Source organism: Monodelphis domestica, chromosome 1 (assembly GCF_027887165.1).
Source record: "Monodelphis domestica isolate mMonDom1 chromosome 1, mMonDom1.pri, whole genome shotgun sequence".
Lineage (NCBI taxonomy): Eukaryota > Metazoa > Chordata > Mammalia > Didelphimorphia > Didelphidae > Monodelphis > Monodelphis domestica.
Window position 1 is genome coordinate 353,133,088 of NC_077227.1, and position 72,089 is coordinate 353,205,176.

Consider the following 72,089-nt stretch of genomic DNA (forward strand, 5'->3'; position numbering starts at 1 on the left):
CTAGTTTTAATTGTGTGGAGAGTTTTTTGTAGTTGTGTTCATATAGTTCCTGTGTTGTTCTCGGCAGATAGATTCCTAAGTATTTTTTATTGTCTCGGGTGACTTTAAATGGAATTTCTCTTTCTAATTCTTGCCGTTGAACTGGGTTGGAGATATATAGAAATGCTGATGACTTATGTGGGTTTATTTTGTATCCTGCAACTTTGCTAAAGTTGTTGATTACTTCGATTAGCTTTTTGGTTGATTCCCTGGGATTCTTTAAGTAAATCATCATATCATCTGCAAAGAGTGACAGCTTGGTCTCTTCATTGCCAATTTTAAAACCTTCAATTTCTTTTTCTTCTGTAATTGCTACTGCTATTGTTTCTAGTACAATATTAAATAATAAAGGTGATAATGGGCATCCTTTTTTGACTCCTGATCTTATTGGGAAGGCTTTGAGTTTTTCCCCATTGCAGATGATGTTTGCTGATGGTTTTAGGTATATACTGTTTATTATTTTTAGGAAAGGCCCTTCTATTCCTATACTTTCTAGTGTTTTCAATAGGTATGGGTGTTGTATTTTGTCAAAGGCTTTTTCTGCATCTATTGAAATAATCATGTGATTTTTGTCGGTTTGCTTGTTTATATGGTCAATTATGTGGATGGTTTTCCTAATATTGAACCATCCTTGCATTCCTGGAATGAATCCTACCTGATCGTAGTGGATAACCCTTGTGATGACTTGCTGGAGTCTTTTGGTTAGTATTCTATTTAAGATTTTTTGCATCTATATTCATTAGGGAGATTGGCTTATAGTTTTCTTTCTCTGTTTTTAACCTGCCTGGTTTTGGGATCAGTACCATGTTTGTAAACATGGTACTGTAAAAATGTTTGTAAAAAGAATTTGGTAGAACCCCTTCTTGGCTTATTCTGTCAAATAGTTTGTATAGTATTGGTGTTAGCTGTTCTTTGAATGTTTGATAGAATTCATTTGTGAATCCGTCTGGATCTGGGGATTTTTTCTTAGGGAGTTCTTTGATGGCTTGTTCAATTTCTTTTTCTGATATTGGGTTGTTTAGGTAATTTATTTCTTCTTCTTTTAGTCTAGGCAATTTATATTTTTGTAAGTATTCATCCATATCACTTAGATTGCCATATTTTTTGCCATATAATTGGGCATAGTAGTTTTTAATGATTGCCTTTATTTCCTCTTCATTAGATGTGAGGTCTCCCTTTTCATCTTGGATACTGTCAATTTGGTTTTTTTCTTTCCTTTTTTTAATTAGACTGACTAGTACTTTGTCAATTTTATTTTTTTTTCAATGTACCAGCTTCTACTCTTATTTATTAAATCAATAGTTCTTTGACTTTCAATTTTATTAATTTCTCCTTTGATTTTTAGGATCTCTAATTTAGTCTTCATCTGAGGATTTTTAATTTGTTCACTTTCTAGTTTTTTAATTTGTATGCCCAATTCATTGACCTCTGCCCTTCTTAATTTGTCAATATATGAACTCAAGGATATAAATTTCCCCCTGAGTACTGCTTTGGCTCCATCCCATAGGTTTTGAAAGGATGTCTCACCATTGTCATTTTCTTCAATGAAGTTATTAATTGTTTCTACGATTTGTTCTTTAACTAGCTGGTTTTGGAGAATCATATTGTTTAATTTCCAATTAATTTTTGATTTATCTATCCATGTACCCTTACTAATTATTATTTTTATTGCACTGTGGTCTGAGAAGGTTGCATTTATTATTTCCACCCTTTTGCACTTGTTTGCAATGATTTTGTGCCCTAGTACATGGTCAATTTTTGTGAATGTACCATGTACTACTGAAAAGAAGGTGTATTCCTTCTTGTCCCTATTTATTTTTCTCCATATGTCTACTAACTCTAATTTTTCTAAGATTTCATTTGTTTCTCTTACCTGTTTCTTATTTATTTTTTGATTTGATTTATCTAGTTCAGATAGGGGAAGGTTCAGATCTCCCACTAGTATAGTTTTTCTATCTATTTCATCCTTGAGCTCCTCTTGTTTCTCCTTTAAAAATTTGGATGCTCTGTCATTTGGTGCATACATATTGAGTACAGATATTTCCTCATTGTCTATACTGCCTTTTATCAGGATGTAATTACCTTCCCTATCTCTTTTAACTAGATTTATTTTTACTTTGGCTTTGTCCGATATCATGATTGCTACTCCTGCCTTCTTTTTATTATTTGATGCCCAATAGGTTTGGCTCCATCCTCTTACTTTCACCCTATGCGTATCTATCTTCCTCATGTGTGTTTCTTACAGACAGCATATGGTAGGGTTTTGGATTCTAATCAACTCTGCTATTCACTTGCGTTTTATGGGTGAGTTCATTCCATTCACATTCAGAGTTGTGATTACTAGCTGCGTATTTCCCAGCATTTTGATTTCTACTCCTGGCCCTGCCTTTTCTTCTTTCACTATTTCCTTCTATACCAATGTTTGTTTATAGTCAGCCCCCCCCTCATTCCCTCCCTTATTTTACTTCCCTTTCTATCCCCTCCCTTCTTATTCCCTCCCTTATTTTCCCCTGTAGTCTTTTTAAAATTTCCCCCCACCCTCTCCCTTCCTTGTACTGCTTCCCTCCCCACCAGTCCATTTTTTACCCTTCTACTCCCCTATAGGGTGCAAATCTATTCTCTTCCCCAATGGCTTGGGTTGTTCTTCCCTCTTTGGGTCAGTTTCAAAGTATGTAAGAGTTGAGTATTTCCTGTCTCCAATCTCTTTACCCTTCCAGTGTATCGATGTTCTCCCCCCTCCTGCCATGAGCTTCTTTGTGACATATAAATTTACCCCCATTTGTTTCTTTTCCCATTTCTTTTAGTCATAACCTCTTTTTCCTTTCTTAGCTCTAGTAATGTATATATATATATACATACACCTGTATATGTATTTATGTATGCATATATCTATATACCTATTTATGTCTTGTCCTTTCATCCTATACAGTTTGTCACTGTTCCCTCTGGGTGTAATTCTTCTAGCTGCTCAGGTGATAGCAACAGTTTTTAAGAGTTACCAATGACCTCTTTTCTTATAGGGATACATATCATTTTAACTTATTGAGTCTCTTATAAAATTTTTGTTGTTGTTTTGTTTGTTTTCCCCCCTCTTTTTAAATTACCTTTTGATGATTCTCTTAAGTTCTGTGGTTGGACATCAAATTTTCTGTTCAGGTCTGGTCTTTTATTCATGAATGCTTGGAACTCTTCTGTTGTGTTGAATGACCATACTTTCCCCTGTAAGAATATAGTCAGTTTTGATGGGTATGTTATTCTTGGTTGTAGACCTAGTTCCCTTGCTTTCTGGAATATCGTATTCCATGCCTTTTGGTCCTTCAGTGTGGATGCAGCCAGATCCTGTGTTAACCTCACCATGTTTCCATGGTATCTGAATGGCTTCTTCTTGGCAGCTCGTAATATCTTTTCTTTCATCTGATTTGTTTTTGAATTTGGTTATAACATTTCTTGGTGTTGTCAGTTGGGGATTAAATACAGGGGGTGATCTGTGGATTCTTTCAATCTCCATTTTCCCCTCTTGTTCTAGGCTCTTGGGACAGTTTTCCTGGATAATTTCCTCTAGTATTATGTCCAGGCTTTTTCTTTTGTCGTGGTCTTCTGGTAGTCCAATTATTCTTAAATTGTCTCTTCTTGAACGATTTTCTAAATTGTCTGTTTTGTGAATGAGATGCTTCACATTTTCCTCAATTTTTTCATTCTTTTTGTTTTGTTTTATAGTGTCCTGCTGCCTGGTGAGGTCACTTGATTCTAGTTGTTGTATTCTGGTTCTTAAAGATTGGATTTCATCTCTGGCTTTTTGGTCGTCTTTTTCCTTCTGGTCTGATTTTCTTTGAAGATCGTCTTTCATCCTCTTTACCTCATCTTTCATCTCCTTTGCCTCATCTTTTGTCTCCTTTGCCTCATTTTCCAGCTGGTTGATTTTGGCTTTCAAGACACTATTTTCTTGTTTTAGTCCAAGTGCCTCTGTTTCCAGATGACTTATCTTAATTTTTAAGTTCTTTTCCCAATTGTCTTCAGCCTCTTTTAGTTGTGTTTTGAGTTCTTCCACAGCCTGTATCCAATTCGCTGGGATTTCTGGTTTATTGTTTGCTGATCTCTCCCCCTCTGTTCCATTTGCTGAGTAGTAGCTGTCTATTGTAGTTTCTTTCTTCTTTTTCTGTTGTTTGCTCAAATTCACCCCTTCTTTCCTCCCCGTATTTGTCTGTGCTCTTGTTCCTCTCATTTTCTTTGTTTTTTTGGGGGGACTTCTATCAGTCTCCCCTCTTGGAGCTTTAACAGAAGATCTCTTGGTGTAGTCTTGGGGGATAGTTGTTGGGGGTTTGAGCTTTCCTGTCCTCTGGAGGCTTTTGATTGGCTTAAAGTGCAGCAGTCAATGAGGATGAGTGGGGAGCCTGGGCTTCCCTAGGTTCTGGAGACTTTTGATGGGATTAGATTCAGCTGGTCCTTTCAGAAGACTCTGCTCTCTAAAGGGGGAGGGGTAGTGGCCTCCCTGGGCTCTGAGGGATCTTGATGGGATTAGGTTCAACTGGTTTGGACTGAATGAGCCCTAAAGCAAAAAACCTCCTCCTCCACAATCTGTGTTGAATGCCTGGAGACTGGCTCCGGTTGTTTTCAAGGTAAGCCCTTCACTAGCCCTGAGGTTTTTGTTCTTTCAGAAGCTCTGAGGGCTCCTGATGGGATTAGGTTCAGGTGGTGTGGGCCGAATGATCCCCGAGCCAAAAAAAGGAAGAAAAAAAAAAGCAGCAACCTACTCTTCCACAGTCTGTGTTGAATGCCTGGAGACTGGTCTGGGTTACTTTCAAGGTGAGCTCTTCAGAACAACCCCTTTGCTGACCCTAAGGTTTCTCTCTTTTCAGTAGCTCTGAGGGCTCCTGCTGGGATTGGGTTCAGCTGGTGCCCTAAATCTGGGACCTCCCTTGAAACTCAGTTGAAAGGACCCAGCCAGGGGGCTACAGGATTCTCCCTTCTCTCTATGTTTTCCTGCCATCTGTGTTGGGCGTCCTGGAGACTGGCTCAGATTGCTTTCAAGGTGAGTCCTTCAAAATAGCCAGTCCTGGGGCCCTTTTGCGGGCCCTGAGGTTCCCGCTGCTGCCGTGGGCTCAGCACTCTGGGTTGGGCGGGATGGGTCCTGGGACCTTCCTTCTGCCTGCCCCTTAGATCCAAGTGATCCAGGGTTTTGGCTTTTGGGGGGCTGTACCTTTTGATCCAGGCCTGGGAGGAGGGTTCCCTGGGTCTGTCCTGTTGTTCAGCTTGAATTTCGGTGTCCTAGGAGCACTCAGTTTGCGATCGGTAAGGAAGGGTTTCTGAGGTCTGAACTTTCGCAGCTTCTAAGCCTCCATCTTGACCAGAAGTCATGCTAATGCTGTCCTTTACCAGGACAAGGTCAAAATGGATATATGATTTAAATTTAAAGAGTGATATTATAAGTAAATTCGGAGGCCTTAGAGTAATTTACCTGTCAGCTCTATGGAGAAGGGAAGAATTTATGACTGAACAAGAGATAGAGAACATTTTAAGATGTAAAGTGAATAATTTTGATTATATTAAATTTAAAAATTTTGTACAAAAATCAATGCAACCAAAATTAGAAGGGAAACAAAAATCTAGAAAAAAATTATATCAAATTTCTCTGATAAAGGTTACATTTCTCAAATATATAAGGCACTAAGTCAAATTTATAAGAATCTAAGTCAATCATGTGACAATCCTTGACCAATTTTTGAAGTGAATTAAATAAAATAGTAATAGACCTTCAGTTTAGAAAATTGATAGAGCAAAACATTTTGGCATTTAGCATAGTGATTTAGCCAATAGTCACATATAACTGGGCATATATGAGATATTGTATGGATAGTCAGTATGGATACGAAGGACCGCTAAACCATCTTATGTTTCCATGCTGGGAGGGGAATGCCAGTTACACACCTATCTGACACAGATACAGGATAGGCTGGAAGAACTGAGAAGACTAGGACTACTAGTGCAAAGGGTCCCACTAGATTTCTCACTACATAACATCAGACCAGGGAACAAAGTATATGTGAAAAATTTTACCAAAGAAAAACCCACAGAGCCCAGGTGGATTGGCCCATAATATGTAGCTCTCACCACTCCTACATCAATCAAAGTAATAGGAAAAGATTCTTGGTTTCACGCATCTCACGTTAAACATCACTATGCCCATGATAACATGCTAATAGACAACTTACTGGAAGCCCAAGAATCCATTCAAACACAGATGCCCCCAAAACAACCCTTGACAAATAAACATAGAGCCCACGAATCCAACAAAATCACACAGGAAGAAATAGAGATACTGAGCAGAGGCAGTGAAACTGAAATGTTATAATGCCCAAGACTGTATAAATTTGGGTTAGTTAGATCAGGGAGGATGAGTGTAGCCTGTGAAACACAGGAGAAGTGGTTCCTTGTGGGACCTGGGAGTTTATTTGGGTGGACTTAGAACCCCTTAGAATTAGTAAACATATATACGAATTTCAATCTCAAGCCTAGACTAAAATATCATTAACCTCTACAATCAACCACATAGGAATAGAATAATTGCCTTACAATCACACATTAAGAAAGATACCTACATTGATTACAAAAAAAAACCTCACTAGCACACATGAAGATGGCACAAACATCCTATATAAAGTTTCACTCACATGTATCAGCATATTCACTCTTACATACATGCACACATTAATCTTACACACACACGCATGATCCTGTAGTTTCTGATACCTGAGATTGTCTTTCAAGGTGAGATGACAGACAAGTATGTATCCTGTAAAGGTGAAGACATCCGGACCTGTGACAAACTTCAAGCAGCATCAAAGGATGGAAGATACCTTGACAACTAGAAAGAACTTTGAATCAAAGACATTATGGGGAATGAACTTCAGGAAAATGGGTCACGTAAAATTAATCACCAATCACATTAACTTCACATTTAGGGAAGTACATTCACAAGCACATTGGAATAAATATGCATCCACCATGACATATCTAGAACACAAACAAATTTCATACTGACATTAGGGGTTGTGCTATAAATAAGGACAACCCATAAATTGTATATCTGTAAATAAATCGCTACTATCAGAGGATATATAAATATGTATATAATAACATGTGGCATATGTAAATGTGTACAAATAACAGACATGTATATATGTAACATAATAAAAATCTAATCCACTAATATAGATAGAAAGGAGAGAGTTAAAATACTAACCATTAATAGACAGGGACAGAATATTTTAGGGTGGCAAAGGGAATGTTGTAACTAGAAAGGTAACATAGGGACAGAAAAAAATCAGATTTCATTTAGATACAAATTAATATATACACATATAATTGTTATGAGTTGTTATATTGGAATTACATAATGAATAGGATGTTTCAATTTTACTTAAGAGTTAAATTATATATTGATTACAATAGGAATGACCTTTGTATTAAGAAATTGTTATATTGTAAAAATTTTGTTGGCACATAATCCTGACCCTCTTCCTACAACTCAGTCTTAGCATAAGATAGAAACTTAGATTAACAAATAGATTAGGATAAGATTTATTATTTTGGGAGGGGGGAGGTTAGATGGGAATAATAAGCAACATAGATAGAATAGACATAGAAGGTAAGTAACTGGTGTGGGACAGGGTGGCACACAGGTACAACAGGAAATGAAGGATTTGTGACTGAGGCTGGCACATAAGAAAAAGTGCCAGGCTAAAGAGTGTGTGAAATTGATCACCTTGATGGGGGAGGGGCTCCAAGGGATTGGAATCTTGAGGAGAAGACTCTGGCTGGTAGAGGAGTTACTCTCAGTCTTGAGAAGCTGAAGGGAGAGGGTGAAAAAAAGACTTTCTCCAGGGATACCAACTTTTCTTGCTGGTGACTGGAAATCCTTCCCCCCAACATTTCCCAATTGAAGGGACTCTCTGAAGAGAAACCTGAGCAGACTTTACCTCAGCTCCTGTTGCCCAGGGGTTAGTCAAAGTGACTTTCTATCAGTGGGCTCAGGCTGCCAAGGCCTAAGTTCCCCCCAAACTCGAGGAGGGAGGAAAAGGGTTTTAGTTAGAGACAGGGATCCCCTTTCCTCACATTCCTTTCCCATTCTTCTCTGTCCATTATTCCCTTTGTATTACCTGATTGAGTTGACATTAAAAGTTATCTGTTCCCCAAGCTGAGTGTGAATGAACAGATCAAGGAGAGACCCTTTGGTCTTGAGTAGTGGAGGGGGGACAAGAGGGACAAGAGTGAATTGGGGAGAGTAGCTTTAGCTAAGAAGGGAAGGCAGAAGGGGGAAAATCTTCAAACCCCCTCTCATCTCTCTGAGCCAACCCTAAGCATCAGCTATCTCCCTTGTACCCCACTTTGAACAAAGGGGTCTCCACTCTTTCCTCTCCACTCTTTTCCCTCTCAATACTGAAAGTCGTAACCCCTCGAATACAAATTAACCTTCCTTATAATAAAATCAACAATTGAAAAATGGTCAAAAGATATGAATAGGCACTTTTCAGATAAGGAAATCAAGAAGTAATAATATGAAAAATGTTGTAAATCCCTCTTGATTAGAGAAATGCAAATTAAAACAACTCTGAGGTACCACCTCATACATCTCTTATTGGCCAAGAGAGAAAAGTGATAAATATTTGAGGGGATGTGACAGAATAAGTAAACTAATGCATTACTGGTGGACTTGTAAACCTATTCAATCCTTCTGGAGGGAAATTTGGAATTATGTCCCAAGGGCTATAAAAGGATGTATATCTTTTGATCCAGTAATACTACTATTGGGTCTGTATCTCAAAGAGATGGGAAAGGATCCATTTGTACAAAAAATATTTATAACTTCTTTTTTTTTTTGTCACCACAAAAGAAACTGGAAATAAAGGGATGTCCCTCAATTGGGGAATGGCTGAACAAATTGTGTTCAATTTGTTGAAGAGCTATAAAGACCTATATGAATTGATATAGAATGAAATAAGCAGAACCAGGAGATCATTATTCATGGTAATTGCAATATTGTGGAATGATCAAATGTGATAGACTTTGCTATGTATTAGAGGGTTGGTTTGGCTAATGGAGAAAGAGTTGATGATAAATGCTCAGAAAGTAGAAAGAGGGTGATATGGATTCTCCCCTTCAGTCTTCCTCAAATATGTTTCCCCACTAACCCTGCCTTTACTCCTCTCTAATAACTGATTTTAATGGGTGAACCTCTTCCCTTGTGGAAAGAGAGAGAAATCAGCTCTTTCCCTCTTCCACTATGACAAAGAAGCCAATTAAGGATAACTGACAACTTTATTCTAACAAATTGTGGTTATGGGAAGATAAGAAAAATGTCTTCAGGTTGGGGTCTATAGGAAAGAGGGGAAAGAAAATCCCTATCTGTCTAAAATATCTTTTCCCCTCCCTCCAAAGCTGATATACTCAGGCTTGCCAACCTGGTCTCTGAGAGATTCAGGATTTTGTGAATCCTAGTATTTATCACAGCAGAGCCAATGTCCAGACTCAGGGTATCTTAGGAGCTGTGTGAGATCTTGTTAGCTGTTTCTTATTCTTCTCAGGTTCTGCCACAATTCTTTGTATCTTTGAGGGAAAATGTGGTTAAATTCAATGAGGGATTTTGTATGACTCAGGATACAGTCTCTGATCAGACCTGCACCTTTGCTGTCTCAAGATAGAGAGATCAACTGCCTCCCACATGGAATCTCTCTTCCCTCAAGATTCCAAGCCTCCTCAACCATCCCCTACTGTGGATGTAAACCTTTACATGTCTTCAAGGCTCTGACATTCAAAGTCTCTGGATCATTCCTCTATCACAACTACTAACAGCAATACAATGAAACAAAACACATTTTTTTTGGAGGGGACTTAATTTGAGGACTTTTTTTTTGGAGGACTTATGAAAAAGAATGCTATCACCCTGCAGAGAAAGAACTGCTGGAGTAGAAATCCTTTGCCCAATCAATACCATGACTAGATCTGAATCAAACAAAGATAAAAAACAAAAAGGAAAAGAAGGATTTTAGGTACAAAAATATTTTAAACAGCTTTTTTGGGGGGATGGCAAAGAATTAGAAAGTGAGTAGCTACCCATCATTTGGGGAATGGCTCAGTTTTGGTATATGGGTAAAATGGAATACTATTGTGCTATAAGAAATGATGAATAGGAAGATTTAAGGAAAACTTGGAAAGACTTACATGAACTGATACAGAATATAGTAAACAGAACCAGGGAAACATTGTACACAGTAACAGCAATATTTTATGATGAACAACTGTGAATAACTTAGCTATCCTCAGCATTACAATGATCCAAGAAAATCCCAAGTTTCATGAAAAATGCCATCTGCTTCCAGAGCAAGAACTGATGGAGTCTGATTTCAGGCCAAAGCATACTATATATTTCTTTCTTTCTCTATTTTTTCCATTTGAGTTTTCTTCCACAAAATGATTGTTATGGAAAAAATGTTTTATGTAATAGCACATGTAAAAGCAATATCATATTGCCTACTCTCTCAGTGAGGGGGAAGAGGGAAGAAAGGGAGAGAATTTTGGACTAAAAATAAAAAATTAAAATTGTCTTTATATATAATTCAGGAAAGTGAAATACTACCAAACGAAAAATAATATCCCAAACAATTTTTTGACATTCGTTAAAAATTTTTTGAGTTCCAAGTTTCCTCCCACCTACCTATCCTCCTCCCTCCTTGAGAAGGCAAACAATTTGATATCAGTTGTAAAATCATGAAAAGCAAATTTCCATATCAGCCATGTTGCAAAAGAAAATAGACAAAAAATGAGAGAAATGAAGTAAAAAATGCTTCAATCTGCATTAAGAGTACATCAGTCCTCTTTTTGCAGGTGGATAGCATTTTAAATCATGGATCCTTTCAATTGTCTTGGATCATTGTCTTGATCAGATTAGGTAAGTCTTTCACAGCTAATCCTCCTGATAATATTGCTGTTATAGCAAACAATGTTCTCTTGGTTCTGCTCCCTTCCCTTTGCATCAATTCTTGTCAGGTTTTTCTGAAACTATCCCTCTTGTAATTTCTAATAGCACATAATTTACATTGATAATATAGTAATCCATCACAATCATATTCCACAACTTGCTCAGCCATTCCCCTATTTGATGGGCATCCTTCCAATTTCCAATTTAAAAAATTGCCATAAATATTTGGTACATATAGGTCCTTTTCCTTTTCCTTTGATTTCTTTGAGATACAGACTTAGTAGTAGTATTTCTGGGTCAAGGGGTATGCAAAGTTTTATTGCTCCTTAGGTATAGTTTCAAATTGTCCTTTGGAATGAATGATCAGTTTGCACACCCAGCAATAGTGCAACAATGTACCTATTTTTTCACATCCTCTCTATCATTTGTCTTCTTCCTTTTCTGTCATGTTAGGCAGTCTGAGAGGTATATATGAGCTGGTATCTCTTTCTCTTTCTTCCTGCTGTTGGTAATATATAATATAGAAATGTTGATTTACTTTGGTTTATTTTGTTTACTACAATTTTGTTAAAGTTGTTAATTGTTTCATCCAGTTTTTTATTTGATTTTCTAAGGTTCTCTAAGCATATCATCATATCATCTGCAGAGGATGATAGTTTTGTTTCCTCATCATCTATTTTTATTCTGTCAATTTCTTTTCCTTATGAATATCTTTGCTTCATGCTTCAGAAGACTTCTAGTTTAGTTCCATTATAGATAATATTTGCTTACCATTTTAGATAGATACTGCTTATTGTTTTAAGTAATGCTCCATTTATTCCTATCTTTTGTAGTATTTTTGATAGGAATACATTTTATATTTCACCGAAAGCTTTTTTATGTTTAATGATTTAATCATATGATTAAAATATTGATGTGGTCAGTTATACAAACAATTTTCCTAATATTGAATTATTCCTGAATTCCTGGTCTAGATCACACTAGTCATAGAATATGAGCTTTGTGATATATTTTTGTATCCTCCTTGCTCAGAGGTAAGTCTGTGTAAGCTATGGATCTTCTTTCCCCCTTGACATTGGCTCAGAGCAGTGGCCATTGGTGATTGGCACAATACTGTTGTCCATTGTTGCTTTATCCAGTTTGTGTGGGTATGTCTATTATCTTACTGCAGATACTTTTTGTTCATTTCCTTTAACATTTTGCTGTACATAGTTCAATTTGTTTGCTTCTCTGTTTATCTAACTTTATATGCCTATTAATCTATCCATCATATTTTTATCCATTTCTCTTTTATCTTTTTCAATTATCCATCTATCATTTATCTCTCACATTTCTCCATTTCCTTTTCTCTATCACCTATATATCCATTTATCTAACTCTTATCTCTCACTCATCTATCCATATATTTCTCACTTGTCTCTTATTTATATCTCATTCATCTATGTATCTGTCTCTCTATCTAATCTATCTATCTATCTCTATGTATGTATGTGTCTATACATCTATCTATCATCTTTCTGTACATCTATTTGGTATGCTGGCTAGCTTGGTATAGCTGGAAATTTTTGTGTGCCTTACTTTATTGGTAATCCCTTATTTGTTATTATTTTACACATAGGTGAGGAAGGCATTTCGAGCAGGATGTTGGCATAGAGTTAGGAATGGGAAGAGTCTCCTTTGCCAACTTATTCTAGTCTTTAATAACTCCTACAGTTAAGAAGTTGTTTCTTTTAAATGGCCCAAATTCCTCTTGCTGTTGTCTTGGCAACTCTTGTTTGATAGCATCATAGGATTTAGAGTTGGGAAATACCTTTGAGTGATGAGTGTTCACTCCAGTTCCCTCGTTTTTCTTTATTGTAGAGGAAAAAACCAGAAGCCTCAGAGATGACAAGTGACTTGCTCTGGGTTACAAAGAAAGAAAGTTCAGGGATTTGAACTTAGTTCCTCTGATTCCAAATCTAGTCTTCTTCACACCATAGACTATATTATATTCTTTTCAGAGTCATAATAGTATTGACGAATTTTTCTTGTCACTTAGCTATATTTAACTATTTCAGGCTCCCTTATGAATGAATGAATGAATTAAAATTAATCTAGAAGTTGGCAGTAGAATTATGAACTACCTGTTTTCTGGGTGCTAATGACTAAAGCATCTTTTTAAAAGCATCTGACAAATTTTTAATACAGGATTCTTTGAAATTGTTTCAATATGAATATTGCCATGGAGATGGAATACTTTCTAAAAGACTATAAACTATGTAAAGTAATAATTGACAGCATATATCAAGGAGCAATAAAAGGCCCTGTTCTTATTTATCATCTTTATTAATAATGCAGGGGGGGGTGCCAGTAACGAAAAGGGCAATATAAAATTGAGAGTTGAGAGATATTACTCTAATGCAGTAAGATCTTATTAATTCAGTCTCTGCTACAATAGAATTTATGATAGATATAGAACGTAGAATGTTGGAGATGGAAAGGAAACTACAAAGAGCTACCTAATTTATTCTGATAGTTATCATTTAGCAGTTTTCAATATCTTGGAATGTAGATAAATAATCCACATTTCTATAAACCAGTAAATAAATAAATACTACAAATAAAATAAAAATTTAAATAATCTTTAAATTTGATAGATAAAAATGAGCAAACAAAACAATGGATAACAACAACAACAACAACAACAACAAAACAACAACTGAGTCCCACGGAGGTGAAGGGATTTATCTAAGATCGCAGAGCAAATTAGTGGCAGATTTGATCCAAGAACTTAAATATTCTGACTTTTGATACAGTGCTCTATTTCTTAGCAGGCAGAGATTGGGCTAAAACCTACTTCTGAATTGTCATGAAATTAGGGTTAACTATACAAATAAAAATGTAAGCAACATCATGTAGACTATATTTAAATTACTTTAAGAAATAAATTGTAGCTATATATCCTACAGTATTCACTTACTTTAAATATTTGGAAAACTAATTATGGATTCAGTGAAACAAATTTTGTTGGAAGTAATTTACTATGGTCAATAGATGCAGCTAGGTTGCTTAGTGGTTAGAGCGCTGGGTCTGGAATCTGGAAGACCTGATTCAAATCTAGCCTCAGACACTTTCTAGCAGTGTGACCCTGGGCACGTCTCTTAACCTTGCTTTAATCCACTGGAGAAGGAAATGGGAAACTATTTCAGTATCTAAGAAAACTTCATGGACTATATTGATGTCCTATTGTCATAAAAAGTTGGACAGGCCTAAACAAACAGCTCTAAAACACTCATTTACTTAAAAATATTTAAATGGCTAATTAAAGATTCAGTCCAACAAACTTGTTTTATTTTTTGACAACTACTATGGGCAACGTGTTGCGCTAGGCTGGTAAGTGGAATAAAAAATATACCAAATGCAGTTCCTGCTCTCAAGAATATTATACTCTAGCATGTTGTATAACAATAACAACAGCCAGTATTTATCTAGTATGTTAAGGTTTGCTGAGGAGTGAATATCATTTTATGTCATTTGATCCGACAGCAACTCTCTGAAGTAAATGCCATTATTATTCTTTTTTTTTTAAATATATTTTATTTGATCATTTCCAAGCATTATTCGTTAAAGATCATTTTCTTTTCCTCCCCCCCACCCCCCATAGCCGACGCGTAAGTCCACTGGGCATTAGATGTTTTCTTGATTTGAACCCATTGCTTTGTTGATAGTATTTGCATTAGAGTGTTCATTTAGAGTCTATCCTCTGTCATGTCCCCTCAACCTCTGTATTCAGGCAGTTGCTTTTTCTCGGTGTTTCCACTCCCATAGTTTATCCTTTGCTTATGAATGGTGTTTTTTTCTCCTGGATCCCTGCAAGTTGTTCAGGGACATTACACCGCCACTAATGGAGAAGTCCATTACGTTCGATTATACCACAGTGTATCAGTCTCTATGTACAATGTTCTCCTGGTTCTGCTCCTCTCGCTCTGCATCACTTCCTGGAGGTTGTTCCAGTCTCCATGGAACTTCTCCACTTTATTATTCCTTTTAGCACAATAGTACTCCATCACCAACATATACCACAGTTTGTTCAGCCATTCCCCAATTGATGGGCATCCCCTCGTTTTCTAGTTTTGGGCCACCACAAAGAGCGCAGCTATGAATATTTTTGTACAAGTCTTTGTGTCCATTATCTCTTTGGGGTACAGACCCAGCAGTGCTATGGCTGGGTCAAAGGGTAGATATTCTTTTGTCGCCCTTTGGGCATAGTTCCAAATTGCCCTCCAGAATGGTTGGATCAATTCACAACTCCACCAGCAATGAATTAATGTCCCTACTTTGCCACATCCCCTCCAGCATTCATTACTTTCCCCTGCTGTAATGTTAGCCAATCTGCTAGGTGTGAGGTGATACCTCAGAGTTGTTTTGATTTGCATCTCTCTGATTATAAGAGATGTAGAGCACTTCCTCATGTGCTTGTTAATAGTTTTGATTTCTTTATCTGAGAACTGCCTATCCATTTCCCTTGCCCATTTATCAATTGGAGAATGGCTTGATTTTTTGTACAATTGATTTAGCTCTTTATAAATATGAATAATTAAACCTTTGTCAGAGGTTTCTATGAAGATTTTTTCCCAATTTGTTGTTTCTCTTCTGATTTTAGTTATATTGGTTTTGTTTGTACAAAAGCTTTTTAGTTTGATGTAGTCAAAATTATTTATTTTACATTTTGTGATTCTTTCTATATCTTGCTTGGTTTTAAAGCCTTTCCCCTCCCAAAGGTCTGACATGTATACTATTCTGTGTTTACCCAATTTACTTATGGTTTCCTTCTTTATGTTTAAGTCACTCACCCATTTTGAATTTATCTTGGTGTAGGGTGTGAGGTGTTGATCTATTCCTAGTCTCTCCCACACTGTCTTCCAATTTTCCCAGCAGTTTTTATCGAATAGTGGATTTTTGTCCCAAAAGCTGGGATCTTTGGGTTTATCGTATACTGTCTTGCTGAGGTCGCTTTCCCCCAGTCTATTCCACTGATCTTCCTTTCTGTTTCTTAGCCAGTATCAAATTGTTTTGATGACTGCTGCTTTGTAATATAGTTTTAGGTCAGGGACTGCAAGGCCCCCATCGTATGTGTTTTTTTTCATTATTTCCCTGGATATCCTTGATCTTTTGTTCTTCCAAATGAACTTTGTTATGGTTTTTTCTAAATCAGTGAAGAAGTATTTTGGTAGTTCAATGGATATGGCACTAAATAGATAAATAAGTTTGGGTAGGATGGTCATTTTTATTATATTGGCTCATCCTATCCATGAGCAGTTAATGTTTTTCCATTTGTTCAGGTCTAGTTTTAGTTGTGTGGCGAGTGTTTTGTAGTTGTGTTCATATAGTTCCTGTGTTTGTCTTGGGAGATAGATTCCTAGGTATTTTATTTTGTCTAAGGTGATTTTGAATGGGATTTCTCTTTCTAGTTCTTGCTGCTGAGCTGTGTTGGAGATATATAGAAAAGCTGATGATTTATGTGGGTTTATTTTGTATCCTGCAACTTTGCTAAAGTTGTTGATTATTTCAATTAGCTTTTTGGTTGAATCTCTAGGATTCTTTAAGTAGACCATCATGTCATCTGCAAAGAGTGATAACTTGGTCTCCTCCTTGCCTATTTTGATGCCTTCAATTCCTTTATCTTCTCTAATTGCTACTGCTAGTGTTTCTAGTACAATGTCAAATAGTAGAGGTGATAATGGGCATCCTTGTTTCACTCCTGATCTTATTGGGAATGCATCTAGTTTATCCCCATTGCAGATGATATTAGCTGTTGGTTTTAGATATATACTGTTTATTATTTTTAGGAATGACCCTTCTATTCCTATGCTTTCTAGTGTTTTTAATAGGAATGGGTGTTGTATTTTATCAAAGGCTTTTTCTGCATCTATTGAGATAATCATGTGGTTCTTGCTAGTTTGCTTGTTGATGTAGTCAATTATGTGGATGGTTTTCCTAATGTTAAACCAGCCCTGCATCCCTGGTATGAATCCTACTTGGTCATGGTGAATGATCCTTCTGATCACTTGCTGGAGTCTTTTTGCTAGTATCCTATTTAAGATTTTTGCATCTATATTCATTAGGGAGATTGGCCTATAGTTTTCTTTCTCTGTTTTTGACCTGCCTGGTTTTGGAATCAGTACCATGTTTGTGTCGTAAAAGGAGTTTGGTAGAACTCCCTCTTTGCTTATTATGTCAAATAGTTTGTATAGTATTGGGATTAACTGTTCTCTGAATGTTTGATAGAATTCACAGGTGAATCCATCAGGCCCTGGGGATTTTTTCTTAGGAAGTTCTTTGATGGCTTGATGGATTTCAATTTCTGATATGGGATTATTTAAGAATTCTATTTCCTCTTCTGTTAGTCTAGGCAGTTTGTATTTTTGTATATATTCATCCATTTCTCCTAAATTGTTGTATTTATTACCATATAATTGGGCAAAGTAATTTCTAATGATTGCCTTAATTTCCTCCTCATTGGAGGTGCTGTCCCCCTTTTCATCTTTAATGCTGTGAATTTGCTTTTCTTCCTTCCTTTTTTTTAATTAGATTGACCAGTACTTTGTCTATTTTGTTTGTTTTTTCAAAGTACCAGCTTCTTGTCTTATTTATTAAATCAATAGTTCTATCACTTTCGATTTTATTAATTTCTCCCTTAATTTTTAGGATTTCTAATTTGGTTTTCTGCTGGGGGTTTTTAATTTGATCGCTTTCGAGTTTTTTCAATTGCATTTCCAATTGATTGATCTCTGCTCTCACTTGTTTGTTAATATAAGCTTTCAGGGATATGAATTTGCCTCTGATTACCGCTTTGGCTGCATCCCAAAAGGTTTGAAAGGATGTTTCGCCATTGTCATTTTCCTTAATGAAATTATTAATTGTTTCTATGATTTCTTCTTTGACTAAACGGTTTTGGAGTATCATATTGTTTAATTTCCAATTGGTTTTAGATTTGGTTTTCCATGTACCATTACTAATCATTATTTTTATTGCCTTGTGATCTGAGAAGGCTGCATTCATTATTTCTGCTTTTTTGCATTTGTGTGCTATGTTTCTGTGACCTAATGTATGGTCAATTTTTGTGAATGTGCCATGTGGTGCTGATAAGAAGGTGTATTCCTTTTTATCCCTATTTATTTTTCTCCATATGTCTATTAATTCTAATTTTTCTAAGATTTCATTCACTTCTTTTACCTCTTTCTTATTTATTTTTTGATTTGATTTATCTAAATTTGATAATGGTTGGTTTAAGTCTCCCACTAGTATGGTTTTATTGTCTATTTCTTCCTTCAATTCGCCTAGTTTCTCCATTAGAAATTTGGGTGCTATATTATTTGGTGCATACATGTTGATTAATGATATTTCCTCGTTGTCTAGAGTCCCTTTTAACAAAATATAATTACCTTCCCTATCCCTTTTGATCAGGTCTATTTTTGCATTGGCTTTATCAGATATCATGATTACCACTCCTGCCTTCTTTCTATCAGTTGAGGCCCAGAAGGTCTTACTCCATCCTTTAATTCTGACCTTGTGGGTGTCAACCCACCTCATGTGTGTTTCTTGAAGACAACATATGGTAGGGTTTTGGATTCTAATCCATTCTGCTATTCGTCTATGTTTTATGGGTGAGTTCATCCCATTCACGTTCAAAGTTATGATTGTCATTTGTGGACTCCCTGGCATTTTGATTGCCTTCCCTAATTCTAACCTTTTCTTCTTCGGCTCTACCTTTTAGTCCAGTGATTTACTTTGAATCAGTGCCCCTTGTCCCCTCCCTTGATGTTTCCCTTTTTAGTCCCTCCCTTTTTCTTCCCTCCCCCTCCCCCCTCTCTTTCCCTCCCTTTTTGTTCTCCCTCTCCCCCTCCCCCCCTTGGTTTTCCCTTCTCCTTACCCTTGTTGGGTAAGATAGAATTCAAGATCCCAATGGATCTGGATGTTTTTCCCTCTCAGAGTTGATTTCCCTGAGATTGAGGTTTAAGTAAACGCCCCCCCTCCATCTCTTCCTCTCCTTCTTATAGGAGTTTTCTTCCCCTCCCCTTCCCATGTGAATCTTTGTGTGAGAACCATTATTCTGTTTGGTCTTTCTTTACCCCCTATTTATACATTACATTTTCCCCACATGTTAGTATACATAGATTGATATAAATGTAGTCCTTATAGAAGAGAGTTTGAGTAAAAGAACAAGATAACATTTTTCCCCTTTCCTTAATATTTACCTTTTCAGGTATTCCTTGCTCTTTGATTTTCGGTATCAAACTTTCCACAGAGCTCTGGTCTTTTCTTTGCAAAAAGTTGGAAGTCTTCTATTTTGTTGAATGCCCATACTTTCCCTTGGAAGTATATAGTCAGTTTTGCTGGGTAGCTGATTCTTGGTTGGAGACCCAGCTCTCTTGCCTTTCTGAAGATCATGTTCCATGCCTTACGATCATTCAGAGTAGAACTTGCAAGGTCTTGTGTGACCCTGATTGGCATTCCTTTATATCTAAATTGTCTTTTTCTGGCTTCCTGTAGGATTTTTTCTTTTGTTTGATAGCTTTGGAATTTGGCAATTACATTCCCGGGAGTTGTCTTTTGGGGGTTTAGTGTAGAAGGTGTTCTGTGAGCTCTGTCAGTGGCTGTATTGCTCCCTTGTTCTAGAATCTCTGGGCAATTTTCTTTGATTATATCTTGTATCACCATGTCCAGTTTGGTGTTTATTTCTGGCTTTTCTGGGAGTCCAATTATTCTTAAATTTTCTCTTCTCCCTCTATTTTCCAGATCTATCACCTTGTCGGTGAGATATTTTATGTTCTCTTCTAATTTCTTGGTGTTTTGGCTTTGCTTTATTAGTTCTTGCTTTAAAGCCTGGTTTTCTTTTACAGTTTGGTCAAACTGGTTTTGTAGATGCATGAATTTCTTTTGCATTATTTCCCACTTTTCCTCCCAGAGGGCTTCCATCTTTTTGGTCATTTCTGATTCAAATTCTTCATGGGTTTGTGGAGAGTTTCTATTTCCTTTGGAAGATTTTGGAGAATTTTCTTGTATATCTTCTTCTATCTGCTCTGTATTTTGTATTTTGGCTCCATAGAATGTGTCCAAAGTCGCCCCTTTCTTCTTATTTTTCTTGGTATTTTGGGGCTTCTGTGCTTCTGTGGAGTTTGTCATCTCTGAATGTGGAGGATTAGCTTTTCTTATCTCTGTCTGGTGATCAGAGGCTTTAGTCCTGGGCAGATGTTGGTTCTATGAGCTTTCCCTGGGTTAAACTGAATATGCCTCACTGGAACTGGAATGGAAGGGTCGGACCACGAGGCCACACTCTCCCCTGGCTCGCTTTCCGAAAGTTGCCTTCAGAATCGCTGGCAGTGAGGCTGTTTCGTCGGCCTGCGGGGGGATGGGCTGCAGCTTCCCCAAGCTCTGAGGGTTGGGACTTTCACTGAGACTTGGATAGCAGGATCCAGCCCGTGAGGCTGTCTTGCCCGCCCTGAGGGTTGCTGTTGTTTCGACCAGCTCTCTGCAGCGGAAGCCCCAGGCAGTAACTTTCACCGGGACTCGGGTAGAAGGCCCTGGGGGTTGTTGTTCCGAGGACCCTGCTCTCTGAGCCCGGCCGGGCTGCGGCTTCCGGGAGCCTTGGACTCTGCGCTCCTACCCCTGAGGTCCTAGTGATCTCGGGTTCTGGCTTTTGAGGGGAGCCATACCTTTTGAACCGGGTCCAGGTCCAGGAGGAGGGTTCCCAGGGTCTGTGCTGTTGATTGTTTTGAATTTCGGCGCCTTAGGAGCTTATAGTTTGAGATCGGTCGGGAAGGATTTTCCGGAGATCTGAGCTTTAGCTTTCTCTAAGCCACCATCTTAACCGGAAGTCTCGCCATTATTATTCTTATGATTCCCCTTTTTCATATGAGGAAATTGAGGCCAAGAGAGGTAAAGTGATTATTTTCCCAGGCTCATTTAGCTCCTATATATGTTTCTGAGACAGAATCTTAACTCAAGTCTTCTTGACTCAAACTCTAGAACTCTATGTACCACCTAGCTCTATCAATAAGAATGATATCTATTGATTATTCTTATTTCTATATTAAAACAGGTCTCCTAAAGAACTATACTGGTTACTTTGTTAAAGAAATTCAATTTACTGAATTCATTTGAAAACAATATAACTATACATACATATTTAATGTTTTTTATTTAGACTTCTCACTAAATCAAACAGATCTTTTCTATTAGTAGGTCAAATTTATGAACTTGTACAATATGTGCATATATTTGAACAAGAAAGATCCAATTTAAGAAGTAATATTTATTCAGTCAGAGGCCAATCATTTATTAAATATCTACTATGTTTAGGGCACTATGCTAGGCACAGCTAAATAAAACATAGTCTCTGCCTTCAAGAAGTTTCTTATCAAGTAGAAGAAATAAAGAAATTTTAAAAACTAAATTAATCAAATTTAATCCAACAAATATTTATTAAATACTTCTATATGGAAAATATTATGATGGGCACTAAAGAGGACACAAAGATGAAGCAAGGCAAGCTCTTGCCCTGTAGAAGTTAACATTTTATATGCACTTATCTGTGTAGTAAAGTAGATCACCTAAGAAAACATGCTGGGCAATGCTTTGGCTATGATATATGAGCAGAGATTTTTTTCATTTCATTGGCTGACTTAAACATCTTCATCTAGCTTGGAAGGAAGGCTCTTGTATATTATATCTACATTGACAACAACAACAACAATAGCCAGGAACAGTAGCCAGGATTCATACATTCAGTGCTTTAAGATTTGCAAAGTACTTTACATATGTTATCTCATTTGATCTCCACAATAGATTTAGAGAAACACAATAATTTTATAGAACAATTTCTATAAGTAAACATGAGTACAAGGTGGACACAGACATGATAGATTTTCTGCACCTCTGAAAGCAGATATCAATGTACAACATTAAAGATAACATTTCCCCTGAAGGATAATTTCCAAACCAGAATTAACAGGATCTCTCTGTGCCAATGATCTTATATTGAGTGGCTGTTCTTTTCAATGAGCCAAATAACTCTGATTTTCTGTGACCTATAATTATCACATAGTATGACAAAGCATTTATTTTACAAATAGGACATTTAATTTACAGAGAGATGATACATGCTTCTGCATACTTACTATCTGAGATGCATGCATGTGAGATTGATACAAGTGAAAGTTCATATTTCAAAAAGGACACAAGATGAATTGAGCCAATGAAGATCTAAGTATCAACAATAACAACAACTACAACAGCAACAGCAACACATACTATCATAGGACTTTGATTCTTTGGCACCCATGCATTTTCTCAAATGGTGCTGGCCAAGCCTTGTGAGGCAGGTAGGCAAGTAAAATCCTCATTTTTGCAAATGAAACAACAGAGGCATTGAACTTGTCCAGAGCCATGAAACTGGAAAGTGTTCCTGCAATTGACTTTGCATTTAATAGAGCTCAAGCAACCATACATGGAATCCTTTTAAACTTCCTGTTCTATGATCATATAATCTACTATAGAATCATAGAATCTGAGAATTGGAATCAGCCTTGGAGATCATCAATCCATAGCTGAACAATAAATTCTTCTATAACTTCTCCAGCAAATGGTTCTCCAGCTTTCATGTAAAGCTCTCCAATGAAGGAGATCTCACTACCTCACTACCTTTCTGCTTTGAAAGAACTCTAACTTTTCAGACCTTTTTCTTCCTATAGATCAAAATTTGCCTTCCTTGCTGTTGAATAAGCAGAAAAAGTCCAACATATCATTTAAACAATAGATCTTCAAATAATGTGAAAAGAGTTAGCATCACCTTTCTCTGCCCCAATCTTTTTCTTCTTCAGGCTACCACTTCTAATTCCTTCAATCAATCCTCTTCTGATGTGATTTTCAGTTCACTTACTATCTTGGACACCCTTCTCAAGATCTTCCAGCATCCTTCCTAAAATATGGTGCCCAGAACTGAATATGATACTCCAGATTGGATCTGACCAAGGGAGAGGAGAATAGCATTACCATCTCCTATCCTTTGGACAGCTTTTGGTAGCTGAGTTGTACAGTGGAATCAGGAAGACATATTCTAGAATTCAAATCCAGCTTTAGACACTAGCTGTGTGACCCCAAACAAATTACTTGACCCTGTTCTTCATCTATAAAATGAGTTGGCAAAGGAAATGACTAACCATTCTATTTTCTTTGTCAAGAAAACCCCAAATAGGGTCACAAAAATTGGACATGGCTAAAAATGAGTGAACAACAACATGCTTTGGACACTATATCTCTATTAATTCGGGCTAAGTTTGCATTAGTTTGAGACATAGCCGGGAAAAGGGAACTGAAGCAGCCTGCTTACACATTCCTATTTGAGTTTGAATTAAGCAAAAGTCTATGTTTTCTTCACATCAACTATCATGTAACTATATGTCCCTAGTCCTATATTTGTACCATTGCTTTTTTTGGGGGGGATGTCCATATATGTATCATTTAAAAATTAAAAAATTATTTTCAATTATATGTAGAAACAATTTTTGACAATTATTTTCTGACATTTTGTGAGTCAGAATTTCTCCCTTTTACTTTCCCCCCCTTCCAAGTGGGCAGTAAATGGTCTGATTATAGTACCGTTGATTTTTAAATACAGCAATGAAGCTTTATGTGAATGGATATTCATGTATTAATCTACTATAATTCAATTCAACTCATCTAACTTTTTTTTTCTCCTTTGTATTCTGTTTTTAGGATTCTAATAGCATTTTGAACACCAGCTAACACCAAACACTTAATGGGAAAGAAGAAAACAATTGCTTGGGGGCATCATGGATTTAATCCATGTTCATCTCAATATTTTCAAATGTCTCTATCTCCATCTCTAGCTGTGCACAAATATCTCAGAATGATAAGCCTGGGGCCTTGAATGATTTTGTGGCCAAAGGAAAATATCTAAGCAATTGTAGTTAGTATACTCTACCTATTAAGGCAGGAAAGTGACTTAAACCTTTTAGAATGATTTCCAGTAAAAAGAATTGAAAACAAGGAATTTCTAGACTCAATTGTTAACAACATCAGTAGCAACAGCAACAAAGACATGTAGATTCTCTTCGTAATCTGTTTTTAAAGAATTATGGGGCATGGAGGTTTGATTATAACTTGGTGAAATGAGTGATATGCAATTAGGGAATCAGGGAGTGATGAAAAGTGTTATAAAAACTCCCATTTCTTCAAGAAGTCTTGCTCTATTCGAATAAATATCTGGGTGGAGAGATGGGAAGTACACAGTTGGGTCTTGAGAGTTGACTTGTTCCCAGTAGCTACCTTACAGGTACCCATAAGTACTGAAAACTGACTAATGTGAGGGATTTCTTACTTTCCTGGATGAGACTTTTCACAACTCTAAATAAGGTGCAGAAACATGTAATCCGATGTGTTCAACTGTCATAGTCTATGGCTAGGTTCAATACTGCCTTGTGGGATGTGAGTAGCCACAGTGGGTCCCTGGATTTTTCTCATGTATGCAGAGTTTAAAGATAGAAGGGTTCTAAGAGATCCCTGCTTCCTACTTACTTCATTTTACATAGAGAAACTGACACTGTAGTGACTATCTCATAGTAAGTTAGTGACAGAGATGAGACCTGAACCAAGTCTTTTAAGTCTGAGGAACTATATCAACATATTGTCTTCTATTCACAGATGATAGAGAATTAACTAGAGGAAACTATCTTCCCTGGATCTCAGGCTGGTCATTAGGAAACCCAGGAAGGCACATAAAACTCACAGATAAGAGGCAATAAAACAGTGCACATTGCTGCAGCACTTTAAGGGTTAAAAAGCTTTTTCCACATATTATTTAATCTTGATAGCCCTGTGATATAACTAGTAGAAGGATTATTTATATACTCCCATTTTTCAGAAGACTACATTGAGGCTTGTAAATATGAAGTAACTTGCCTCAGGTCACATAATTACTAAAGATTAGAGCTAGGATTTTAGTAGAGTTCTCTGGTCACTCAATCCACTATCTCTACATACAGATTTATCCTTTTATCTCTCTCTCTCTCAGTATCATTTTCTTCTCTTCCCCTATTTCAGCCCTTTTGCTACCCTGTCTCCCTTATCTTTCTACCCACAGAATCTATCCTGGGTCCAATTTTGACCAAAATATCAACTGATCTTTAAAGTTTTAATTGTCACCTTAAGCAAGCATTACTTTCAGAGATATTTGCATTTTAATACAAGCCTCCTGAAGACTGAAATCTGAGGAATGTAGCTATGATGATAAAAAAAAATTGAGATTAGGAGGGAGATTTTTGACTAAGAGATGTCATACCATTTTCCCCTTGGAATCACACATTATTTTCAAAGGCCATAGACCACCACAGGTCACCTTTGGCAGTGGAGTTCAGAGGACAGTGGACAAATGTGAGCTGCAGACTGATGTTCGATGGCATTCCCCAGGTAAGAAGGTATCCTTATGAGCAGGAGGGACACTTGGGGAATGCTTTGGATGCCAGTGTTTGCACAAGGGGGAGATCACATTTAGAAAGGCTTCACGGAATCGGTGGGAGAGCAGGTTGTAGATGATGGGGTTTACAGCAGAACTCAGGTAGAAGAAAACACCTAGGGACAGGCAGAAGGAAAAAGAAAAGGGAGGGGAAAGAAAGAAGAATAATTGTGAGGTTATTTCAGAAAATTATATTAATTTGTTTCAATAACCATTCATAGAGCATCTATTATGTCTAAGGCCCTGTTTAATGGTCCCAGGACACAATAATATTAAAAAAAATAAAGTTTCTACCCTGAAAGAAATCTACCTTTGCTCCTTCTTGCTACCTTCTACCCATTTGCTCCAATTACTACTAGCTGTGTGACCCTTTTACCTTACCTGTCCAAGCTTTAGTTCCCTCATCTATAAAATGGCAATAACACCTACCTCAGAAGATTGCTGAGAGGAATATGCTTTGTAAGTATTTAAGTAATACAAAAGGTGAGTTATTATTATTAACACAATATTTTCATGACTGATGATTTCATCCTGTGAGTCCTCTCTTCATTGATTCATCTTGCAGTGCTCATTTGCCCTAATAGAATGTCTTGGTGAATAATATCCTAAAAGAGCTCCTTAATTCATGACCAATTTTCTGAAAATGAATGTCTCCTAAGGGACAGGCTGGTCCTCAGATGACAAACACTCAGCTCATCACTAAGTTTGGACTCAAAGTGTTTCAAGCTCGGTAGTGGCTACCCGGTCTTTTTATTCATTATCAGAACATCGAAGAATTCGGTTTCCCCTTGAGTCCATGATGACACATTAGAGGAAGATGGAAAAGAGGCAGTTGTTATTATGGAGGGATATGGAGCATAATAGATACTACTCAAATGAATCTCTGATCTTATCTAGTCAGGAGTCACCTCTAGTGATGCAAATTGCAGCCTATCCATATCTGCCAATCCTGAGTGATTTTAGAATCATAGATTTGGAGCTGGAAGGGACCTTACACAGCATCTAGTTAGAGCCTTGAATGGTACAGGCGAGAAAACAGGTTCAGGTGATTTGCCTAGGATCATATAACTAATAAGTCTCTAGTCATATATTCATCCTGGGGGATCTACTCAATTTATTAGAGGCCTTGAACTCTTTCTCCATTCATAATGATATAATAACCTTTACTTCATAATAACTTTAAAAACTACTAATAATGTGATATAGAACATGATTGAACACATTAGAAGTACAAAATGTAATAGGAGGACCAAGGTGGTCATGATCAATTCCAGTGAAGGGGTGGGGAGGATACCTGGAGATGACTTGTTGGAAGAAGCATTTGAACTGAGTATAGAAGGATGGATAGGATTTCAGTAAGTAGAAGGGGAATAAAAGGGCATTTCAGTAAAAGAGGGTTGGCTTAAGCAAAGATAAGAAGGTAAAAGTGTTCTAGTTTGTCTGGAGCATAAGGTATATGGAGTAGAATCACTTGAGATAAAGCTATAAGGGCCAAGTGGCCTTAGATTATGAAAAGCTCTGAATATTAGGCTGAGTAATTTGTGTTATTCATCTGGCAATGGGAAAGTAATAAAAAGTTTTAAGTGAGAACTGCTGGAAAATGAACTGCCCATAAGGAGAATTCACTGGGCACTGGTATATACAACTAAGGGACCGAATTCTTGTGATCTCACTGAGAAAGAGCTAATCTATTGTACAAGACTTTAATGGAGATGACAAAATAATCCAATCAAAGCTATCAACCATACACTTAGAGATCAAAAAGAAAGAGATGAAAGGGAGCCCCTCCAGGAAACCTTGACTTGAGCTTGTTGACTCTGACTAGTCAAGTTCCTCTTTTTGATCTCTACTTTGTTAATTAATGTATAAATTCCCAGGGTAGAAACAGCAAGCTAAGCTTCCTTAAGAGGAAGGGAGATATATGTCTCTTCCTTGTGGTCTTTATTGAAATTCTTCATTGGAAACTTCCATTTTCAGGAACAAGTGTCACAATTATCCCTCTGTTGCCATGAAAAAATTTTAAGAGAAAGAACTCCTGATACCTTTGTTTAACATTGCTCTGTTTTAGAAGACTCCATCCCATCTCTGGCCACACTCTTACCTAAGGAGTAGGATAATAGAATTTAGAGTCCCCTTTCTCCAAGAGTGATTCCCTATAGCTGGAGAGATTCTTTAGATGTTCCTGTTTGTGGATGACATTACTTCTTGAAATTAGAATATTAAAGATTGATGATATATCAAAAGAGATTGGTCTAACAATACACACAAGAAATATTATAATTCAAAATGACTTCTGTTCAGATATCAACATGCATTTGTATGACTATTTTGTGGGAATAATATATAAATGTATATATATATATATCAGTATTTGTATCTGGGGCAGGTACTGTGGTAGGATAGTGAGTTACATATAAAATTATATAAGAAAGAAATGAGCTGGAATTTGTTTGGGAAAACATGTCATGTTATCAAGAATTTCAAATGGCTCCCAAACACAAAAACCATCTATTAAACAAAATGTCTTGATTCTATATCATTGTGAATCTTCTAACACAGTAAGGTCCAATAAATCAAAAGTTTAAGTAAACCAAAAAGAAATGGAGAGAGATATAGTGACATGTTGGAAGGCTATATCAGTTTCAGTGATGACCAGCCTATATGAAGAGGCATATAGAACATTATTGAAGAAATGCATGTAATGGTGGGATGATTGGGTAAACCTCTAATCAATTTGACAAGATCAGAGAATATGGACCTTTGTTGGAAAGGCACTTTTTATGGAGGTTAGCATGAACCCTGACTTCTTGCTAAAAGGACACAAAACTTCTCTATTAGTCCCTAGTAACTCCTGATCGCTGATTGAGATTTAGGAGGATAGATTCTTTTTAGAAGATCCACCCTTTCTATGATCTTTAAGAGTGAATAGTAAACTTCTACCTCATTTACCCACTTTTCTTTTCCTATGCTTACTCTCCTTTGAAATTTCAGACCAGAGTATAGAAAGAATGGGGAAAGGGAGGAAAGAGGAGGTAATTTCTCCTTGAGCAGGAGCAGAAAATGATGACTTTCAGGAGAAGCATAAGGTCAGCAGCTTATGCTAGTCCAAGTGAGCCTGAGAAGAGATTTATTGGACTCTACAATCACTGGCTGCTTTCTTCTAGAATTCTATTTTTTTTTAAATTTTCTATTTCTATTTCCATATTTATTTCTATTTCTATATATTTATGTTATATAGTCAACTCCACCAATAAAAAATGCCTAAATAAATGTAGAAAAAACGTGCAAAATCACAAACTCCACATCATTTACAATTAAAAAATATATAAATTATACACATATGCTAATATGAACATCTTCTGCTTTTGAGTTCCCTTTGAATTTGTTTTAAATTGATAATTTTTCTCTTGATTTTGTGGATTTAAAAAATGTAATCATAGTATATATTATTTTTATTCTCTTTTCATCTCTTCATATATTTCCCTTATTTTCTTTATATTCCCAATTTGCTATTTTGAATAACATAATAAAATCTATTACAATGAAATGTCACCATCTATTTAGCCATTTCTCTTAATCATTGCATTTGTGTTATTTCCAGTTATTTTTTCATATCAAAGAAAGCGTCCATGAATATTTTTTTGTATATACATAGCTTTTTGCCCTCTCAATAATGCCCCTAGGACTTAGTCCTTAGTAATGGGATCCCTAGGGCAATAAACATGAACAGCTTTATAGCTCTTAATATACATTTCCATCTTGTTTTCTAAAAAAAATTCACAGCTTCTCCAGCAATGTAATATTAAGCCTATTTATCCCTGTTACTATCAGCATTTAAATTCATCAACTAACCCATCTGGTTCTCAGTTAACATATCGTATTTAGGATAATATTTAGCTAAATTAGTCCTTAGGCAACAGACACAACTTGTTACCAGGACCATACTCTTTTCAAAACCCAGTCTTTTTCGATTGGTCATACCCAGTGAAACTTTTATTCTAATGCCACAACTCATTAGGAATGTAAGATTGCTTCTGTAGTATAATGAGTATTAAAGTAAGACTTTTGCAGAATATTTATGCTTTCTAAAATATTCTTGTCCTATCCAAAACTATGTTTAAATTATGTGTATGCTGAGACTTAGATATATTACTAACTTCATGCAGTTATGTATATGGGGGGATCTCTAAATATCTATCTATCTATCATATTAAACTTATCTAAAGTTTTATTCTTCCTTAACTTTATTTTTTTGGTTAGATTTATCTAGTTCTGAGAGGGGAAAATTCAAGACCTCTGCTAAGATTGTTATATATTTCCATCTAGATCTCATATACATTTTCCTTTAAAAATCTGTATGCTATGACACTTGGTACATACAGGTCCAATATTGATAATGCTTCATTATCCATAGTACTACCCCATAACACAATATAGTTACCCTGTTCACCCCTTCTAATCATATCCATTTTAGCCCCAAATCTGTTATAGATCATGCCTGCTACCCTGGTCTTCTCTGGATCCACTAAGGCATAGTATGTTCTGCTCCATCCCCTCACCTTCACTTTATGTATGTCTCTCATTTTCAGTGTGTTTCTTGTAAATAATACATTGTCAGGTCATGGTTTTTTTTTTTTTAGTCCTTTCTGCTATCCATTTTCTTTCCATGGGTGAATTAATATTATTTACACCCAATGTCATAGATACTAAGTGTGCATTTTAATATACTTTGTTCCTCCTTACTGTTTGTCCCCCTCTTCCTTTCTTTCCACTGTATCCCTCCTCAAATGTCCAATTTTCTTTGACTAATGCCTTTCCAATTCATAACCCTCCTCCCAAATCCTCCTGTATCCTCTACCCTTGCCCCCCATGTTTCAAATTGGCCCACCTTTCCAAGGTCCCCCTTACCTTTTTTAAAAATCCTTACCTTCCATCTTGGAATCAATACTGTGTATTGGTTGGAAAGTGTCTGAGGCCAGATTTGAACCTAGGACCTCCCATCTCTAGGCCTGACTCTCAATTCACTGAACCACCCAGCTGCCCCTTTACCTTTTAATTTTTATGCTATCCATCTTTCCAAAAATGTCTTCCTTATCGCCTCAACCATACCCTCCTATTTCTTGATAGGAGACTGATTCTTAAAATCCATTACCTATCTTGACCTAAGAGTACCTTCCATCCCCTCGGTTTACCTCCTATCTCTTGATATGTATTCCTCTCTTGGTATCTCTCTTCTTTCCCTTTATTTATCCCCTTGCCCTCCTTTATCTTAAATCCATCATTTCTTCTCATATATTATCAGTTCCAGTTCTCTCCCTTATCCCATATTTCTTCCCTCCTGTTTCTCTATATATTAAGAAGATTTTTATGCTTATAATTGTTATATTGTATTGTTATGTATATTGCTCTTTCTTTATCCCAGGTCTGATGAGAGTAGAGTTCTAGTACTACCAGCCCTCTGTCCCTTCCTCCCCTTCTCCATGGTATTCCTCCACTCATTCTTTCCCCACAAGAGACAATAATTTCACCCTACCTCCTCCTGGTCTACTCCACTACCATTTTGGATCATTTCATTACATTTACTTTGAACTTGAGTCTTCCATCTAAACACACCCCTTCAATATGCATACCCAGGCAATGGTTATATTACCAGGGGCAATAGATGACATTTTCCCATAAAGGAATCAAACCATTTGACCTTTTGGGTCACTTATGATTAGTCTGTAATTACCTTTACATATTTTTAATAGATCAAATTTTCTTTTGAGTTTTGAGGTTTTCACCCAGGAATAGTTGAAACTCTTCAAGTTTATTAAACATCTACTTTCCCTTTTATTTTTTTAATGGTGTAACTGCTAAATCTTGTATCACTCTGACTATAACTCTATATTATTTAATTTTTTTCTTGTTGCTTGCGGTATTTCCTGCTTATGGGAGCTACAGAACTTAGTAATGATGTTCTTTTGCATTTTCATCATTCCACAATGCTTTATTTTCTTTTCTGAGCATGTGAGAAATTATAGGTTGTAAGAATTTTTTTCCTAGCATTCTTTGGGTGGGGTAGGGGTTATGTTGTGTGTTTGAAAGTTCTGGGGCATTTGAAAGTTCATGAGTTAAGTAATGGCCTTTATAAGGAGATATCCTTAACAATATGTTTCTTAGAGAGGAAGAGGATCCTTTACTGGGTATCAGCATGTGGCTGAAGGGCTGAAGCTTTTCCATGAGGCATCAGAATGAGAGGGAATGGGCAACACTATATGTAGTCATTTTATGTACAGTAAGAAAAGGATTTGAATTGGCCATGAAGTGAGAATAAAAATGATTAATGGTCATCATGAAATATAAATACACCTTAAATAAGGGTGCTAGAACATTGGATAGGTCCTCTGGGGAGAATGTATGAGAAAACATGGACAAGAATACACAGGATGAGAGGGCGCACTTGCGTAACTCAGTGGATTGAGAGCCAGGCCTAGAGATGGGAGGTCCTAGGTTCAAATCTGGCCTCAGACACTTCCCAGCTGTGTGACCCTGGGCAAGTCTCCTAACCCCCATTGCCTAGCCCTTACCACTCTTCTGCCTTGGAACCAATACACAGTATTGATTCCAAGATGGAAGGTAAGGGTTTAAAAAAATAATAAAATATATACAGGATGAGATGCAAGGGATAAACTGTGATGTGTGCTGATAGAATTAATACCCACATTGATGAAAATCTAGATTAATTGGCATATTGAAGTCCAGGATTTAGAGATGGAAGGAACCTGAGAGAGCATTCTAATCTAATCCCTTTCTTTTATTTTACAAACAAAACCCCTCAAAACAAAACAATCCCCCCCCCCAAGAAAACCCTGAAGCTCAAGAGTAACCTGTCCTAGGTCACAAAACTAATAAATAACAGATTTGGAACTTTAAATCCACCTTTAAGCCTCTTATGACTCCATTTATAGGCCTCTAAACATAATACAATTATAGTCTTTCCAGTCTCAAGTTAACTTATGAGTCACTATTATCTATATGAGTCATATTATGTGTCTATAACTTAGAAAGAGAGGAAAAGTACTATAAAGACCATCTAATTCTCTTCACTTCACATAGAAGGAAATTGAGACCCTGAGAGAAGAAGTAATTTTCAGATGTCTTAAAGACTTCTATTATTACCCTGCTTCTTTGACCTCAGAGCAATTATTATCTATTATAAGTTGGGACTGACTCATGAATTGACTATCTTATGATATCTCTTGTGCTTATGTTCTCAATTTAAAATGATGGAGGGGGCAGCTCAGTGGATTGAGAGCCAAGCCTAGAGACAGGAGATCCTAGGTTCAAGCCTCAGACACTTCCTAGCTGTGTGACCCTAGAAAAGTCACTTAACCCCCATTACCTAGCCCTTACCACTCTTCTGCCTTGAAACCAATACACAGTATTGATTCCAAGATGATAAGTACGGGTTTTAAAAAAATAAATAAAAATAAACTGATGGATGTCAAAAGTAGGAAGATGGGTCTTAGAAAAGACTCTTGTAAATGTTCTACAAAAAATATAAAAGTTGTTACTCTTTTTAAAAATAACTTCCCTAGTATTGAGTATTCTCAATTTCTGTACATCTGATTCTAAAAGATTCCAAAAACATTCTAAGTTCATAATCTAATGGCCCAGTGATCATATCAACAGAGGCTGAAATATTCCATCCCTGTGAGAGAGATGTTGACAGTCTTGTCAGCAGAAAATACACACAGATTCAAAGACTTGACTCACTCTCTGAAAGCTAGATTGACTAGTATTAGGTGTGGTTATTCATAGGTAAGAATAGGACCATAGACACAGACTTCTATTGACTTGTCTGTCAAAGTTCAGGGTTCTGCCAGGCCAATTAAAAGACTTTTCTAAAGTAATTTTGGGAAATTCTGTACCCCAAATTCCTTTAGGCCAATCACCTTTAGACCAGTTGCCTAAAGTGTCCATACTTAAACCAATCCTATCATCAATGGCTGTACCTGTAGTTAAAAGGTGCTAGGGAGAATGGGTGGATAGATCACAAAATCTATCAGAGTTGAGAAATTTGGATTCAATTACCAGCTCTTCTGCTAATTTGATATATTACTTTGGCCAAGTCATTTAACCCCTCAACCTAAGATTACTCACTAAAATGAAGGGATTATGTTATGTACCAGAATGTATGCTCCTTACAAGTCAAGATCATTTTATTCCTTATATACCCAGCACCTAGCACAGTGCCCATCCAGCCCTGACATTATATTCTAAGGTCCCACTAATCTATTTTATTCTCTATTCCAATTAAGGCTTCCATGTGGACCATGCCCTTAGACTATAGATCTTCCATGTAATGGCTACAAAACACAATCCTTGATAATGTACTCCATGAGTATACCTCATATGTGGGTAAATATCACAAATTCTATCTTCTTTTTCAGGATCTCTTAACATTTTTGTTGGCCATGTACTCCTTTTGCAATATTATGAAGCCTATAAATCCTTTTTCAGAATAATATTTTTAAATGCATGAAATAAAAGAAATTGGATTATAGAGAAAACCAATTATATTGAAAGGCAGTTTGAATCTTTTTAAACTAGATCATGCTACCCAGGTAGAATATCCAGAACCTTATTTTAGGCAAGAAGAAGAACCAGAGAAACAGTTAAACACACAATACGAGTAATGCGACTGCGTTTACCTGATATTACATGGACAAGGTTGAACACTGAAGCCAGAGATTCAGTCCATTCTTCCACAAAACTAAAGAATAGTCGGTCAACATGGAATGGAGTCCAGCAGATAGCAAATACCAAGACCAAAATGACTGGAATAGATTGATGAAAAGGAAGTTGAAGAAGTCAGAAGAAATGGCATAGATAACCATTACCATCTCTAGTCAGTCCATGACATGAGATCCATGATTACACAAAAGAAACTGTCCTAATGGTTATATTTAAGCACTCTGTCCAGCTGAAAGTCTATGTTTTGTGTTCCAAAGACCCTTCTAGCTCTGATATTCACTTTTCAAAGGTTCCTTCTAGCTATGCAATTCTATGCTACAATCAAATTGTGATAGCCTGGGATTTGAACACAGTGTAAATCACCTTCTTACTGAATACTTCTCTCACAGAATATTGTTGGAGCACATATGTTTATTAGATTCACATTATATTTCTTGTCGTTTTCTCCCAAAACTTAAGTTCCTTGCTATTAGAAATATTTTAAAATGTCTAAATCTGAACACAGAAATTGGTCGATACAGTATAGAAAACAATTTCATTTCTGATTTTTGACACCTACTTCTCCATCCATCATTTATTTTCAAATTGATAATAAGATGAACGTCTATTCCATGTTTGATAACAAAGGACTTACAGTATCTTGTGACTCAAGTTACAAGATGAGAGTTTTTGTGTAGAGTCTCATAATTAATACATAATATCCAGAAGAGCTCAACAAACATATATTTATGCCCAAGAGTTTTTGACTAATGGATGATAAAAAAAAAGTCCTGTGAGATAAAGCAAGGTAACATTCTTCCTGCTTTGCAGATTGGAAAACTGCTTTATTGAGTTTGAAAAATGTTTTTGCAGGGTCACAAACAGATTATAGATATACTACTATAGTATAGTAGCATAGTACAGACTATGGATGTACTACTATGCAGGCTATGCTACTTGGATTTTTAGAACTGAGTTCCTGGCATTAAGAAGACTTTTATAGTCTTCCTATCTCTTGGATTATAGGACAAACAAAAGGAATCAGAGAACATGGAAGGTCAGAGCTAAAAGGCCTCTTAGAACCTAGATTAATGCAGAGAATATTTCAACTGGACAGAATAAAGGGAATCATAGGACCTAGCATGTGAGAGCTAAACGAGACTTTGATAATAGTAGTTAACATTTATATAGCATTTACTATGGACCAGGCACTGTGATAAATACTTTACAATGATTATCTTATTTGATCCTCACAACAACCCTGGGAGACATGCTTATTATACCCATTTTACAGATGAAGAGGTAAAGAGAAGTTAAGTGACTTGCCCAGGGTTACATGGTTAATAAATGCCTGAGGCTGAATTTGAACTCAGGTCTTCCTGATATGAGCTCTATCCACTGTACCATCCAGCTATACTTTAGAATACAGATAAAAGAGACATCGGAATATAAAGCACTGATGAGGTTTACACCCAGAAACAGAAACTAAAAAGGCTTTCAATGCAAGGAAAGGCTTATAGAATTACAGAATCTCATAAGTAGATATGCCTACAGAGTCTATCTAATCCATCCTCTACCTGAACAGAATCCCCTCTATAACCTCTCTGAAAGCTGTCATTTAGCACTTACTTGAATCTCTGATGTGAGGTGAGTGATTGACTACCTCCAGATATAGTTTATTTTACTTTTGGACAGCTCCAAGAGTTAGCTGTGGTGGTCAGGTAGGTGGAGCATTGGATAGAGCTCAAGTCAGAAAGACCATAATTCAAATCTAGCTTTGGATGCTTACTAGCTACTTGGCCTTGGACAAATCACTTAATTCTATTGATCTCAGTTTCCTCATCTATAAAATGAACTGGAGAAGGAAATGGTAAATCACACTGGTATCTTTTTCAACAAAATTCCAAGACCTTCAGGGCCAAGTAGAAAAAATCCACATAAACCCATTTGAATATGCAGAGATAACAAACCTATAACCCACTAAATTATCTCCTGTGAAAATTAAAATTAGATATCATATATTAAAATGTTATATTTTAAGAAATTTACTAATGATCATTAGAAATCAAGGAATAAAGAGAATATAAAATAAAGACCAAGTGCCCATGGCTGATTAGCCCATTTAAAATCCTCACTCTTACCACTGCCACCATGCTGACTTCAAGCCCAGGAAAGAGCCCAAGAGGACCACCCACTCACTAATATCCTCTGTCTACAGGAAGTACTTAATGACAGGAAGTCAGTGGGCTCCCAGGAAATATAGTTCTTTTTAAGGTAACTGATTTTCAATTATACACCCCACCTCTCTGAGATTGGTGGAAGACTAGTCTCTCCAATGGATCTTGTAAATTTAACCAACTTTGAAATTACAATAATTTGGGGATAAAAGGAAAAGAGAACAAAACCAATAATTGCTAGGCACATTGACAAAAAGCCAGTTAGGGAGCAGTCTCCTTCAGCATAAGAGTATACATACAAAACAAATGCATTCAACCCCTCACAGTTCAAATCACCACATCCCAAAGTTCACTCTGAATCTTCTGGTGCAGCGTGTGGTCTGTGGAGGCATCTTCATGGTGCCTTCTCCAAACAGTTCACTTTCTGGATTTGGAGAGGTAGCATGTTTTCTTATCCTAAAATTACTCTCAAAAAGAATTTAAACTTTGTAATTTAGAATAATAATAATAATACATTAACCCCTGAAGAGGGTGTTGAAAATCACAGGGATCACTTAGGAATGCATGGCTGAGTTATGAGGTATATGAATCAATTGGCAAGAGAAATAAAAAAGATAAAAAAAATCCAAATAAAAGAGAAAGTAATTTGTGGATGAAATATAGACTTTCTAAGTAAAGTAAAATTTCTAAGTAAAAGAAAAATAAATTTATAACAGGTCCTTGAATCAGGGCCTAACTAAAGTAATTTATATCCCACAAGTCTGCAGGACAAAATGCAGTAATATTTCACTAACCCATTTGCAGCCAAGACTACAGGAAATTGCCATACTATAAAAGAGAAAAGGGACTAGGTTATAGGAGCAAATGGGAGCCAGGAAGGAGCAGAATAATTGATGTCATATATTTTATATAGAGTGTGTGGTACAAGGAAGATCTGCATTTAGCACATTTTAAATAGTCTCAACCTCAAGTCTCATACATAATTAAGTCCTTGTGCTCTTTGCACAGAATGTCATTAATCCACATAGAATTGGTTTGGTCTCTTTGACCTTGTGCTCTATTGGCACTATGCAAGTACCTTTATGCTTCTTTGGCACTATGCAATGGCTCTTTTTGTATTCCCTTCTCAGACAGAATCCTTCAGCAAAGTCCCATAATTTTTTTAAACGATCAATGACATCATTTTTATAGTCTAAAGCTTTTTGGATATGTATTAATATTATAGCAAATAAATATTTTAATTCGTATTACTGCAAAATAAAAAAAGAAAGAAAATCTTCTCAATACTGGTGACATGTACTTCAAATACAAAAAGGAGAGAAAAATAAAAAACTGAAATGACTATATTGCTCATGCAAGCAAAGACAATAATAATAATTTTTAAAAATCAAAAATATATAGCTTACAATCATTGACACACTGTGTCAACTAAGAAAGGTAGAATACAAAGGTTTCTCACCAAAAATGAGATCCATTTCCTTTTCAAACTTGGCCATGATCCACTGTTTACAATGTAACAGTTTTTATAAAGAACAATAGTACAACAGGTAATACACATTCAAGAAGTATTAAAATCCCCAAAGTCAAAACAGCCCATTTAATGACAATAGTAAACAAACCCACTATCATATTTTACATGAGTATACTATATGACATTTAAAGTTAATGGATACTTGTCACAGGTTTTTCATGTGTAGTAAATCTTTCAACCTTTGTTGAGATATTTTTAAACAAAGTAAAACTTATTTGGGTCTAGAACATTACTAAGAAATCTAGATTGTTCTGGTGGAAGTAAATTAAACTGAAGAGTTACAAACTAGAGATGCCCCCTCTTGGGAGTTATCCACAGGTACCATGCCCTGGAATCAACTTCCCAGCTCCTTTGGTATGAGACTGTTATGTCCCATCCATTTACATTTTTACAAATGTGGGAGGTGGGGAATATAATTGTACTTCACTTCAGCTACTAAAATGGACCCTTTACATCTTGTTACAAATAACTCAGAGGCAGACAAAGTGATAAGTCAGAGTTGTTAACCAGGTTGACATAGTCTATCCATCATCTGTGTGACAATTTTCAAAGCCAAAATGGAAGAAAAAGCTACTTTTATATGGGCTTATTCAATAATATTTGTTCAGTATAGTAATAGGGTAAAGGTAACAAAATATATCAGTAGATTAAACTGATTCAGTGTAACATTTTATAGTATTGAACACATTAATATATGAACTTAAAACAAAATTCAATCTTAAAGCAGACAACCAGCAAAATAAAATAAAATACAGAGATTTTTATAAAACAAAGTAGTCTTAAAGGTTTTAAAATTTATACCTCTAGTCTCTTTAAAATTCCTTTCTCTATCTGTCCAGATTCCTTTTGTCAGAACTGTGGTATTTCCCATAGCAAGGGAGATTGTTGGTTTGAGGAATCCCAAACTGGATGAACCTTAGCAACAGGGCAGACCCAAGTGGCAAAGCATTGTAGGAATATGAATTTCTCCCCTGAATCTCAGGCAAAATAAATGAAAAGATCAGTGCACTCATGAATGGTAGAAGCTGTTTGAAATAGGCAAGGTACTGCTCTTTCATAGAGTATACCATGCTTGAAATTCACTTCCTGTTTGGAAGAGTAACTTCCTTCTTACCTTCCCCACTGAGGTAAAATGCTAGTTTCCCAACCATGGGGAGAGGGAGTTAGGAGGCTAATTGTTGCCTAAGGAAAATACACCCCAGTTTTTAACAGCTTCCTGGAGAATGGGTCCAAGGACTCCTAGCTTCTTAGTAGCAGCTACCAGCAGTGCAGCAGGAACATAATAGTAGTTAGGATCAGGGCCAGAGATCACGGGGAGGATTCAGGAGTAGGAGCAAGCAGTATCAGGAAGAGAAGCAGGCAGCTGGGATTTAGCAGCAGGAGCAAGCGGAATCAGGAGCAGCAATGCCAGAGGCAACAGCGAGGAACTGAGAAACTCGGGCTCAAGCAGATGGGCGAGAGAACTGGCTTATCTCTTCTCTGGATAGAGTCCTGGGCTAAGTTCCTCAAACTAGTAGTAGCCAATAGGAAGGGCAACTGGCAAAAATTAGGGAAAGAAAAACAAAAAACAAAAACAAAACAACAAACAAACCAGCAGGAGCAGAGTAGCAGCTCAGGTAGAGAGTTCTGAGTTCTTTTGGATTCTGAGAGGCTGGTAGGGTGGGGGGTAGTGGGCGAAAAGCCTTGGCAAGAGAAATGTGACTTAAACTTTATCTAGGCTATCTTTAAAAAAAATGAGAATATTTCTCATCCTTTCTGGTTGTCAAAACAGTAAAAATTAAAATTAGATCCCAAATATTAATATTTGAGATCTCAAATAGTATTATATTTTAAGGGATTTATTAATGATCATTAGAAATTAAGGAATAAAGAGGATACAAAATAAAGACCACGTGCCCATGGCTGATTAGCCCATTTAAAATCCCTGCTCATACCATTGCACCATGCTGGCTGCAAGCCTAAGAAAGAGCCCAAGAGGACTCCCCACTCACTAATATCCTCTGTCTACAGGAAGTATTTAATGACAGGAAGTCAGTGGGCTCCCAGGAAATGTAGTTCTTTTTTAGGGTAACAGATTTTCAGTTATACACTCCACCAAGTAAAATATCCTTTATTATTTCAACTGGTCTATATAGTAAGACCCTGGATTCCATCAGCACTTTAGCCTTTCTTTTTTAGATGTTCTGCATCTTCTCAGTATATTCAGTTGACTAATATATTCCTTATAATGAAATGTTTAATGTTGTGCTTGATATATAAAATACTTAATAAATACTGCTTCACTGTTTGGCCCTTCAGAATGTGAACACAGTACTCCAGATATATTTTGGTCAGGAAGGAGTATGAGGACTATCATTGTTCTCTGCTTGATGTTATGCCTCTCTTAAGATAACTTAGGAATGCATTGAGCAATTAGGTGGTATAGTGGATGGAGCAGTGGGATTGGAATCAAGAAGACTCATCTTGAATTCAAATTTGGCCTTAGGCACTTAATTAGCTGAGTGACCCTGGGAAAGTCACTTAACCCTTTGTGCCTCAGTTTCTTCATCTATAAAATGAACTCAAGAAGGAAATGACAAATCACTCCAGTATCTTTGACAAGAAAAAAAAAATCCAAATTAGATCACAAAGAGTTGGACATGTTGAAACAACAGCAAAGGAATACATTAGGTCTTTTTTTTTTTTAGAGGATGGAGTGTCATATAAATGCCCCCTTTTGATTTGGAGTTTGCCATCAACTAAAACCTTCACAGATTTTTTTTCAGATGAACTCTTGTCAAACAACACCTCCTCATTTGGATTTATAATATTAATATTTTTTAAAATCCTTATCTTCCTTCTTAGGATCAATACTATGTATTGGCTCCAAGACAGAGGAGTGGTAAGGGCTAGACAATGGGAGCTATGTGACTTTCCCAAGGTCACTCAGCTAGGAAGTGTTTGAGGACAGATTTGAACCTAGGGACCTCCTGCCTCTAGGTCTGTCTCTCAGTCCACTGAGTTACCTAGTTACTCCATGGAATACTATTTTTTGTAGCTCAGTAATGTGATTTTGCATATTTCTTTTCTAGCTATTCCTTTTCTTCCTTTTCACATTCTTTTCTTTTATCTTTTCCTGGAGCAGAGACATGACAACTTACACAGCATCTTTGTGACTGATTTCCTGGAAGGTCTCTGAACATTTGCAGCCATTTCTTCAGCTTCAAGAGATTGGTCCCCCCGAAGCTGAAATGAAGGCATTGGGAAGAAATCAGAAAGAGATGTATTATGTGGTAGGATACAGTAAGACCTGAATGGTAAAGCAAGGGATTCTAGTTGTAAGTAGCTTGGCAAATTGAGCACAGTATTGCCTCTGGAGTCAGAGGACCAGGATTTAAATCCTTCCTATTTTTTACTTTGTTTATGGCCTTAATAAAATTATTTAGTCTTTGTTGGCCTCAGTTTACTTATCTATAAAATGAGGGCATTGCATTAGATGGATTCTTAGTCTCATTCCAACTTCAAATCTATGATCCTATTTATCAGTTCTGCAATTAATATGTGCCATCTGGGCACATTACTGTTATGCATCTCAGAAAATAGAGCATAGAGTATCAAAAATAGAAGGAGTTCTATAGTATAGCACATTTCAGTATGGAAAGAACTTCAGAACTGATAATTGATATTTATTTGGTTCTTAAAGGTTGGCATGTTCTTACATCCATTATCTTAATTGATCTTCTCCACAAAGCTGTGAGCTCAGTCTATTGGTATTATTGTCCCCATTTTACAGATAAGCAAATTGAGACTCAGAGAGGTTAACTAACTTAGTCAGAGTCATATACCTGGAAAGTGTGAGGGATAGGATTCAAATCCATGTCTCTCCTGATTCCATTTATACAGTTTTTTTCTCCATTCTACTGTGCTACCATTAATTTTGGAATTTGAGGGTCAAGACATAATAATCGTAAAAATGCTTAGCATAGAACTTGGTGCAGAGTAAGCATTGTACAAATTTTTTCTATTATTATAAAAGCCCCTTTCATTTCTGACATTTCAGATTCTTTGATTCCTTTTGTCTGACCCAATTAAAATGTTTCTATTCTAAGGTTTTCACTTGACAAGTCAGTTTCTAGTTTCTAAAGTACCTTTCAGGGAATAATGAACTGCAGGAATTTCATGTGAATTGGAAAGACCTCCTGGAACTGATAAAGAGTGAAAGTAGCAGAACCAGGAGAATATTATACACAGAGACTGATACACTGTGGCACAATTGAATGTAATGGACTTCTCTACTAGCAGAAATGCAATGATCCAGGATAATTCAGAGAGATTTATGAGAAAGAATGCTATCCACATCCAGAGAATGAACTGTGGGAGTAGAAACACAGAAGAAAAACATATGGTTTGATGGGGATATGATTGGGGTTTTGGCAGTAAAAGATCACTCTATTGCAAATATGAATAATATGGAAATAGTTTTTGAACAATGAGACATGTATAATCTGGTGGAACTGCTTGTCAACTTAGGGATGGGGGAGGGAAGAGGGGAGGAAAAGAACATGAATCATGTAATCATGGAAAAATATTCTAAATTAATTTAAAAAAACCTTAAAGTTAAAAAAAGTATCTTTCAGCTCTGACATTCCATGTTATCATGAAAACATGGAATACCACATCCAGAAGGGACCTTTGAATATAGCTCATAGAATGTCCAAGTTCAAAAGGCTCGGGAATTCACATACTTTAAATCCTCACTTAATATGGTGAAACCAAAGCCCAGACAGGGGACATATCTTGGACAATATGAGTGAGTTATTAGCTTAGTAAGGAAAAATCTTTGTGAACTTATTTTAAGTAATAGAAGAAAATGGTGGCAGAGACAAAGTTTTGTACAATGGAAATAATTGGCTTTATTTGAAAGGCCAGACACTGTGCAAGGTTTCTAAGCTGAGTTAACACGAGCGCATTTATAAAGCTCCATTCACATCCAGTCCTAACATAGAGTCACTAGGCTTCAATAGACAGACTCTTGATAATCAGCTATCTTTCATCCAAGTAATCTTGGTGTTATTTAAGAAAAATAGATAGATGTAATTTGGAGGAAGAGCATACATATCTGAGGTTAGATCTCAGTATCAAGCCCAGAAACATTCCCAGTGGAACTCATTTTTATCACACTTTAGAGAAAGCACATTGCTAATCCTTTGATGTCTTAAGAGACAAAATTACATAGAAAAAGTAAAGGATCAGACAGGAGTCAGGAAACCCCAGGTCCTAGTCGTGGCAATGCCACTTATTTGCCATTTGATTGTGGCCAAATCATATCCTCTCTCTGACCCTCATCTGAGAGCTGAATATAGTGCACCAATTTATTCTAAGATTCCTTCTAGCTCTCACATTCTCTGCTCTTTGCTATGGAGATACACATGTATTTGGAGTCAAAGAACTTGAGTTTGAATCTCATCTTTACTACTGTGTGACTGTGGGTAAATCATTTACCTTTCCTTTGCCACAGAGACAGTCACTCCAAAATTAGCTTCTTTATACTTCTCTAGGTCTCTTGGTTTCCTGATGTTTTTTTTCTTTAAGAGGGGAAAACTGATGACAGCAAACAAGTACTTACAAGCTGTATTGCTCATATATGGTTGACTGTCTTCTCCCTTGGATGTCCTATCTTAACATTCTTGGTCTCAGTTTTTTAATTTGTAAAATGAACATATTGGACTATGTCAATCAGTTATAAAATATGTATTAAGTACCTTCTATATAGTAGACACTTTTCTAAGCACTGAATGATTTCAGACCTTATTCTTCTCTAAATGTTTTGTCCTAGTTTTCTAAAATCAATCAAACAATATTCATTACATACCTACTATGTGCTAGGTATTGTGCTAAGCACTGGAGGATACAAAAGGAGGAAAAAAACTGTATTCCTTCTAGCCCTGACACTCTGTGTTCTCTGTTGAAAGAATATTCAAATATGGAAATAGGTTTTGAACAATGATACATGTATAACCCAGTGGAATTGCTTATCAGCTCCAAGAGGGAGGAGGAAAAAGGGGGGGGGGGGATCGTGAATTATGTAACCATGGAAAAATATTCTGAAGACAAAAAAAAAATAAATTCTAAGAAAGAATATTCAGGGGTGGCTAGGTGGCTCAATGGATTGAGAGCTAGGCATAGAGACAGGAGATCCTAGGTTCAAATCTGGCCTCAGATACTTCCTAGCTGTGTGGCCTTGGGCAAATCTTTTCTGCTCTTTTGCCTTGGAACCAATCCAAGACAAAAGGTAAGGATTAAAAAGAAAAGAAACTTCAGTTCTTACATTTGGGATTGTGTGATTCTCCAACCCCAAAAATGAACAATTCTGAAACCCAGGACAAATAATAATAATAATAATGTTAATTATCAGCATTTATATAGTTGTAGCAGTTAGAAGGCATAGTGGATAGGATCTTGGAGTCAAGAAGACTCTTTTTTATGAATTCAAACCTAGCCTTGGACTTTTACAACCTATGTGACTCTGGGAAAGTCACTTTACCCTATTGGCCTCAGTTTCCTTATCTATGAAATGATCAAAAAAAAAAAAAGAAAGGACAAACCACTCTTTGGCACTCTTTTTCTTTGGCAAGAAAACCCCCAAATGAGGTCATGAAGAGTTGGACATGACTAAAAACCAACTGAACAGCAATTGATGTAGTGCCTATTTATATGCCAGGTACATTTCTTTACCGATATCTCATTTTGTACTCACAACAACCCGTTTTATAGCTGGGGAAATTGAAACAAATAGATGTTAAGTGAATTGCTGGAGATCATACAGCTAGTAAGTATTTGAGACTAGATTTGAACTCAGGTATTCTTTATTCCAAGCTCAACACTATCTACTTTACCACCTCCCTATCAAACAGCAAGAAAATGACCCTCAAATGAAGGCTGGGGTTGGGCAGTATTGATCTTTGATTAAAGAAAATTGCCCAAGGTACGAGCCCCTCAGGATTCATGATTGAGAAAATGGCTAGTGATGTAGACACTCAAAGAAGGAGCAGGGTAGGTAGGTCTGGGCCCTTGGTGAGGAAGCAGGCATTTCTTCTTCCTGCTTTAATTATTCCTATTAGCTAGGGGTTACTCAGTTGTTTCTGCTTTTGAAAGAATACAAGTGCAGCCCAATACTCTCTAAATCCCAGGCTACATCTATCTCAGGACAACTAGTCTCTAGAACACTAGCTTAGGAATCAGGATAACCCAAAGGCAAATCCTGATTCTGGTGATCACTATGTGCTCCTGGGTAAGTTACTTAACCTCTTAGTCTCTGTAAAATGGAGATAATAATGCATTCACCTCTTGAGACAGCATATAGAAACTGCTTTGTAAAATTTAATATAATATACAAATAGCACTGGCTATTACTAGTAGTTCTATGATTAAAAAAAAAAGATTGTTTTGACATTTGTGAATGTATTCTCTCCTGCAATCAGTTCAAAAATACTTCCAAGACCCTGTGCTTGACATTATGGTCCATGGGAGTAAAGTACCACGTGGCAGTCTAATAGGAGGATGAGGCAAGTACATGAAAAACTGGGTTATGTGCCACAATGGGAGAAATGCTAAAGAGAGATCCAGATGTTATGTTTTGAAAAATTTCAGGAGAAATGGATCACCTTTCAGCTGGGCAACTGTTGTTGGGAGCTGTCCCAAATGTAGCTATGTCAAGGGATAGCAGAGCCACTCCTATATCTCTATGCCCAGGCAAGGATATTGTAGACGACTTTTAATTCCCTGCTGTTGTGACCATCTCCCAAAGGACTCAGCAGCTGCCTGCTGGTAGCTTAGACTGTAAAAATCACATAAATTAGCCTTTGTCAGCTTTGCTGGGGAATCAACTGCAGACTGGCACCTCTGAGGGAGTGCTTTGTGAGCTCATGTCACATTTGGCATCTTAAGAAACTGTACCCCTGCAATGTCTAGGGAGCAGCTTTGACCTTCCCCTTGTGTTTCCTTCTTGGCCAGTATCTGGTACTTTGGCCCAGGAGAGATGGAGTTTATCCTTTGGGTCTGTGGGAGAGCAGGGAGAGCAAACTTTGGATTTGCTAGTCTGTAAATGCCCAAAAAGGAGTCCCCTCTACAACATCTCTCTTAAGTGATCATCCAATCTCCCCCTGAAAACTTTGCATTGAACTTTTAGACTGTTTCATTTTTTTCACCTAGGAGGCAGCTAGGTGACTCAATGCCAAACCTGGAGTCAGGCAGACGAGTTCAAATCTGGCTCCAGACCCATAATAACTGTGTGACTTTGGGCAAGTCACTTAATTCTGCTTGTGCCATTTTCCTCATCTGTAAGATGAAATAGAGAAGAAAATAGCAAATAACTCTAGTTCTTTGCCAAGAAAAACCCCAAATGAGGTGATGAAGAGTTAGACATGATTGAACAACTACAAAAAGTTTTTAATTCATAGACCTTCAGAACTAAAGGAAAGAGTGTAATTTAACTATTAGTGGAGGGAAACTGTTTTTGGTTTTCTCTTTGTATATCTGACACATAGCAAACACTTAATACATGTTTGTTAATTGATTAGAACCTAAGGCTTGGCAAATTGTCTTGTATGTACACAGCAGGCATTTGATAAGGGGGCTTATTAAAATGAAAATTCAATATATATATACACACACTAAATGCCTCCTATCTACATCATGTGTCAGGCCTTAAAATATGAAAATGCATAAAATTTTAAATATGGAAGGGACTTTAGAACATAGAATATTAAAGGACAGATCTTTGAAACCATATAATACGTACCTCACATTTTACAGAGGAGAAAACTAAGGCTCAGAGAGGGAAGGTATTTGCTTAAGCTCCCATAATGCCTTGAAGTTATATGTGTAGTCATATTCTAGCTTTTCCTAACTCTGTATGTTTTTGAAGAAGAAGCTATGGGGCAGTCTTAGTGAGACGCTCAGTGAGATGGGGAGTTGAAAGAATAGAACTCTGCCTATTTGGTATTTCTCCATATCCTTTCCTGCTATCTAGACAATAGCTAGACATTCACCTCTCAAAGAATTATTCTTTAGAGACTATGCATACAGTCCCCAAATCTGGTACTTGGACCTTTTGCTCACATCACTTAGAGATGGAAAGAGAAGGAAGCATACTGAGTCCTAAAACAGAATTCATGGCATCTTACTAGAACACATTACACAACAATAAATGTGATAAGCCTATTCTTTTCTGATTTGATTTACTATTCAAAACCTTATCCCTCAATGATTTAACCCAGTTCATTAAAAAAAAAAGATGGCACCCAGAATTGATTTTTTTTTTTTTGCAGTGACAAGCTTCTTAATTCTACATCTCATAGTAGGAAAATGCCAGCATGAGCATAAATTCATTGCTTGGATTTTACTTTGAAAATGTTCTGCTACAAAATAATAATAAATTAGTGTTTGGGAAGAAATGAGGGAAAAGGCAGATAAGCCTGTGACCATGAAAAACAGAAGGAAAGAATGAATTCATTCTTCTAAAACAAGCATGTATTAAGTGTTTGTATATGTGTATCTTGATAACTAGGAGATGTCTTTGTCTTTTCTTCTCCAACTATTCTCTCTGTTTTCTATTCCCCCCTCCCCTTTTAAACCTTTTTTACAACTCTCTAATCACTGTCTCAATATTTCTCAAAATATTAATCTTTCCATTACATTTATTTATCTATCAACTTTCTAAATTTCTTCTCTCTCTCTCTCTCTCTCTCTCTCTCTCTCTCTCTCTCTCTCTCTCTCTCTCTCTGTGTGTGTGTGTGTCTCCCCCCTTTTCTATTAGTCTCTTTAATTCTCTACTTCATCTTTCCTTCCTTTTTATAACTTTATAGCTTTATATCACTTTCATCTTGTCTGTCTCATCTTTCTCTAATCCCTATCTCTTTCTACTCCAAATTTCTTACCTGTTCATATAGCTTCTCTTCTCTCTCTTTACTTTTTATTTGTTTGTTTGTCTTGGTCTCTGTCACTGTCTTTGTCTATCTCTCTCTTTCTCTGTGTCTCTCTTTGCTGTCTGTGTCTCATATAGACAGACACACACATATACACACCACAGAGTAGATATTAGATACAGCTTCATAAATGCATACCCTTCTTTTTCACTGAAATTTAGATCAAAGAAGCAGTCCATGTATCCAAGGGATTCTGAAACTCAAATTCTGCTCATTTGCTTTAGTCTGTAGCATTTTAACACTGTAACTTCCATTACACCAAACACTCAGAAGCAGTTAGGGCAAGGGGAAAAGACTTGCAAGCAATAGCAGGAAGCAGATTCCTGGCCCCCACCATCACCCCTTCCTCATAGCAGACACAATAAATGGTTTTGATTTTTATACATACACACATATGTAATTAGATGTGGAATAAATGAACAAATAAATCTTAAAAACAAGGGAAATAAGAAGAAAAATGCTTCAGAAAGATAAAAGTGCAAATACTTACTCTTAGTCCCATGAGATAATAGAGGATACTCATGACAGCCATGGGCAGGACATAAAAGAGGAAAGAAGTCACTTGGATGATAAAATTGTAGATCCACATAGGTCTGACTACAGTGCAGGTGGCTGATTCTGGGATCAAGGTCCCGTTGGGAAAGTGATAGACCTTGATGCCATGTATGCCTGTGTTAGGAAGGGAGAAAAGAATAGAGAAGATCCAGAGGATGACAAGGATCCTCAGGGCCCGGTGCCGTGTGCTCTCCAACTTGGCTCGGAAAGGATAGAGGATGGCCACGTACCGTTCCACACTGACTGTGGTTACACTCAGGATAGATGCAAAGCAAACTGTTTCAAAGAGGGCAGTCTTGAAGTAACAGCCCACCGGCCCAAAGAGGAATGGGTAATTGTACCACATTTCATAGATCTCTAATGGCATACCAAAGAGCAGAACCAATAGGTCTGAAATGGCTAGGCTGAAAAGGTAATAGTTGGTAGGTGTCTTCATAGTCTGGTGTTTCAGAATCACTAGGCAGACTAAGAGATTGCCAGTGACTCCAACCAGAAAGATCAGGCCATATACTACCGTCATGGGCAGGAATAAGTGACTTCTCCGGGGACCACAGAAGAAAGTCAGGTAGTCCTCAGTGCTATTCCAATATTTCCCATTGGAATCTCCTGGCATGAGCTGGTAAGACCAGGAGGAATTCTTCCCATCCATTGGTGGCTGGCTTGTCATGTAGGCAAAGAAAGGAATCCCTTATAGTTGCCAGATTTTTGGTAATCTCCTAAGCAGAATCAGAGAAATGAAGAGGAAGGAAAGAAAGGAGTGAGGCACTGATAATCAGTAAAGAAAGGGAGGGAGAGACACACACACATACACAAGAGAGAGACAGAGAGATGAGAGAGGAAGAAAGGGAGGGAGAAAGAGAGAGAGAGGGAGGGAGAGAGGAGAGTGAGAGAGTCAGACACACACACACAGAGAAAGAAAGAGACAGACAAACAGACACACACACAGAGAAATGAGAGGGGGGCAGAGAGGGAGAGGGAGAGGGAGAGGGGGGAGAAGAAGAGGGAGAAGGAGAGGGAGAGGAGGAGGAGGAGGAGGAGGAGGAGGGGGAGAGAGAGAGAGAGAGAGAGAGAGAGAGAGAGAGAGAGAGAGAGAGAGAGAGAGAGAGAGAGAGAGAGAGAGAGAGAATGATTTTGTCTGCTTCAGTTTAGAGGTTGCTGTCTGTGCTGGCTGAGACCACTTGAGGAGTCCCAGAGACAGAAGCCCCTCCTTTCATAGCCCTTGGCCAATGACTGGATGTTAAACTGTATGAGAAGAAAGGACTCATCATTTGGCTCTATGTGCTATTGTATCTGACTGCCTTAGCTGCAGGATGGAAAAGCTAAGGTTTCTGTGAATCAAAGAGAGAGAGAGAGAGAGAGAGAGAGAGAGAGAGAGAGAGAGAGAGAGAGAGAGAGAGAGAGAGAGAGAGAGAGAGAGAGAGAGAGAGAGAGAGAGAGAGAGAGAGAGAGAGAGAGAGAGATTGAGAAGAGAAGGAGCTGTGCATCTTATACATGGGGCATGTCACTGGAGCCAAAGTGTCTAGAACTTAAATGGGCTCTGGGAAGTATATTGGGGAACCTCCAAAGAAATCAGAATAGCTTAGATGCACAAAGAAAATGGAGCAGAAAAGCAGAAGTCCCTACTGAGTTGGGATATTTAAATGTCAATGGCTAATGAAAAAGAATTGGAAGTTATAGAAACACTGAATATTAAAGGTGGAAAGAATTTTTGTCTCAGTCATAGGCTGGATTATTTGGCCTCTGAGTGGATTATTTGATCTCTGAGTTCCTTTTTAGCTGAAGTGTTCTATGATCAGCTGACCCAAAACATACACCAACATTTCTAGAAGCACCTGGAGAGAAGACAATGCTTTCCTTATAGCATCCCTCCCAATTACCCTGTTTTTCTCCCCAAACAAAACAAATAAATCAACCCACAACTTCCCCTCCTTTTCATTTGCCTCTTTTTGTACTCAGAAACTCTTATACATGGTTACTCACCAATTCTTGAGATCAAACTAGTGACTGCTGGTTCTTCGAACTGAAATTGAAAAAATGGCAGTTTAAAAAAAAGTGGAAAATACAAGTAATTTCCTTTATTGAAGCTTCCTTCTGAGGTGTTGCATGCAAGGTAATTGTATTTCTTGAGGTGGACTGTGTGGGACAATCTACACAGGGACTGGAAAGAGGAAAAAACTCTACTTTAATAAGACAAAAGCTTCCCATACTGCTTTGCTCCAATGCTTCCTCTATGTTTTATTTTTTATGGCTTTTTCACATCTTTTTCTAAACCCTATAATTTTTCCTTTCAGTTTCATTTGATTCTTCTGAATTTATTCTTTATACCTCTGAAATACATAGTTATAAATCCCCTTTTATTTCATTTTTCAAAACAACGTAATCTATTGTTTGGTTTGGTTTTTTTTTTGGCACATCAGACATAGTCCAATAAATACCCAAAATGACTTATAAAGTTTCTCCCTTCACACTTCAATTTTCCTCCCTGAAATTGTTCATTTATCAGTTATTATCAGAAAAAAATGAGGAAACTTCTAAGTTTGACAGTGTGGTGCTAACATTAACTGTTGCATTTGACCAGTTTTCCTTGTTGACTTTATTTGCATTGTTATAATCACTAGTTATGTTGTTCTTTTTTAGTTTCCTTCGTTGTGCACCACATTTCTCCAGATTCTTCATATTTGCTATTCCTTATGACTCAGAACTTTTGTAATACATTTCTATGCCACAGTTTGGTCAGCCATTCCCAAATCATGGGCACATAATATGTTTCCAGCTTTTGTTTCTACATAATATGCTTCAATGAACCATTCTTTCTTTAAGTGAGAGGTGTCTTCTTGCTATTAATTCTTGCTATCAATTTTCTTGTGGTAGTAGTAGAGAGGCAGGTGGGTAGCTCAGTGGATAGAAAGCACTGAATCTAGAGACAGAAAGATCTGAGTTTGAATCTTACCTCAGATTTTTATTAGGTGTTTATTTCTTTTCACCTTAATCCATTGGAGAAGGAAATGGCAAACTAATCTGGTATCTTTGGCAAGAAAACTACATGGACATTATTGACTTGCTATGGTCCATGGGATCACAAAGAGTGAGACATGTCTGAACAACTGAACAACAACAGCAACAGCAATGCAGTGGTAGTAGTAGTAGAATCTCTGGGGTTAGTGGATATGAACAATTTTATTAACTTCTGCATAATTACAAATTGTTTCCCAGAATGGCTGAACCAATTTCGAACCCCATCAGCAGGGAATCAGCATGCCTATTATCCAGCAATGAGATATCTTATCCTTAGATGCTTAACTAGTAACATGAGTGTGAGACATATCAGGGGTGGTTTCGATTATATGATTCTCTCATTGTTTGTGATTCATTGTGGCACTGAAATTTACATATATTCTTCTAAAACTATTCATGTTTCTTAACCTCTATGACAGAAGTGGCATCATACACATTTGTGTTGCTTTCATAGCAATAACTGCACATATTGATCTTACCTTTCTTTCTACTATAGATAGGAAATTAATTAACTAATCAGCTAGAGTTGAGGACATATCTTTGTCACTAGGTGGCGTCATCCTCACTCTACCAGTCAACCATTCATTTAACACTTTACTATGTGCCAGGACCTGTGCTAAACTTCAGAATGCAGTCAAAAAACAGTCTTTATCCTTGGGGAGCTCACAATCTAATAACGGGAGGGGAAAATATACAAATAACTGTTTACAAACAAACTACATACAAAGTAAATTGGAAATTATCAGAGGGAAGGCACTAGAATTAAAGAAGTTTGGGAGTCATCAGCTAGATGCCTCAGTAGATAGAGTGCTAGGTTGGGAGTTAGGAGAATCTGGGTTCAAATCTGAAGTCAGATGCTTCCTAGTTGGGTGACTTTAGGCAAATCACTTAACCCTGTTTGCCTTACCCTTGCCTTTCAGTGTTAGAGTTATTACTAGGAAAGAAGGTAAGGCTTATTTTATTTTATTTTTAAAAGAGAGATTGGGAAAGGCTTACTATAGAAGATGGGATTTTGCTTGTGATTTGAAGAAAGCAATGGAAGCCAAGAGACAGACATGAGGGAGAACATTCCATGCATGAAGAAGAGCAAATGAAAATGCCTGAAGTTGGAAAATGGAGTGTTTTGTTTGAGGAACAGAAAGGAGGACATTGTTACAGGCTTGAGTAGTACTGGGGTTGGGGGGTGATATAAGGTATAGGAAGGCTAGAAAGTTGTGGGAGTAGGTTATGAAAGGTTCTTGTCTGATCAAAGGGTACTCAGTGTGCATACATTGAAATTCCTACAGACTAGAATATCCCTTTTGTTTCCTTTGGGGGCTTACCTAAAACTTGGCACCTGGGCACTGGCATTGACATGATATAGACATAGAGTTATGAAAAACTGGACACTAGTCTATAATTTTTAAAGAAATCTTGATAATTTATTTCTACATCTGAGAAGTTGGTTTTCGATAAAAAACTTCATTCATGAGCCTTAGGAAATTGATTTTTAATACTCACATGATTTATTAAAACAAAATAACCATAAAAGAGCTGCCACATATCAAAACTGCAAAGAAGTTGTTCTACCCACTCATAACACACCCTCCACACATTCCACAACCCTTAAACTCTTCAAGGGTAAGGGAAATGAGAACTCAAGGATGTTGGGAAATATCAATTCATATATATTTCCTGTCTTCATTATCCTATTAGTCTACCCCCCAAATGCCCTTTCAGTGCCTGATACTGTGATGGTGCCTATGGCACATGTGTCAAAGATGGCATGTAAATGGCTCTCTGAGAGCATGTGAAGCCCCCTTTCTTCCTGCCAGAGTCTGTTACTAGAAAAAGTAGAGGGACTCGGGCAGAGCTGCTCCCTTCCTTCCCTCCACTATGCTTAATGACATTTTTTTTTCCACATCACCTGCCCCTCTGCCCAGCAGCCCAATGGGAGTGCATAGACAATAAGATAGACAGCTCACAGGTGGGAGTGGTGCTCTCGGATCACCCCCCTCCCTTTCTTTACACTCACTGAAGACATTCCTCCCTTTACCTGCCCCTGTGCCTGGCAGCCCAATGGGAGCGCTTCTTCCCTCCCCTGTGTAGGGTAAGGGGGGGGTAGGTGAAGCATCCTTGGCACTTGGGAGGTACATGGCATGAGGTCCCTAAAAGATTCACATCACTGGCTTAAAACAAGTCTTAGAATACCTGTTACATAGGTTATACTTTAATGTCTGGGTTTGCTCTGATCCAGTTCTAAAGGAGAAGCTACAGTGGTTATTCTGGAAAGGGGAAAGAATATGGCCAAATGCCTTCTTCTTACATTCCAGAACAATTTATTGGGAATAAGGAGTTGAATACTTTTTAGAGGGCATAGAATTTCTGAACTAAAAGAACACTTAGTATAGAACGTTAGTGCTAAAGGCAGCTCAAAATATAGAAGGCCAGGGCTGGGCAAGAGCTTAGATTTCAGAATTTTAGAACCAGAAAGTACTTTTGAACACAGAACATTGGATGTTTGAGCAAAGAATGATAATTATGATTTATAAAGACATGGAGACATAAATATACTTTTCAGGAATAACAAAGAGGATAAATAACCACCTGGAATAGAGGGAATATGCAGATAAAGTGCACTACATGAGGTGATTCATATTGTAGAAAGCCTTGATAGTTTAAGTGAGAAATGTGAACAATACATCGGAAGGGCAAGCTATGGTAGGGAATTAAGGTGGTAGAGTAGATTCTTGAGCAAGCTGAAGTAACCTGATAACATAACAAAAGTAGCTTTTGAATGTAACTATTTCTCAAAGCAAAGTCTACCCGAAAGTAAAGTCTTGTTGAAGAATCAAAATCAGAAGTACCCAAAAGGACATTTCCCAAAGAGAGACTGAGCTCACAAGTCTTTGAATGAAGTTTGGCTCCCACCCAAATAGTGTGTGATTCAGAGTGAAGACTATTTTGTTAACAGACTTGTTCCAGAATATAGGACACAGGTGAGGTTAATAATGAACCCTGCTTCTAATAGCCTTCTTGGATGACTCCTTCACTTATGAAAGGCAATAATCTGACTATTATGTGAAAAGTCTAATCTGAAGAAGAATTAAATGAAAGACATTATGGTAGGGCTATTTGAGGATTTGCTATGACTAACTAATATTGGACAATAAATTTTTCGCATTCAAATTAATCTTACTTTCCTGCTATTAGATTCCCCTTTCACACAATGTTATCCACTCAACAAAATTGTTTTTTTTCTCACTTGGAGGGTTCAAAGGTTTGTTGTAAACAAAACATGTTCATCTGATAGTACTCCTACTTCAATTAGAGAAGTACTTTTTTTGAGTTACCATATTTTTATATATAACATAATATATAACATATATGATTTGTTATAAATATGTAATAAACTATAAATAATATGCTTTTCCAAGAGAAAAATTCTCACATTAGTTATTGCATACTTTAGAGAAAAATTCATGGAGGAAATAAAGTGGATTTAGAGCATTTTTATATAGTTATATACAGTATTGTTTCCTTCATCCAAAAACTGTTCATATATTTTGCTGATTTGTCACTTGGAAAATGGTTCATCTTCTTATGTATTTGACAATGTGATCTATACATTTTAGATATGAAACCTGTACCCAAGAAACTGTCTATAAAATTTTCCTACCAAACTTACTGATTTCTTCTTAATCTTGGTTACTTTAGTCTTATCTATATAAAACTTTTTCAATTTAACATATCAAAATTATCTGCTTTATGTTTAATAATGCTTTCTGTCTCCATAAATTATTTTCCTGTCCATAAATCTGATAGGTAATATGTTCCCTATTCTTCTAATTTGTTTATAATATACTGAGGTATAACCTGGGTCATGTATCCACTTTGATCTTATCTTGGCAAATGGTGGAAGATATTGGTCTATATCTAATTTCTGCCAAAGTGCTTTCTAATTTTCCCAACAACTTTTACCAAATAGTGAATTTTTATTCCCAAAACTTGGAACTTTACCACTGTCAAACACAAAGCTACTATATTCTTTTCTAACTATTTGTTGCATGTCTATTGTTTCACTGATCTACTTTTTTATTTCAACAAATATTTTTGAGTAGACATTCAATAAATTTTTATTGATTGAATAAATAAATTGATTCAGAAGAATTCTCTAACAATTTTGGACCTTTTCTCAAACCTCTTCTGAAAACCTAAAGACTTCACCAACATAATACCAAATTGTAAAAGTATGTCAAGTGAAACAAGAAGAACCAAGAGTGTAGAAAAAGAAATATTGTTTGAGAAATGACTGGTATATGTCCAATTCCAGAGAAAGAACTCATAAATAGAAATAAGCACGACATAGTTTTGTATGTATGTATGTATATATACATACATACATATTTTTTTTGTTAAGTAATGTCTTCCCTAATGGGGGGGAAGGGAAGGAGCAGATTACTTAAATATTTTAGTGTTACAGACTAATTTATTAATTTAAAAACTTTAAGTTCTGTTGTTATTGCAATAGGTGCCAAAGGATAATTTGAAGTTGGGTTTTTTTTTCTGGAATACCTGGACAGCTGTTACATGAAGTTGAATTCTGGCATTGAGCATCTGAGTCCCTTAGACTAAAATGTTTCTTCTTGCAGACCAAGTTTTTCAGTATTTTAGAAATTGAAGTGACCTTAGGACATAGGATGTTAGTCCTGAAAGAGACCTTAGAACATACTACTACCACCACCACCACCACCACCATCACCACCACCACCTCCCTCCTCCTCCTCCTCCTCCCACCACCACCACTACCACCATCAGAACCATTGCTGCTGCTTTTGCAACTGTTGGCTAATTAGTATTTAAATGGAATCTATTATATGCCAAGCTTGATGCTAAGTACTTTACATACATTATCTCCTTTGATCATAGAATGACAGCATCAAAAGGTACTTTAGAAACTGGAATGTTAGAACATAAAGTACTATGTTTAGAAATTATATCAAAGGATTTCTTGCTTTCTAATTCAACTTCCTATTCATTGTAGGAATGACTTCTAGAACTCTGATTACCATCTAATTTCTTGTTATACACTTTCATAAAACATCCCATTATATAAATAGATGGTATTATTAATATTTAATAAGGACATAATATAAATATATAATGTATTATTTAGTGATAAAAGAAGGTTAAGGAATAAAATACAGAGATCCACAGGGAAAACCACTAGAGATCACCTAACCTCTGAAGCCTTATTGGTGTAACATATAGAACTCTTACTTGGCTCTCTCTCCTAGCTATTTGAAAAGAGTAGAATGAAATAATAAGTCACCCCTTCAGTCAGTTCTGCCAAGAACAATAGATCTCCAGAAAGAGGGAGTTATGTGAATGGATTGAATTATTTTCTGGTGTAAACAGAGCAGAACTTTTTTTTAATTGAATCTTAAGAATTCACTTCATTTCCAAATATATTTTCCTACTTTTCCCCCTAGAAAGTCATCCTTTGTAACTGTCAGGGAATTCTCTCAATCTCTTGAATGAGACACAGCTGTCAGGTTTTGCTGATATAAAATTCAGATTTATGGATTTGGTTTTTTTAGAACCTTCAGGCCAGCTTATACAGCCAAACAGCAACATTATGTGGACAGTAGAATTGAAAAGTAAAACATTTAATAGGAGGTGGGGTAGAGACTGAATGGAAGAAGTCAAAGGGGAAAGGGTGACTATTTGGAATACAAATGATAAAATTTATTATAATAAGAAAACATTTTCTGTTGAAGGACAGAAGACAAAGGAGAGAAATAAAATACTTTTATGAGAATAAAAAGGACTTTTAGAAAAATATTATAAAATCTTTTAGTCGTGGACAGCAAGTAGTGAAGTGTTCTCTTTACCATGTCCTTGCATAGTTTGTTAATATTTTACTTCTCCTTCAACAGGGGTTGGGGCCTTTCCACTATTAGACCAGCATATGGTTGGAAGATTAAGCTATCAATATGTTATAAAATAATTGAGGTTCCTATCCCCCACCAAATCCCTTCAAAAAAGGGGAAATATAAGCAATTCAGAAAAGCTAATCAATGTATCAGCCAAATCCAACAGTACATGTAATGTTCTATACTTACAGTTCTCTATTTTTGCAAAGAATATAGAGAGGCACATTTTCTCCTCTCTTTTGGGGTGCTAAAATTTGTATTTATAATTATACAGTAGACTTTAGAAAAACTCTACTTTTGGTTTTAGAATCAATATTATGCATTGGTTCTAAGGTAGAGAAGAGTTATAAAGGCTAGGCAATGTGGTTAATTGACTTGCCCAGGGTCACACAGCTAGGAAGTATCTGAGGCCAGATTTGAACCCAGCATGTCCAATCTCTAGACCTGGTTCTCAATCCACTGAGCTACCTAGTTACCCCCTACAAGAGATTAAAAAAATTTTTGTTGCTTTATTTTCAATTACTTTGCTGTAGTCATAGTGCTTATTTTGGCTGTGTTTACTTTATTATGAACCAGTTCACATGTCTTCCCTTATTTCTTGATATTCTTCTCATTTCTTGATATTTCTTAGAGTAAAATAACATCATTGTATTCCTCTATTGCAATGTGTTAGTAATTTCATAATTGGTGGGTATTTACTATGTTTCCAATTCCTTGATATTATAAAATACAGTGCTATAAATATTTTCATATATATCAGTGACGTGTTCCCTCCCTCCCTCCCTCCCTTCCTTCCTTCCTTCCTTATACATACATATATGTGTGTGTTTATCTTGACTTTCCTGAGGAAAAGCCAATTGGTGAGGTTTTTGTGTCAGTCTGGTCATTATGGTCACTTTCTTAGCAGAATTCAAAATTGCTTTGCAGAATAGTTATTCTAAAGACCAGGAATTTACTATTTCCTAAGATAGTTTTTAAAATTAATTTATTCAGAGACATAAAGGAAAAAAGCATGAAAACTCAGTTGATCTTATTTATTTAACACACAGAAATCTTACTTGACTGGCTCTCTCTGGCTCCATGTCCCTCCCTCCCTCCCTCCTTCCCTCCCTCCTTCCTTCCTTCCTTCCTTCCTTCCTTCCTTCCTTCCTTCCTTCCTTCCTTCCTTCCTTCCTTCCCTTCCTTCCTTCCTTCCTTCCTTCCTTCCTTCCTTCCTTCCTTCCTTCCTTCCTTCCTTTCCTTCCCGATCCCTACTTCCCCACTTCTGAGCAATTTAGAAATAGTGAAAAAGAATAATAAGCTCTTCCACCACTTACTTCCAGACAGGACAATAGCCCTCCAGAAGAATGAGTCAGTCAAGGACTGAATCACCTTTATACTGTTAAAGGTTGTTAAAAATGGTCCAAATCTAATGCTCTACCTATGACAGAACCTTTTAAAATTTAAGACTAATTTTTTCCTAAAAGGGTACAAACACCAGTCATTGATAATAAGACTTAACAAGAGCTTGCTATTAAGGTGAAATTTTGCCTTTAACATTCAGGAGCATCTTAGAAACTAGTTATAGAGGTTCTAGCAAGAGGAAACCTGACTCTTAAACCGTGTAAGGTGTCAGGGAAATGAACAAATGTGTTTTGCTGTTTTTTTTTTTGGGGGGGGGTTAGGACTGGTTCTTGTTCCTTTTTTTCTAGTGAGGAAAAAGACAGATGAGGTAAAAGAAGATGTGTATGGAAGAGCAGCTGTACCACCAAAAAAGCAGTTTTTCTTTCAATAACAAGGACCCAGAAAATGTTTATCAGAGAAATGCCAAATGAACCAATCTGGTTTCTAAAGAGTAATTCATCTGGATATGTGCATATGGGTGTGCATGTGTGAGACTCTTTGCTTTGAGTATGGAAAATATTCCTAAAGTACATTGAAAAATTGTCTACAATTTAAAAACAAATAAAAAACCTAAATAAAAGTAAAGTTTTAGGTTAAAATATACAAGAACAGCTAGCTACAGCCTTTCTCCCATGTGTGACCATGGGCAAATCATGCCTCTCAGAATAGCAATTTCCTTACATGTAAAGTGGGGATAGTACTATTCTTGGTACCTACTTCAAGTCTCAAATGAGAAAATGCTCACAAAGCACTTTGCTAAGTCCAAAGCATAAACATCAGCTATTATTATCTTCCAGATCTAGGAGTTTTTCACTGTGTTATGTCAGTGACTCCTTTGGCAGTCTGGTCCTCTTACAATGATGTTTTAAGAAGAATAAAATAAAATACATAGAATTATAAAGGAAACCAGTTACATCAGAATTCTTCCTTCCTTCCTTCCTTCCTTCCTTCCTTCCTTCCTTCCTTCCTTCCTTCCTTCCTTCCTTCCTTCCTTCCTTCCTTCCTTCCTTCCTTCCTTCCTTCCTTCCTTCCTTCCTTCTTTCTTTCTTTCTTTCTTTCTTTCTTTCTTTCTTTCTTTCTTTCTTTCTTTCTTTCTTTCTTTCTTTCTTTCTTTCTTTCTTTCTTTCTTTCTTTCTTTCTTTCTTTCTTTCTTTCTTTCTTTCTTTCTTTCTTTCTTTCTTTCTTTCTTTCTTTCTTTCTTTTTCTTCCTCTTTCATATATATATAGGCCATCAATTCCAAGTTAATTTCCCCTGACTAGAGAGTATATACAGCTGATAGAAAATTAGTCCTAAAGTAGGAAGACTTGAGTTTTAAAAATCTCCTCTGACACATATTGTATATATAACTCAGTAAATTATCTTGTCTCTTGGAATCCCACAAAATTTTGTAAGATTATCATTTGCAGAGCAGGTGCCAAACAGTACTGGTAAAGAAAATATCCTTATTGGGAGTTTTTTAAAACAAAAATAATTGAGGCACAAAAAAGTTTTCATTTTCAGTGTTATCATAAACCACTTTCAGTTTCTAGAAGTAATTTTTGTTGAATTTGCATATTTTTATTGAACTAGAAATTCCCCTGTAAATTCATATGCCTGTAAATCTGGAGCAAATGTGTTCTGTTTATTGTGTGGGGTTCAACTTAATGAATTACCCAAACAGCCATTTGCTTAAGATCCCACGAATTGTTGCTGAGGAGAGTCAGAAGTATAGGAAAATTATTACCTAGAATATTGTTACTAATAGTGTAGTGGGAGGAGTAGACAAATATTAGGAGGACTAGTCTATATTCTTCTTTTAATTGCTGTGATAATTTAGACAAATTATTTCCTGCCTTCAGACTTGAATGTTCTCTTATGAAAACTCAAGGGATTCCATCTTCTGAAGTGTCTTTCTGTTTTGCCATTCTTTCTTCTGCTTCTCAAGATTTTTCATAGCTCTGATATTTTTTGTCCTATATTTTAACTTCCCCATCAGCTGTAACTTTCTAAGTTCTATGCTCTTTGAAAAACCAGCCCATTCTCCCTCACCAACCTTCAAACACTAGTATTTTTTCTGAATTTTCTGAAATTTTCTGAAACTGATTTCAACTAAATTTGGCCATTTGAGAAAAAATGACAGAATATTAGAATGAGCTTTGGCAAAATGGCAGCTCACATTTATATTGTATTTTAGTTTTGCTAAGTACTTTATATATGCTATCTCATGTAAGTCTCACAACTATGTACTGAGGAAGGGACTCTTATTATGCCTATGTTACAGATTGAGGAAACTGAGACTTGGAGAGGTTTGGCATTTCACACAATAAATAAGCATCTGAGATGATATTTGAACCCAGTCTTTTTTATTTTAGGGACCATGTCTTATCCATTCTGCCATGCTTCCTCCCAAGCTTCTGCATTAGCATATTCTCTATAGAAGGCATCTCTTCTATATTTTAAATTTAGGGATTCTTCATTCTTGTATTATGCATCCCTTTGGCAATCTGGAGAAGCCTATGGATCCCTTCTTAGAATGATGTTTTTACATGTATAACATAAAATACAAAGGACTACAAAAGTTGACAATCACAATTACATTATTGGTGATGATCACACTCCTTTGGAAAAACTCTCCTTGGTTAAATACATGCAATAATATGCTTTGTTTATGACTCATTCACCCAATCAAGCAAAGCTCTGGTTATCACACAGCATATACAAAAGCAGGAGTCAGAATTACAAAGGAAGCCTCAGATTCTGTAGCAGCAAATTCAACAGCAAAGAGATATATGTTTTGAAGTCTTGAAAATGTATAAAAATGTTTTATTAGCATTCAAACTATTTATTTATCTTTTATTCATCTATATATATTCATTTATTTACTAACTCTTACATACATTTATTTTTTGTCTAGCTATCTAGTGATTTTTCATCATCTACCTGTATGTCCACAGAACCACAGAAACTGAGACCTGAAAGGGCCCTTAGAATATTAGACTAACACTGTCATTTGATAAATGAGGAAATTAAGGACTAGAGAGGTTACATTTCTTGCCAAAGGTCAAACAGTGAGTTAGAAGCACAAATGTATGACTTCTCATAGAATCTAGTGGAATAACTGGTTTTGAGGCTGAGAACTAGATACAACAAAAACTGGAAAATATAGAAATATAAATGAATCAGTAATTTTTTCCCCTTTGCAGTCCTTTTCTTCAGTTCTCAAAAGCTAGCTTATATCTTTAGAAGGCTTTTCTAAGGAAGGATCATACAGTTTCACATGAATCAGATGTTCCCTGCCTCTTCCTTTGTACTGAAACAATTACTGTGTTCCTCTAATCTCTTGACCCTACTTGTATTCCTGTTTCTTAATGTTCCCAACTGTATCATAGAGTTCATTCTAATTCCAGCATTCTAGGTTTAAGATTCCTTATTTATTTGATAGTGCATTAAAGAAAGACTCCTTGTCAATCAACAAAGACCAGGATTGGAATATTACCATTGGCAATGATGAGCTGTTTTGCCACATACAAATCACTCAATCCCTTTGATGCTCAGTTTTCCTATCTATAAAATGGGATCAGTAATACCTCATAAAGTTTCTGTGCAATCAATAAGAAAATATGTATTGTGTTATACACATGTAAGCAATTTTCCAAAGCCTTGTTCAGTTTGACCATTCTGTTTTCTATTCTTAACAGTACCTTCCACCTTTAAAGTTCTATATTCTAAGGACTCTTTCAGTTCTAACATTCTACATTCCAAAATCTCTTTCAACTTTAAAAATCAATGGTTTTAGTTCTGAAGAGACTTCTTGTATTTTAGGAATCTCTGTCTCTGCTTCTAACACACACACACACACACACACACACACACACACACACACACACACACACACACACACACACACTCCACACCCCACACCCTGAAGAGAGAAAAGCTTGAGGAATTTCTGGGGTGGGGGGAAGAAAACCGGGGTCAACAAAAAGACAATTTGAGTTTAAAGCAAAGTTGGGAAACACCATTATTGAACTTCAGTAGATTCAGGCTTTTAGGGATTGAGGGAAAGGGTTTCTTTTTGTCCTCAAAGCCCATCTCCTTCTCTTCCCTTTGCCTCCTGTCACTTCCTAATAAGAGCAACAGCTGCTCTGGGCAGAAGCCCATTATCCTGAATGTGATAAAAAGGCAATTAGCTCTTCCTTCATTTTCAAAGGCTAACCCAAGGGTACAATGTCATGCTAAGCCAATACTCCAGATTTCATTATGTTCTCTACTTCAGTGCAAAATTCCAGCCACAGGCCTGGGAGATATTAATGTTCTCCCCAACCTTTTCAGGTTTTTACCCAAATATTCCCTCTACCCTGTCTCCTCTGAAATCACCCATAATTAAGCTTTAGCTCTACAGCTCTGATTGTTCTTATTTACCTCTTTTTTTTTTTTTTGGTGAGTTATTCTGAATGTTGTATCAAGAAAGAATTACATAGCAGAGTTTATGACTAAAGAAAGAAATAGTACTTACTTCAAATCTAGGTCCTAGTTCTGGCTTCACCACAAATGATTTCTGAGGCCTTGAGAGAATCATTTAACTCCTTTTCTTCCTTTGCCTCAGTTTCCAGTGGGGATTTTGGACTCATTTATCTTTACTATCTCTTCCATTTCCAATATTTTTGGCCTATATTTTAAGATTCTTACCACTCACTCCTAACACAATTGGTTCTATATTTTAACATTATATATTGAAGGTCCCTTTCAAGACTGAGACTCTAGTTTCTATTTTCCAATGTTTTCTCCAGCATTAGTGGTCTATGCTATATATCCTAAGCTGCCACCCAGGTCTAAAATGCTATGTTCTTTGGTTTCACTTCTTTTAAGTTTTTGAATTCCATGAATTCAAATTCCATGAATTCAAATTCAAAATGTTAGTGGGGCAAATCTTACACATTACCCAGAAAGACCCACTTAATGGAGGATAATGACATTGTGATGGGGAATGGAAAATGGGTATTCATATTGAAATAGGAAAGAGCTTTTCTCTTGGAATCCCTTTCCCATAGTTTCTGTGCCCAACTTAGCAGGGAATTGGCATTATTGAAAAAATGCTTGAAAGGGGGACAAAGGAAAGGAAAAATACATGAATGCCCTATTCCTAAAGAAGAAGCATCTTCTTGGGCAGTGGAATGATGACCAGAATTGGCTCCAGAAAAAATAAACTTTGCTTTAAATTGTCATCATTAAAGACACAAATGGACTTGTGAGAAACAGCTACGTTGAACTGATCTTTGAGTCAGGAGACGGTAGTGGTAGTAGTAGTCTCTCGGACCGAGGATGACTACTGTCTTTGTGTGTTTTTGTGCACAAAGACACTTGTGCATGAAGATTTATGTGGAAAAGTCGATGCACAGAGACAGTCCCACTCTCTAGGCATTGGAAGCCTGGGTCCAGTGGCATGAAAAGTCATTACATCTGGAGACTTCCTCAGCTGCATTGGATGGCCATGTTGTCTTTTGTGCTCCAACACGCCCTAAGCACTCCACAGTGCCTTGCTGCATCGCCATCTCAGCCGTTGAACCTTCTTGTTGGTTTCTTCCGCCTGTTCCGCCGAAGCAGTCTTCACATGCTGGGTGAGCAAAGCCCTGGTTCACCAGGGGTCAATGACCCGATGGCTACTCTCACAAGGTTTAGCCGGCCTGTCGAAGCCATTGCCCGGGGTGTGGTCGCTGCCGCATGCTAGCAGCTACTGGGAGCCACAAATGAGAGCTGGGTGTCAGGTGGGGGTCAGAGGCTGGAGAGCTGCCCTAGGAGGGCATGACAAGCCCTCCATACCAGAGATACTACCCCTCCCTGAACACCCCATACACCCCTAAAATATGGAATGCTTCACGAATTTGCGTGTCATCCTTGTGCAGGGGCCATGCTAATCTTCTCTGTATCGTTCCAATTTTAGTATATGTGCTGCCGAAGCAAGCACAAACTGACCCATACCTACAAGGAATTCACAACTCAGTAAAGTAGATAAGACACACACCTAAGAACAATTAATTAACAAGGCAGAGTGCCACTAGTCTTAAGAGCAATAGAGACAAAGCACCATGGAAGTTTAGAGGAGAGGACAGTTTCTTAGTAAGGGGAAATCAAAGAGAGCTTCATGCAGAGGTTACGTTTTACTTCATACCTGAAAGATGGGCACATCAAAAGTCTTCCTTTCTATAAAATGGAGATAATACTTTTACCATTTTCCTTAAAGAAGTGATGGGAGGAAAGTGTTAAATGGTGTATAATATGCTAGAGAAATTAGTGCCATGATTGTATATTTTAGTAGTAATAAAAAATTCAGTCAGTATAGTAAACACCACCACTACAAATTTGCATGTTTGTGGCCCAAGCTCTATTGTGATCAGAACATCAGGAAATCCATTGGGGAGATGCATTTTAAAGCTATTGATAGTACCATTTGTAGTATAATTTATAAATACCATCTGTTGGACTTAGTCAAACATGATTGCTGTGTAAGAGATAAATGCCTCCTTAGGTCCACAAGCAGCTTCCCTGTACAGAGCAGATCTGGATTGGTTATATGTGATTCTGTATCAGCAGAGATTGGAGTAATTTATAGTGCTACGTCAGTGTATTTGTCCAAATAAAATCTAAGGTCTGACAAACATTTGGGGGTGAATTGAAGAAGCATCACAGAGCAGAAGTGATACTGGTTGCCTCCTCGTCCCATCACAGAATCTTAAAATTAGAAGAGACTTCAAAAAGCTTATCTGACCCTGAACAATAATCCTCTCTATTGCATTCCCTGCATGCTATTATCTGTATTTCACCTGAAGACTTCCAGCAGGGAAACTTACTACTTTCCAAAATGATCCATTCCAATTGTGTATAGTACACATTGCTAGAAAATTTTGCTTTGCACAAAATCCAAATCTTTCTTTCCACACCTTCCTCCTACTTTTCCTAGCATTGCCATCTAGGGTAAAATATTCTGCACCAGGCTAGTGGTTTTGCCATAGATATGAGTTGGTGGATGATTATGATAGTACAAGGGTTTCCTCCTAACCCCCACCATTTCCCTCTAATGGGTGTTAAGTTTTCCTTAAAAGTACCTGGTTGGCTCATTCCTTCCCTTATTCAGTATCTTGGTCAACTAGAAGTATTAAAAAGTGCTGCCAATATGGAGTTGGGGCCTCACTGGCTGGGCCAGTGTCTAAGTTCCACTAGGGTCAATATATTTGTATATAGAGAAGGGAGGGAGGGTGGAGGATGTGTAAGTTTAGAGAAACTAAATGTCTGTCCATGTGTGTTGCATATACTTGCTTTTGGGGAAAAGCAAATAATTAAAAAAACTATTTGATGACTTATGGGGTGCCTAATTTCATTTTGACATTAAGTTAAAACTACCTGGGTGCTGGAATTAGAACTGCCTCTAATTGAAGCACTGAAACAAAGATAGACCATAGAGCTCACCACAGGTATGCCCAGAGGGTGTGTTGGCACTTCCTTTGATTGATCCTTTCATTCCTCTAAGGGAAAGTAAATGGCACAGGGATGCTTTCTTGGAATGCCTTTGGAGTTACCACACTTTGGTTACATCCCATGGTTGTTTCCATCAGACACAATGGATATGTTATTGGGGGTTTTGGAGTGAATGAAAGATGAATAAATACATGAAATATTTTCTCTGTGCTGACTACGTTCTAATAGGAAGAGACAGCACATGTCAAGGAGAAGCAGCCCAGGAGGGATAGTTTAATATTGAAAGTTCCTGTGATAGAGAGTAGAGACTCAAGGAAACAAGTTGGCATACCCTTCCCAGTACCAATGATATTTTTTATTTTATTATTGTCCTAGAATTGGAAAGTGGTGGGGGAGGAGGAGGTCCAGAGCAACAAAGTGGCTGGAGAGAATTTAGTTAGAATGTAAAGTGCAGCATAGATGGAATGATCTTGCCATAGTTAAAGGTAATAGGCAATTTCCAAATTTGTGCTACTAGTGGCTTGAATTGTTTGCAGAGCAAGAATGTCTTGCACATGAGTCACTGGAGTACCTGAAGGTTACTATTATACTCTATTTTCTCTTTGCAAAAGAGGAATATTCCTATCATGGTGGTGTCTCTTTGTGGCTTGCTGAGTGTATTAAGTGTCAGGAAAGCAGTGCAGATAGTATGTGTCAATATGTCCTTTTCCTTTGGTATTCTAAATTTTACAATGGCACTTGATACTATTTCTGCATGGCAGAATAATACAGAATCATAGAATTGGAGAATTGGAAGAGACCTTAGTAGCCATGCAGTCCAATTAACACAGAGAAGGAATATACACTTTAATATGCCTGGCAAGTGGGAGTCCAACTTGTGCTTGAAAATTCCCAAAGAGGAGAGAATTCATTACCTACTAATACAACTCTTGCCACTTTTGGACATCTGCAATTGTTAGAAGATTTCCCTTCACATTCCCCCTTGTGAGGAAATGGAATCATAGATACTGGCTCTTATATGACCTCATAGTGACAAAAACGGAGTATTTTCATATTCTCCCAATACTTGCTGTGATGAACAGGACATCTTTGAAAGCTGCAGTTTGATCTCATTTAGACTTTAAAAATAGTAAGCTATACTTAAGAGAAATCTGCATTTTTTATTTATGATCTTTTTCTGTTCTACAATGTAAGTGCAAATGTCCATTTTACTTGGTGTTTGATAAGGTCAGAATAAAAATAAAAACTTAAAAAGTGACATAATTTAATATAGATATATAAATAATATAAATCAAACAACATCAATTCATATAAGGTGTAAGTTTTTGAATTGTTCATTAGTTTAATTTTTCTAGGTAATATTCACAATTAATCCTGGGATCGTCATGAATTTGATTTATTTGTTTTAAAGGCAAGAGATCATTTTTCAAGTAAAGAATGAGTCTGTGATAAGAAAACCATTCAGGGATAGCTCTAGTTCATTTTTGACAACAGTATTTTCTCTTATGCTCTCCCAGTCATGTCAAAGGCATATATTGAGAACCCCAGATCTACCAAAATTCCTTCACAGATGGAAAGTCTAACCTCTTCTAGCCTTTGAAAGAGGCCTCTATGATGCATTCTGGCCAAAAAAAAAAAAAACTAACAATTTCCTACTGTATTCCAATGATGAGTCTTATTAAACTTAGCCTGGCTGCCCCTTAGAGAGCAGGGTTAATACCTCTCAATTGCTGAGCTAGGTTCTGTCTTCTTGCATAAATGTTGAGACCTTATGCTTATTTCTATGCTACTATGAGGTAAATGAGGATATTACTGGGGAAAATCATAAACCTCTAAAATATAATTTAATAACACATATTACCGTGACATTAAGCAAGTCATAATCTTTCTAGAAGTAAGTTTCTGTGTTTATAAGATGAAGATATTGTATTAAACCATTTCTAATAAATGGCTTAGCTCTAATTTTATGTGGTCAGTTTTCCAAGATTCCTCGCTGCTGTGACATTCTGACACCTATGATATCCTTTGTGAAGGATACTCTTTAAAGTTAGGATAGGTGAAAGACAGAGGAACTTGTTGACCTTAATTCAGTAGCTTTTCTCCATTTTTCTTATTCAGTAAATAAAATGACATCTAAGTTCTCCAAAAAACTTGTTTTTTATGAGTTATGTCTGACTTGTGACCCCATTTGTTTGTTTGTTTGTTTGTTTGTTTGTTTGTGGCAGATACTGGAGTGTTTTGCTATTTCCTTCTCCAGTTCATTTTACAGCTGATTAAACTGAGGCAAACATGCCCAGGGTCACACAGTAAATGTCTGAGGCCACATTTGATTTCAGGTCCTCATGACTCTGGGGCTAGTGGTCTATCCACTGTACCACTTCACTGACCCATTTTCAAGAACTACAAATGCCCAAACTTATAAGTCATCCACTGAGCTGAGCAGTGACAGATAATTCACTGCTGCATTGTTAAGAATGGGTATCCTTACTTGAATGGCAAAGTGAATAGAAACCTAATGTCTTGGGTAGTCTCAGGCACCACTGTGTCAGATGCTGGTAATTGTTAGAATTGGCTTAATACTAACCTTTTCTCTAGACCCGTGCCTAAATCTCATGGTTATGAAGCTGCAATAATTGTCTCTGTCACTAACGAGAGCAACGATTAACTTTCTGTTTTGGACTCAAACCCCCAGAGAGATGGGTTAGAGCCCTAGCTAGATGTGAAATGCTGTACTCAATCAGGTCTTGGCTCTGTGACTAACTAAATGTGCATCCATGTTGAGGTCACTGAATCTCTTTGACCACAATGTTCTCATCTTTGATATGGAAATAATAATAATAATACCTACTTCATGGAATTGTTGTGAGGAAAAAAAATGTAAACATTTCATGAATTCAAATCAAAGATGTGTTACCCTGGGCAAGTTTTCTCATCTCTAATATGAGCTGAACAAGGAAATTGCAAACCATTCCAGTATCTTTGCCAAGATAACACCAAATGGGGTCATGAAGAGTCAGACAGGACTGAAATATTACTGAACAACAAAAGACATTTAGACATTATAAAAATGACACATGTAATAATAAAATATATTGACAAATAGTCCTAGAGTCTCAGGAAGGCCTTAACTTTGAAAACTTTCTTTTTAAAAATTGATATATTTTATCCTTATTTCATCTTAACTTTTCAATGTATCTTCCCTCCCCTAACCAGAGAAACATTCCTTATAACATAATTTTAAGAAAAGAAAGAAAAAAAGGCAATTCAGTAGACCAGGCCAACATTAATCAAATCTGATTATACACCAAGTGTCCCATACTCATGGTCCTACTGACTTCTGCAGAGAAGGGAGGCATATACATTCTCATTTATCTTCTTTGAGTGTAAACTTGGTCACAATATTTGGTTTTGATTTATCACTCTTTTTTTCATTGTGTAATGATGGGGAGTAGGATAAAAGAACTGTTGGGGGAAATTGGAATGTAGTCACGACAGTTGGAAATTGAAAAAGGACTTCTGTGAAGCTCTCTGGAGGAGGAGGGCTTGGGTGCTGAGATGCAGAAGGGAGTGGAAGGAAGAGCTGTTTCTCTGAGCCATTTCAAGAAACCTCAGAGATTTGTGTCACTGACAGAAATCCTAACATCGAAGATTCCTGTTTAAGACATTGCTGGTTCCTGTCAAGAAGCCAAATTTCTTCAAAGACTTTCATTCCATGAACTATTGAGATACTGGCCTCAAGTGCTCTCCTCTTTTCCTACCTCCCCCCTGGCTACAAGAAAACCTTGTACTTCAGTAATTAGTTTTATTTAGAAAGAGTTTTAGGCAATCCAGAACCCCTCTAACCTTTACCATTTGCCCCAATCAACAATTAAATCAAATAAGCAGTCAGATAGTGAATTCAATCTCATTTATTTACATCTAGAGAGAAAGCCCATTGGCAGACTCTGTTGCCAGTTTTCAAGAAGACACAAGGGGGAGGCTTGTGAGCACCCCAAAACCAGTACATATCCAGATTGAGGCACCTCATACCTCTCCTTGTAGAGAGACTTCCCTACCACCCTCGATGGCCAACACAGCCACCAAGGGACAAGTTTCAAGGAGGGCAGATCTCCACTTTGTTTCCCTCAAGTAATTCAGGAACTCCAGGAGGGAATAGTGAGGGAAGCCATTTTCATCAATCCTTTCCTCACTGCCTTTAACCCTCATTTCTCCATCTAAGGAGTGTGAGTCCCCCCAAAATTACAATTGTCATAATCACTATGCCAACTGTTTCCCTAGTTCTTTATATTTCACTTTGTTTTAGTTTGTACAAGTCTTCCAGTGCTTCCTTGTATTATTCATATTCATAATTTCTTGTAGGACAGTAATATTCTACCACACACATATACTATACTTTGGTTAGCTATTACCCAAAAGATGGGTATCTATTTTGTTGTCAATTCTTTGGCAGTATTAAAAAGTGATGCCATAAATATTCTGGTGTATATTGGACATCTCTATCAACTTCCTGGGATCTCTGCCTAGAAATGTGATCAAAGGTATTGACATTTTAGTCACTTTTAAAAACAGAATTCCAAATTGTTTTCCAGAATAGTTGGACCAAATCATAGTTTCACAGAAAGTGCATTAGTGTGCCTGTATTTTCAGGAAGGCATTATCTTCATAAATTTATCTAATTCTGAAAGATTGATATTTATCCAAAGGGAAGAACTAAGTGTTTTCTTGGGGGAAGGCAAACACAAATACAAACAAGGGTTTGTGCTAAGTGATACATTTGGCTCAGAGTTCACTTGGTTCTAAGTTGACTTCTGAAGGCAAATGAAATTGCTTGAAGGTTTCACATTTTGGGTTAGTTTCCATCAAAGTAGTGGTTCAGTCTTTCTCCTTAAATTTATGGCCATTCACCAGTACAACAGTCATTTTAAGTCAAAATGCAATACATACTTCCTGGTGTTTGGCGCTGTCCCTTACATCGTGCTGACTTTACTCAGATTTCTCAGCCTCCATTTTATTCCTGGCAAGAATGCTGACAAAATAGAATAGATAATAGTTGTTGAATTAATTAATAAGAAGAATTAAAATTAGTGGAGGGGGATATCTTCAAATATCTGTTCTTCTTGACCTCAGAGGGCAGAAGCAGAAGCAACGAGTTCAAGTAAGAGGGAAGCAAATTTCATCTTTATATAAAGAATTTGCTAGAAATTAGAGCTAATTCAAAACTGGATATCTGGTGACTAGATAAATACTACCCAGGGTTCACCATCTATCTTTGGCCTCTTTAGTATGAGGGTAATCCAGGAACTCTGACCTGGCCATATTTCTCTATTTTTTTCCCCTGTGATCTCATTAGTTTTCATGGATTCAATGATAATGTCTCTGCTAATAACTTCCAAATTTATTATCTGTCCAGGCTTCTTTTCCTCCCCAAGTTCAAACATTACACCATCATCTTAAAATCAACATTTCAAAAAATGAAATATCATCTTTGTTCATAAAAATTCTCCTAACTTCCCTTCCATAAAGACTGTCACCATTCTTTCAGTAACCAAGTTGAATAGATTTGGGATCATCACAGTCTATTTAATCTCCCTCAGTGCTTCCTTATCATATTCATTCATTTGCCAAATACTGATTTTGTATTTAAAACATCATTCACATTATAACCTTGTATTTCCCTTCTGAATGGCCAATATGCTAATCCAGGGTCTTATCACCTCTTTCCTGTTGTCTTAAAGTTGATATTTTTGCAGTTAGTTACTCTGCTTTTCAATTCTTCTTCCACACAGATGCCAGAATAATATTTCTAAAGCTCATGCCATTTTCATGCTCAAAAACTTCAGTGGCTCCC

General features: G+C 36.8%; 1 protein-coding gene and 1 non-coding gene across 2 annotated transcripts; both read right to left on the reverse strand.

Annotated features, from left to right (window-relative positions):
* Positions 1 to 21,296: 21,296 nt before the first annotated feature.
* Positions 21,297 to 49,636, reverse strand: NMUR2 (neuromedin U receptor 2). The gene is made up of 4 exons (XM_007507808.2): positions 48,411 to 49,636; positions 41,096 to 41,180; positions 34,226 to 34,351; positions 21,297 to 25,645 (listed from the first exon to the last, which is right to left on the reverse strand). The coding sequence occupies exons 1-4, from the start codon at positions 49,140 to 49,142 to the stop codon at positions 25,428 to 25,430; spliced, it is 1,161 nt and encodes a 386-aa protein (XP_007507870.2). The 5' UTR covers positions 49,143 to 49,636; the 3' UTR covers positions 21,297 to 25,427.
* A 14,990-nt stretch (positions 49,637 to 64,626) lies between these two features.
* LOC130456813 (U6 spliceosomal RNA) lies at positions 64,627 to 64,733 on the reverse strand. Its single transcript, XR_008915834.1, has one exon. It is a non-coding gene; the product is annotated as a U6 spliceosomal RNA (small nuclear RNA).
* Between the last annotated feature and the right edge of the window lie 7,356 nt (positions 64,734 to 72,089).

Coding starts and splice junctions, on each gene's coding strand:
- NMUR2 (XM_007507808.2), bottom strand. CDS start 49,142: ATGACAAGCCAGCCACCAATGGATGGGAAGAATTCCTCCTGGTCTTAC. Junction 41,181..48,410: donor ATTATCTCATGGGACTAAGA/GTAAGTATTTGC, acceptor CCTTCATTTCAG/CTTCGGGGGGACCAATCTCT. Junction 25,646..34,225: donor CCTTGTCCATGTAATATCAG/GTAAACGCAGTC, acceptor GCCTGTCCCTAG/GTGTTTTCTTCTACCTGAGT.